The sequence below is a fragment of the Myotis nattereri genome, assembly GCF_964212035.1.
Source record: "Myotis nattereri genome assembly, chromosome: 21".
NCBI lineage: Eukaryota > Metazoa > Chordata > Mammalia > Chiroptera > Vespertilionidae > Myotis > Myotis nattereri.
In genome coordinates, this window is record NC_138097.1 from 5243562 (window position 1) to 5315650 (window position 72089).

Consider the following 72089-nt stretch of genomic DNA (forward strand, 5'->3'; position numbering starts at 1 on the left):
TGCATTAGGGTTTCACAATTATCCCTACTTATTAATTTTATTGGTGTTTAGTACTCACCAGCCCCTTTAAGTCTATGATGAGAATTTGAGTTTTTAAAATGTAGGTTAAGCTTTGGCTGTATTTCTCAGTTGCTGAAAGCATTGTCCCTGATAAGTCAAGGTTGTGGATTTGATCCCTGGTCAAATACTAGACTGATCCAATGAGTGCATAAATAAGTATAACTCCAAACCAGGGTTTCCGTCTGTCTATCTACCTTTAATCAAATTTTAAACAGTTCAAAAAATGTGGATGGGTTTTAGAATAAGCATGCAGACCACAAAGAAGTTTTCCAGGTAAAGGGGCAAGAGGGGTGGTATTTGACAGGAGGAATGTCTATTATGATTATATCGTTTGCAGCAGAAAGGGCAGGGCAAGGGCTCAGATGCACAAGTGAATGTTGCAGGAATTATGAGCAGTACAGTTTCATCGGTGCGACCTGTGTGCTATGGGAATGGTTGGTAATGGGTGAGTGCCTAGCTAAGGCAGGCTTAGGAAAGTTTTTACTACCACAGAGTGGTCTAGAGTTTATCCTCCAGGCCTTGGGAAATTTCTCAGATAGGATGCCTTCAGCTTCGGGATTAGGTGGCCTAATTCACAGAGGCGGAAACAGTAGAAACCAGGAACGTTTTGGTGACTCAGTGATGCCATCAGGATGGCAGTTATTGTCCTTTGTGCAGCTGTGAAGTTGTCAGCATTCATGTCTGCTTTCCTGCTCAGTAGTTAGCTCTGGCTCCAAAGCCTATTCTCACATGTCAGTATGTGAAGGCCAAAGGGACTGCTTTTCCGTAAACATTTCTTTTTCCTTCTACAACATTTTGTTAAAGTAGAGTTTGTGCACATTGTATTACTTTAAGGTGAACAACGACAGTGGTTTGACATTTATGTTCCTTATGATGTGTTCACAATGATATGTCTAGTAATCCTCTATCACTGAGCAAAGTTATTTTGATATTGACCCATTTCCTGTGCTGCACAGCACACTACACCCCTCTGATTTATGTAATTTATACCTGGAATTTTGCACTTTATACTCTTTTATTTCACCCATCACCTCTGCTTACAATGCTTTAGCAACCACCAGTTTGTTCTCTGTAGCTATGGAGTCTGTTTCTGTGTTGTTGTTTTATATTGCACCTGTAAGTGAGAACCTATGGTATTTGTTTTCTTTGTCATATTTCACTTCCTAAGACCCTCCTAGTCCATCCATGTTGCCATAAAAGGCAAGAGTTTTTTGTGTGTTTTTTATGTAGTTTTTCATTTTTTACTTACCTATTGAAGAGCACCTATGTTGCTTCCATATCTTGGCTATTGTAAATAATGCTGTAGTGAATATAAAGGTACAAATAACTTTTTAAATTCTTGTTCATGCTTCTGTTGAATAAAGACCCAGGAGTAGATGGCAGTTCTTTTTATTTTTTTGAGGAATGTCCACTGCTTTTCGCAGTGACTGTGCCAATTTACAATCACATGAGCAGTGCTCAAATCTTTCTATTTTCTCCACATCCTCGCCAGCACTTGTTTTTTTTATACTTTGAATACAGCCATTCTGAGAGGAGTGAGGATGTACTTCCTTATGACTTTCTTTTGCAATCCCAGATTGGTAATGCTGAGCTATGTGTTTCCTTAATTTTTTTAAAAAAAATATGTTTTTTTGACTTTAAAGGGAGAGGAAGGAAAAGGGAAAGATTGAAACATCAGTGAGGGAGAACCATCACATCTCTGGGCTGCCTCCTGCACACCCCCTCCTGGGGATCAAACCTGCCAACCTGGCATCTGCCCTGCCCTGGAATATCACCAGCGACCTCTTGGTGAATGGGACAAAGGACTCAATCTACTGAACCACACTGGCTGGGCCTATGTCTTTGTTTTAAATAGGAAGGAACTGAGAGGCTTGCACTTGACTTCCCTACCTTTTTATAAGCTTGGGTGGATGCTCATTCCTAAATCAGTTAGTGGTAACCTAGTGAGTAGGATGAGGATATTTTAATCACTTTTCTTTTTCCAACAGATACACAATGAAGACACCAGCTTATCTGTGTATGAGGACAGTAAATGTCCCAAAAGAATTGTGGTTCTCCAGCAAAAATGAAGACTAAGTTCGAGAGCCAGACATATTTACTGCAGGGATTCATTGGAGTTTTGAGCAGAAGACGAACAATATTACATTTGATGAGGGCCCTCTGATTGTGGTGTGAAGCAGGGATCACCAACCTTTCTCTGAAAAGGGCCTGATTTTAGTCCATGTGGTCTGTCATATGTACTCAAGTCTGGCATTATAGTATAAGAGTCGACCTAGAGAATCTGTAAGCGAGTAGGCACGGCTGTCTTCCAGTGAGACTATTTGCAAGACAGCTTGCATTGGCCTGTGGGCCCTAGTTTGCTGACTCCTTCTGTAAAGAACAGATGGAAGGAAACTGCATAAAGGGCCTGGAAGACAAAGGAACATTTTGCCTCCTTGGATGAGCATCAGTCCAATTAGGAAGTTTTATGCTTTCATGGTCAAATGAGATAGGAAGCTAAATTTATTCCATTTGAAATGTTGTTTTCTAGGCCTATGTCTTTCTCAGTTCTTTTGCTTAAACAAATCTCACTCATTTAAACAATAATATTTGATGATATGCTCCCACACCCCAAAGAGAGCCATCTTTTAAGAGCTCATGTTTGACTAGGGCAGTTGACAGTAAGTAGCAAAGTAAAGCAGAGACAGTAGAGAGGTCTAGTTCATATGACTGAGGTGATGATTGCATGTAAGAACTGGTGGAGAGACAGAAATCTAAGGTGATTCATAGGTTTCCAGGTAGTGCACTAGCATTTAGATTGGACATAAAGAATAGGAAGACCATACTATGGCATGCACAGGTGCCAGGCCAGCCAAAGCGGGCACAATGTGATTGGTGGGGCGGCCCACCACTGCCCCACAATTGCCTTGAGGAGGGAGGCCCAGACCACCAGCCAGTGGGATGATGAATTAGGGGGCTCCATGATCTTCCCAAAGAGGGACACCCAGGCCACTGATTGCAGGGTGATCCATGGGGGGGTCAGTGGTCCTCCGAACCAGGGAACTGGGGGGTGGGAGGGAGGGTGTTGCTGCAGAAGTGGGCAGCACCAGGCCAAGGTGGGTGTCGGGGTGGGAGGCACATGGCATTGAGGCCCCCCCGGCCATGAGGCAGCCAGGGCTTCCAGGGCCCTGGCCCCTGGGGCTGGAGAGGCCCAGCAACTGGTGCTGTGAAGGCCTAACCTTGCATAAATTTTGTGCATCGGGCCTCTAGTTTATGATAATCACTGTTTTCTTTACAGTTACTCATTACTTGATTGATTCACAACTGTTGTACAAAGGAATTAAACTTTGTATAGTTGGAGAAAATTTTCAGTGTGATGCCTTCATTTCTTTTATAGAAACTTTGATACTATAGTACATGTTGTCAATCAGTAAGATTCTGCATTTTCTACTGTGACTAAATAGGAATGTTGCTTATTTCACATTATTTTCTGACATCAATGTTTGATTTATCCTTTTTATGTCTTTATTCCAATAGTTATAGATCTACAGAAAATTCCAAATGGAGCATGGACCGAAACAAAATCAATGATAGGTATTCGGCGAAATCAGCTTATGTATTGTAATCATGTATAACATATCAATCCAAAGAATATTTTCACATAATGCAATTTTTTTAGAGGTTCCTAAATCCATGCCGAGGATTGCTCATTCACTAGAAAACGTTGCAGGACCCAGTATATAGTAGTTGTGCTCACACCTGAGATTTTGATAGTGAAAGCCCACAGTCAAGTCAGCCAAGAGAAGAGGTGTGTGTGACAAAGGGTGGAGGACACCAGGCACAAGCTTCCAAGGGTCCTATTCCTGTGGAGGTACCTGGATGTGCTTAGTCATTCCAGTGTGTAATCATGACAACACACGTGAAGTATGTCATCCACCCGTCTTCTTAGACTCAATGAGAGGTTTTTAAGGCATCTTCCCCATAGCATGTACCAAAATTGTAGATTCCCAGAAGGAAAGCAAGTGTGTAGTATGAACTCCATAGGTTTTAAAAAGTATTTAGACACAAGGGGTCATTGTTCTCAGTTAGGGAATGGTGGAAAGCCTCCCCAGATTCAGATTTTCAGATACCAACTGCAGGGTAGCCATTTAAAAAGGACTTTCTAAGGATAGCAGTCTTAGGCCTGCTGTGTGAAATGTCTCTGCAATGCAGGTATAGCCCTCACTGAATATTTGGCCTTGATTGAAATATTTTAAGAGCAAGTAGTATTTAACATAACATGGTACTGGTTTCAGTTGCATCATTCATAATTGCTATCTATGAGGGTTACTTTTGTGACTCTTGGTGAGTATCTCACAGATGTATGTGCATAAAATTACCAGGGCAATATTAGGCAATTATAAGCCCTCCTTTTTATCCAATTAATGCTTGAAGATAATTCTTAGATAAACTCAGCAGAATGATTTCTGATTTAAAATGAGAAGAAAAAGTGTCTTTTAATTATATGGATGTTCAGTTTTGATTTATATTGCACTAAATCCCTGTTTATAAATACAACGCAAGATATTCAATCGTATCTATCAGCTATTTTCTTGCACTGGTATACATTTAAAAGTATTGGCGTTATTTATGTCTTTTCATTTCTTTCACTCAATTGCAGGGATAATACCCACTTTCTGATACTGGGGTTTTATCTTAAACTCCAAGGTTACTATCTTGAAAATTGCATTAATATGTTGATATGTTTTAATAGCAGATGCAGGGAGTACATTATTTTGAACAAAAATTAATAACCCATATATTTAGAGCAGTTTTAGGTGCACAGTAAAATTGAGCAGAAGGTATAGAGTGCTCATAAACTACACAATTGCAAACATACACAGCCTTATTCATTTTTGTTAATAATTTATTTTTATTATTTCAGAGAGAAAGGGATAAAGAAACATATATAAAAACATCAATTATGAGATAGAATTATTGATAGGCTGCCTCCTCACACACCACACTGGGTATTGAGCCCACAACCCAGGCATGTGAGTCTACTGGGAATCGAACCTTAACCTCCTGGTTCCTAGGTCAATGCTTAATGACTAAGGCACGCTTGGGCCTGGTGGCTTGCTCATTTTTGACCTCGAGCAACAGTGAAGTATATTTATTACAATGAATGAATGTGCACTGACTCATCATTATCAACTAAAGTCCTTAAATTACAGTAAGGTTCACTCTTGGTATTGTGCATGCTATAGATTGTGACAAATGCATGAAAGCATTTGAATATCCACCATAGAATGTAGAATCATATCATAGTAGTGGCCCTGCACACAAATCTGTGCGTGAGTACCTCGCTTCTGCTCGCCTCAGCTGGCCCTCTGCCCACAAATGCTGGTAGCTATCTGCTGCGTGTAATTGCTGCCCCACCCTACTGTAGCTCTCTGCTTGTTGCCCCAATCTCCTGGAGCTCTGCACCACTTGTAGATTGGATGTGACTTTATGGTATCCTGGCCAATTTGCATATTCCTCTATTATTATATTAGATAGTATCTCTTCACTATCACCAAAATCTTCTGTGCTGTGCTTATTCATCCTGCACTTTTCCCCAACTTCTGGAAACTACTGATCTTTTTTGCTGTCTCCCTAGATTTACCTTTTCCTGACTGTTGTGTAGTTGGAATCACACAGTGGGTATCTTTTTGAATATTTAAAAAATGAATTCCAAGGTAATTGGATGTAGTTGCCCAAGAAGTTCTGTGGCCTTCGTTGTTGTTTTTCATTAGCATAGGATCTGATGACATATGCCATAGAAGCTGAAAGAGAATGATTTCTGTTTGCATTTTAAATCTACTGGAAGGGTTAAGAAAGATGACCTCACACAGTTTTGCAGAGCACTAGCAATTGGACCGCCCTGCTCTATGAGGTGGGTCCAGAGAGACTCTCCCAATTGAAGGAGACAGCCTCAAGTAGTTCAACTTTATACACCTGGAATCACAAAGTCTTTTCTATTTACATTCCAATTGGAAATGGAGCCAGAGAGAATTTGTTTACTATATTTTACTGTGCTGCAACGTGTAGTGCCTCGTGACAATATTTCCTTATGATAGGAGTGTTTCATCCTGGACTAGCTAGTCTGCACCTACTAGTAAGAGCTGGAGAATTTGTATTGTGTTAGGGAAAAATAAGTATACTCTCCTCTAACTGCTCCTAATGGAAGAAGCCAGAAAACTTAAGCTATTTAAGTTTGACATGGTTAGTCTATAGTTCCGTTCCCACTAACAATACTATTTTCTGTCAGTCTGATGGGGTTTGGTTAGGATTATTGTTCCTTGTATATAGCAGTGCTCAAGTAAGTATTAAATTTTGATAGATCCCATTTTATTTTATTTTATTTTATTTTTTTAGTTGTATATGTTTAAAAAGAGAAAGTAAATGTTCTTAATGCATTAGTGGCCTCAAATAATATTTAGTATAGTCTTCAGCTGTGATCCCAAAGTTACACTTTCTAGCAATGCATTATTTCAGTACTTTTAAAGTCCTGTATTCTTATTGTTTTAAAATGTATTGTACTTTTTTTTTTAAATAGTGAGTGATGTCTCTAAAGAAGAATCTTTAAGCAGGTAGGATTTTATGGATTTTTCAAAATTATATGCTCACTAAGAAAATGCAGAGAAAAGAAACTAACATTTCTAGAGTGTTCTACTGTGGACTATATACCAGTGGTTGGCAAACCACGGCTCAGGAGCCCCATGCGGCTCTTTGGCCCCTTTAGTGTGGCTCTTCCACAAAGTACCATGTGCGGGCACACATGTACAGTGCCATTGAAAATTGGTGGCCCACGCGCAGAAGTCGGTTTTCGGCCTGGGCGAGTTGATTTTGAAGAAGTGGCCTTAGAAGAAGAGGGGGGTGTCCCTCGTTTGGGTGAAGGGAGACAGGGCGCAGGCGGGCCACTGGATACGCAGCGCGGGAAAGGCATGTGCGATTCATGGACCAGTTGAGTGAGCCAGTCAGTCAGCAGTCTCATGGTGCAGTGGTTAGTGCTAATCGCATCCGCAAATCGCGCACGGGTGACAAAAGATAGAGGAAACAAGTATACAAGACGAGTGTGGATAGGAGAGACCTCAGTGAATGTACTTCAATCAGATTGAGGATGTTTTAGTAAAAGTCAGCTTAGGAGTACCCTAATTAAGTTAATCACAATGTACCTACCTATATAGTTTAAGTTTAAAAAATTTGGCTCTCAAAAGAAATTTCAGTCGTTGTACTGTTGATATTTGGCTCTGTTAACTATGGGTTTGCCGACCACTGGTCTAGGAGGCCCAGTTAGTCTAACCCAGCAGTTCTCAACCTGTGGGTCGTGAACAATGAAAATACATCCTGCATATCAGATATTCACATTGTGATTCATAACAGTAGCAAAATTACTGTTATGAAGTAGCAACGAAAATAATTTTATGGTTGGGGATCAGCACAACATGAGGAACTGTATTAAAGGGTCGTGGCATTAATCCTTAGCATTTATCTTACTCTCCTAGACAATTGTAGTGGTAAATAGGACCTTGTATTTTCCACGAAAGCTTCTAAGGCCCATCTCAGTTAGCTATGGCCACAGAACAAAGTTTACCTAAGCAAGGCCTCATGGGGCAAGTGTTTTTAGTGAAATGTTATGAATTCTTCCTGAAACTAATTGTTTATCTGTTAGTAAAGAATATCTCTGTATAGGTTATGTAATGTTAATTATATTCAGCATCTAATTAGGGGATATTTCTAATTGACTCCCCTATTTACCGACTTCCCAGTCTTGTTCTCCCAGTCTTGTTTGCCCAATTGTATGAAGTTTTGCCTTTTTTCCTAGAGTCCTTTGTTTGTCTACCTTAACTTTTCCTGATTTTCTGAATGTTCTTCTCTTCTTTTCTTGGTGTTTCTTTCATTGTGTTATTTTTTTTCCACTTCGTCCAGCTCTGGTGTTCTCCATTTTTCTGTAGACAGAATCTAAAGCAGGTAGAATTGCAGGAGTTTAAGGAAGCCTAGCAATTAATTAATCAAAACACCCTTTAGTACTGCAACCTCTGATTAACAGACTGGCCAAGTGGTAGATCTTCCTTTAAATCTTCCCCTAAGTCAGATTAGTGACCTCAGCAGAGTTTGTTATCTGTGAGAGGACTTGAAATGAGCAATACCCAAGTGGGATAGGAGGTGGCCTTTTCCCCCCTTCATTTTAGCCTTGGAGGGAATGTACACAGATGAACACTTCAGCATGAAAATGGTCAACTCTAGACAGAGAAACAGGGTATTCACTTGGGGAATATATCAAGTTAGCTGTTTCAATAACATAATTGCAGAGGCTGAGGGTGAAGTGACCTCTGTGTTATATACATAGCTCCCAAGCTTGCAGGAAATAATGAGTTCACAAATACAGTCAGGTTTCTTCTCCAGCAAGGTACTGATGTCTTTTCTCAAGAGAACTGTGGGTAGATGGCAGAAGGATAAGTATTTGTTAGTGGTTTTAATTTATAAGTGTTTGTTTTAAAATGCAAGTAATCAATAAATTAAGGTATAATCATTTCACTGTTAGTTTTTTTTTTTTTTTTCCGAATTAAAGAGTCACATTTATTGCAATCCGGGACTACGAGGGAGCCATGCACTCCAAATCTCGAAGTCTCATTGTTACTTTTTTAAAATATTTTATGGATTTTCTACAGAGAGGAAGGGAGAGCGCTAGAGAGTTAGAAACATTGATGAAAGAGAAACATTTAACAGCTGCCTATTGTACACCCCCATCGGGGATGTGCCAGTAGCCAAGGTACATGCCCTTGACCAGACTTGAACCTGGGACCCTTGAGTCCACAGGCCAGTGCTCTATCCACTGAGGAAACCGGTCAGGGCCTCACTATTACTTTTTATGTAACAGGTGAGAATTCATAGTTTGCTTCTGGCAGTTTGGGGATGCCAGTCAGTTAGTCTAGGTCAGTGGTCGGCAAACTGCGGCTCGCAAGCCACATGTGGCTCTTTGGCCCCTTGAGTGTGGCTCTTCCTAAGCCTCAGGAGTACCCTAATTAAGTTTATCACAATGTACATACCTCTATAGTTTAAGTTTAAAAAATTTGTCTCTAAAAATAAATTTAACTCGTTGTACTGTTGATATTTGGCTCTGTTGGATAATGAGTTTGCCGACCACTGGTCTAGGTCATCAGCCAGAAAACAAGCAGAAGCTCAACTAGTTCTAAGAAGCAATGGGCCAAATACTTTATCTCAGCACTTTTAAGATTTCTACCCATTTCATTCCAAGTAGGACCACTATGCATGAGGTTATAAATCTCAGCTCCGATTTCTCTGACTAGTTATTTGGGGTCTTGAAGTGTTCACTGTAGCTTCTGGGGGCTATCTCCTGAACAAAGGGCCTTGAAAGGACTGACTCCATCCTGTCCCTCACCCTCCATCTGAACCATAGGAACTCCATCCTGTTCCCATAACCTCCCTTTTCTAAGAACTGCCATTTAAAAATTTCCACTAAACACAGATGGTCCTTTGTTCTGTTAATTCCAGGAAGTAAGTAAACCAGATAGCCTCCCTGATAGAAGTAACTCTGCTATTTCTAGCTTCTGTAAGCACGCGTGCTCGAATAATGGGGAAAATAAGACACCTTTGGGGAGGGGTTAGCAATCTGAATCTGTGCCAGGAACCTAATGCATATGCTTGTTAGCCTGTAGTCTAGTCACTGCCCCTCTTAGTTATCTGGTCATGCAAGCCGCTCTGCCAGCATGGGGGTCTGGTCCGTTCTTGGTTCCTCCCATGCCAGGTGTCTTCTGGTTATCTGAACTGTGCTCAAGTCTGAAATCTTTCTGCAAGGTATCTGCTAAGAACACTGCCCACATTCCAGCAAGTGTTTCTTTTTTTGTTTGTTTGATTTGGGTTTTTTATTATTTTTTTTCCTTTATAAGCTAACCCCTAATTAAGTTCATTCGGTGCCGCGAGAATTTGAGAGACCCAAGTCCTCCTATGGCCACTGCCTTTGGAAATAAAGACTCCAAATTCGGTTCTCTGATTATGGGCTCTTCTGGTTAGCTCACTGAATTTCCAATATAACACTCCTATACCCTCATTTGAATTTTTCAGGAAAATAAAGGATTCCCTAAGTCCACGTAGACAATTTTCCCTTACCAGTCAGATGGAGACCTAAAAAACTACATTCTAATTTTTATGTTGGTTCCATTGATTCTGTTGCTACTGAGTTGCCATTGAAACCCATCACATAATCAGGATTGGTCTTTGCTCCCAGGTTGGCCTTGCTGATCCACATTTCTGAGTCTTCTTGTCAACTCACACTTGGACTTGGGGGTCACACCTTTTTTTAGTTTACATACATATACTTTGTATGCCTAGCCACTACTCCAATTCCCAGCACCCTATTCTGGCAGCTGGGACTCCTAGCTCCTGCCACCCACAGCCTCCCTCACACACTGCAGAGCTTATGTGCAGCTCACTTCTCAGCCCAGATCTCTGGGGATGAGTTATCCTCTGAGCTTTGTGGGGTTTTCTGTTGTGTTTTGTTTTTCTGCTAGCAGGTGTTACGTACAACAATACTAAGCTGCCAAAGAGATTCAAATAATGACACAGGAAAAAATCAGAGGATCTTTCTCCTTTGTTGCTATATCTATACCGAAGGTCACTGTATACCCTGTGGAGCATCTTTGTTTAGGTAGTGGAAGGCCCCTTGTCGCTTTCTCAGAGTAGTAAGCACCAGATTTCCTGAGGTTCCATAATTGAGGTTGGCCCCTCAGTGATCTCTTTGCCATAATAATGAACCTTCCCCAAGTGATTTGAATTTACCTCAGGTTTCAAAATATTTTAAATTATGCCTCACATGGAAGCCAGTCAACAGAAAGCTCTGAATCCAAAGTAGGTTATTGGCCCTTAAAATTGCTAAGGGCCCATCCATGACCCATAAATATCCATGGGTGGCCAGTAGGATTGCATCTTCCAAGCCAATTGGGGATGGACAGGGAGATTAAGCACCATTCTCATAAATATTTGCTTGGTCACAGTTTGAGTAGGTAGAGTGGGGGTAGTCTTAGTCCAGGCCAGATCCTGATCTTTATCTGTTTTCTGTGGTTGGTATGATTTGCTACAAAAAGAAGGGAGCATTGTGTTATCTGACCTCATGAGGTAATATATTTGTACATAAATTCAGTTACAAGTTAGGTAACAGCTGAGATGCCCTGAAATACAGACCACAATCTGAGTACAGGTAATAAACAGACTTAATAACATTTTCTGAAATATGCAACATTTATTAACCATGACAAGTTCACATTGGGATTTATTTGGGATTTAAAATAGTTTCAACAAATAAAATTCACAACCAGCTTTTTTCTTTGCGTTATTGTTTTTCTGAGAATAGCTTTTGCAGTATTATCTCATTTGATCCTCCTTAGCCTTCTGAAATAAACAATAAGAGTCTTATTTTGTAGAGGAGGACCTTGAGCCTCACAAAGACCTATTGGTAACAGAATTAGGATGTGTGAGTTTAAGACATTTGTGATTATGTCTAGCTAACTCTAATTAATTCACTGAACTATACTGCCCTCATATCATGACTGTTATACCTTATATTTTTTTCACTACATACTTCATAAAACAGTTGTATACCTTACACGTTTAAAGTGTATGGAATAATTGAAGTTTTAACATTATTGGTGATATTATGTGAAATATTCTAAGAATTTACTATATTTGGAGAATATTTTTATGTTAATATTAAGAAAGTAATATTACTTATCACCATTTTTTTGTTCTGCACAGCAAACAACAACTAACTTCTAAACATAAAGAAAAAAAGAAACACACAAAATCTGAAAGTTTCACTCCTGGTAAGATTTCTGATAATGAATTCCCCTTGGCGCTCCTACCATAGATGAAGTAAGAGTAGGGAAGTTTTGATAACGGAAGTGCAGGGAAAAAATACCAATGTGTAAGTTGCAAGTATAGTTTTTCTTAATCTCTCTCTTAATAGAATACTAATCAGTATTAACCAAGTTAATTGTAGGTAATTTAAAATGTAGGCAATATGGTTTCCAAAGAAGTTCATTTATTTAGTTCTGACCCCTAAAATCCCACATTATATCTTTATGTTAAAAAGAAAAAAAGATGTTCAGTTAAGATGGTGTATGTTTCCCTATTATCCCGAACTGGACTTGTTCTGAAAATGAATCTTTAGTTTTAACTATGAATGGATTATATTTAGTAAATGAATATTTGTTATTGCATAGTGATTTGTCCACCAAAAAACAGTAACTATAACTAGGAACTCAACAATACTTTCCTGGTAGCACAAACAGATGGCAAACAGTAAGAGCTACAACACTTAGCCAGTGTGTAAGATTCCTGATGACCTTGTTTTATAAAGACATCTATCCATAGTTCAGAAAGGCAATGCTTGTTGAGAAGCACAGGGCATTTTTTCATATTATACAAACAAGGCCTCACTATTTTCAACTTTATTCCTCAGAAGTCAAAACAGAATGGTATAGGTTGACTTCATTAATTTAGTAATTATCAGGAAACTGGAATTTCTTTAGAAGAAGATGCTCTGTGTCCAGTATTCAGAAAATAATGATAATAAATATTTGAACAGCCTATCCTGGGACTCAACCAATTATAATAAATGTACAAAAATGTTTCCCAGTAACAAAAATGCCAGATGTGGCACCTACTTCATTGTACAGTCTGAAATGTATGATGACACCTTGCACTTGGTAGACCTTCAACAGAGGGTTTGTGTAGGTTGCCTTTGCAAGTTATAGGAAATCAATGAAATAGCATTTTGAGCTTGAAGTTACTCATAATCTGAGAGAAGTGTTACTGGTTTATTTCTCTGCTTTTCTAAACAAAATTTTCAAAGAAAATGTCAAAATTCGGTTATTCATTTTTCAGCTGAATGGTCTGCCATTTAACATTCAGGTGTCTTTCAGGTACTAAGTGTTATTCTGATGTCGCCAAATTGGAACATTTCAAAAACAGTCATTGCCCTTTAAGATCATGTGAAGATCATTTTAATTTCCATGATTTTCTATACTTTATTTAGTGCTTACTGGGTGCCAGATTGCATTAGGGTTTCACAATTATCCCTACTTATTAATTTTATTGGAGTTTAGTACTCACCAGCCCCTTTAAGTCTATGATGAGAATTTGAGTTTTTAAAATGTAGGTTAAGCTTTGGCTGGGTTTCTCAGTTGCTGAAAGCATTATCCCTGATATGTCAAGGTTGTGGATTTGATGCCTGGTCAAATACCAAACTGATCCAATGAATGCATAAATAAGTACAACTCCAAACCAGGGTTTCTATCTGTCTCTCTACCTTTAATCAAATTTTAAACAGTTCAAAAAATGTGGATGGGTTTTAGAATAAGCTTGCAGACCACAAAGAAGTTTTCCAGGTAAAGGGGCAAGAGGTGTGATGTTTGACAGGAGGAATGTCTATTATGATTATATCGTTTGCAGCAGAAAGGGCAGGGCAAGGGCTCAGATGCACAAGTGAATGTTGCAGGAATTATGAGCAGTACAGTTTCATCGGTGCGACCTGTGTGCTATGGGAATGGTTGGTAATGGGTGAGTGCCTAGCTAAGGCAAGTTTATGAAAGTTTTTACTACCACAGAGTGGTGTAGAGTTTATCCTCCAGGCCTTGGGAAATTTCTCAGATAGGATGCTTTTAGCTTCGGGATTAGGTGGCCTAATTCACAGAGGGGGAAACAGTAGAAACCAGGAACGTTTTGGTGACTCTGTGATGCCATCAGGATGGCAGTTATTGTCCTTTGTGCAGCTGTGAAGTTGTCAGCATTCATGTCTGCTTTCCTGCTCAGTAGTTACCTCTTGCTCCAAAGCCTCCTATTCTCACATGTCAGTATGTGAAGGCCAAAGGGACTGCTTTTCCGTAAACATTTCTTTTTCCTTCTACAACATTTTGTTAAAGTAGAGTTGGCGCACATTGTATTACTTTAAGGTGAACAACCACAGTGGTTTGACATTTATGTTCCTTATGATATGTCTAGTAATCCTCTATCACTGAGCTAAGTTATTATGATATTGATCCATTTCCTGCGCTGCACAGCACACTACACCCCTCTGGCTTATGGAATTTATACCTGGAATTTTGAACTTTATATTCTTTTATTTCACCCATCACCTCTGCTTACTATGCTTTAGCAACCACCAGTTTGTTCTCTGTAGCTATGGAGTCTGTTTCTGTGTTGTTGTTTTAGATTGCACCTGTAAGTGAGAACCTATGGTATTTGTTTTCTTTGTCATATTTCACTTCCTAAGACCCTCCTAGTCCATCCATGTTGCCATAAAAGGCAAGAGTTTTTTGTGTTTCTTTTAATGTCTAAGTAGTCTTTCAATTTTTACTTACCTATTGAAGAGCACCTATGTTGCTTCCATATCTTGGATATTGTAAATAATGCTGTAGTGAATATAAGGGTACAAATAACTTTTTAAATTCTTGTTCATGCTTCTGTTGAATAAACACCCAGGAGTAGATTGCAGTTCTATTTATTTTTTTGAGGAATTTCCACTGCTTTCCACAGTGACTGTGCCAATTTACAATCACATGAGCAGTGCTCAAATCTTTCTATTTTCTCCACATCCTCGCCAGCACTTGTTTATATATACTTTGATGAAAGCCATTCTAAGAGGAGTGAGGAGGTACTTCCTAATGACTTTCATTTGCATTCCCAGATTGGTGATGCTGAGCTATGTGTTTCCTTAATTTTTTTAAAATATGTTTTTATTGACTTTAGAGGGAAAGGAAGGAAAAGGGATAGATTGAAACATCAGTGAGGGAGAGCCATCACATCCCTGAGCTGCCTCCTGCACACCCACTCCTGGGGATCAAACCTGCCACCCTGGCATCTGCCCTGCCCTGAAATATCACCAGCGATCTCTTGGTGAATGGACAGAGGACTCAATCTACTGAATCACACTGGCTGGGCCTATGTCTTTGTTTTAAATAGGAAAGAACTGAGAGACTTGCACTTGACTTCCCTACCTTTTTATAGGCTTGGGTTAATCCCATGCTCATTCCTAAACCAGTTAGTGGTAAACTAGTGACTAGGATGAGGGTATTATAATCATTTCTCTTTTTCGAACTGATACACAATAAAGACACCAGCTTATCTGTGTAACAGGACAGTAAATGTCCCAAAAGAATTGTGGTTCTCCATCAAAAATGAAGACTAAGGTCGAGAGCCAGTAATATTTACTGAAGGGATTCAGTGGTGTTTTGAGCAGAAGAGGAAGAAGATTAGACTTGATAAGGGCTCTCTGATTGTGGTGTGAAGCAGGGATCACCAACCTTTCTCTGAAAAGGGCCTGATTTTAGTCCATGTGGTCTGTCATATGTTCTCAAGTCTGCCATTGTAGTATTAGAGTCGTCCTAGAGAATCTGTAAGCGAGTGAGACTATTTGCAAAATGGCTTGTATTGGCCTGTGGGCCCTAGTGTGCTGACTCCTCCTGTAGCGAACAGATGGAAGGAAACTGCATAAAGGGCCTGGAAGACAAAGGAACATTTTGCCTCCTTGGATGAGCATCAGTCCAATTAGGAAGTTTTAGGCTTTCATGGTCAAATGAGATAGGAAGCTAAATTTATTCCATTTGAAATGTTTTCTAGGCCTATGTCTTTCTCAGTTCTTTTGCTTAAACAAATCTTATTCATTTAAACAATAATATTTGTTGGTATGCTCCCACACCCCGAGAGAGTCATCTTTTATTTTTTAAAATATATTTTATTGATTTTTTACAGAGAGGAAGGGAGAGAGATAGTTAGAAACATTGATGAGCGAGAAACATGGATCAGCTGCCTCCTGCACATCTCCTACTGGGGATGTGCCCGCAACCCAGGTACATGCCTCTGACTGGAATCGAACCCGGGACCCTTCAGTCCATAGGCCGACACTCTATCCACCAAGCCAAACCGGTTCTGTCAAAGAGAGAGCCATCTTTAAGAGCTCATGTTTGACTAGGGCAGTTGACAGTAAGTAGCAAAGTAAAGCAGAGACAGTAGAGAGGTCTAGTTCATATGGCTGTGGTGATGATTGCATGTAAAGAACTGGTGGAGAGACAGAAATCTAAGATGATTCATAGGTTTCCAGGTAGTGCACTAGCATTTAGATTGGGCATGAAGAACAGGAAGACCATGCTCTGGCACGCACAGGTGCCAGGCCAGCCAAAGCGGGCACGATGTGATTGGTGGGGTGGCCCGTCACTGCCCCACAATCGCCTTGAGGAGGATGGCCCAGACCACCAGCCAGTGGGATGATGAAACAGGCGGCTCCATGATCGCCCCAAAGAGGGAGGCCCAGGCCACTGTCTTCAGGGTGATCAATTAAGGGGCTCCGCAGAACCAGGGAACTGGGTGTGTGTGGCTGCGGAAGTGGGCAGCACCAGGCCAAGGTGGGTGTCGGGGTGGGAGGCACATGGCTGTGATGCACCCCCAGCCATGACGCAGCCAGGACTGCCAGGGCCCTGCTCCTGGGGCTGGAGAGGCCTAGCAGCCGGAGCTGTGAAGGCCTAACCTTGCATAAATTTTGTGCATCGGGCCTCTAGTTTATGATAATCACTGTTCTCTTGCAGTTACTCATTACTTGATTGATTCACAACTGTTGTACAAAGGAATTAAACCTTGTTTAGTTGGAGAAAATGGTCAGTGTGATGCCTTCATTTCCCTTACAGAAACTTTGATACTATAGTACATGTTGTCAATCAGTAGGATTCTGCATTTTCTACTGTGACTAAATAGGAATGTTGCTTATTTCACATTATTTTCTGACATCAATGTTTGATTTATCCCTTTTATGTCTTTATTCCAATAGTTATAGATCTACAGAAAATTCCAAATGGAGCATGGACCGAAACAAAATCAATGATAGGTATTCGGCAAAATCAACTTATGTATTGTAATCATGTATAACATATCAATCCAAAGAATATTTTCACATAATGCAATTTTGTTAGAGGTTCCTAAATCCATGCCGAGGATTGCTCATTCACTAGGAAATGTTACAGGACCCAGTATATAGTAGTTGTGCTCACACCTGAGATTTTGATAGTGAAAGCCCACAGTCAAGTCACCCAAGAGAAGAGGTGTGTGAGACAAAGGGCGGAGGACACCAGGCACAAGCTTCCAAGAGTCCTCTTCCTGTGGAGGTACCTGGATGTGCTTAGTCATTCCAGTGTGTAATCAGGACAACACACGTGAAGTATGTCATCCACCCGTCTTCTTAGACTCAATGAGAGGTTTTTATGACATGGTAGTCACATAGCCATCTTCCCCATAGCATGCACCAAAATTTTAGATTCCCGGATGGAAAGCAGGTGTTCAGCATGAACCCCAGTGTTTGTACAAAGTGTTTAGACACACAGGACCACTCTCCTCAGTTAGGGAAAGGTGGAAAGCCTCCCCAGATTCATCTTTTCAGACACCAAGTGAAGGGTAGCCATTTAAGCAGGACTTTCTAAGGAGAGTAGTCTGAGGCCTGCGACATGAAATGTCTGCACAGCCAGATTGACTGACCTTTTAGCCTTGACCTAAGAATTTATTTTAAGAGCAAGTAATATTATAACATAACATGGTACTGGTTTCATCACATCATCCATAATTGCTTGCAATGCTGGTTACATTTGTGACTCTTGGTGAGTATTTCCCAGGTATTTGTACATAAATTACTAGGGCAATATTAGGCAATTATAAGCTTTCCTGTTTATCCAATTAATGCTTCAAAATAATATTTAGATAAAATCAGCATAGATTTCTGATTTAAAATTAGAAGAAAATTTGACTTTTAATTGTATGGATGATTCAGTTTTGATTTATACTGCACTAAACCCCTGTTTATAATTATAAAGCAAGATATTCAATCATATTTGTCAGTTATTTTCTTTCCTTAGTATACAATGAAAATTATTTGCTTTATTTATCTTTCCACATGCTTCACTCAGTTGTGGGGATTACACCCATATTCTGATACTTGGATATTTATCTTAATTTCCAAGGTGATCGTTTCTTGAAAATAGCGTTAATATGTTGATATATGTTAATAGCAGATTCAGGAAATACAGTTTTTAACAATTCTTTATTGTTTAAAGTATTACATGAATCTCCTTTTGTCCTCCATTGACCTCTCCCACACCTTCTCTTTCCCAAGCACAAGCCCTGACCCCCTTACTGCCTTTGTTCATTGGTTTTGTTCATGTGCATGCATACAAGTCCTTTGGTTGATCTCTTACCCCCTGCCCCCACCACCTTCCCTCATAGGTTGTTCAGTCTGTTTGATGCTTCTATGTCTCTGGTTCTATTTTTGTTCATCAGTTTATGTTAGTCATTATATTCCACAAATGAGTGAGATCATGTGATATTTATCTTTCTCTGGCTGGCTTATTTCGCTTAGCATAATGCTCTCTCGTTCCATCTGTGCTGTTGCCAATGGTATGATTTTTTTTTTTTTACAGCAGCATAGTATTCCATTGTGTAGATGTACCACAATTTTCTAATCCACTCGTCTGCTGATGGGCACTTAGGCTGTTTCAAATACTTACCTATTGTAAGTTGTGCTCCTATGAACATAGGGGTGCATATATCGTTTCTTATTGGTGCTTCTGGTTTCTTGGGATATATTCCTAGAAGTGGGATTTCTGGATCAAATGGCAGTTCTATTTTTCATTTTTTGAGGACACTCCATACTGTTCTCCACAGTGGCTGCACCAGTCTGCCTTCCCACCAGCAATGCATGAGGGTTCCTTTTTCTCCACATCCTTGCCAACACTTGTCGTCTGTTGATTTGTTGATGATAGCCATTCTGGCAGGTGTGAGATGGTACCTCACTGATGTTTTGATTTGCATCTCTCAGATGATTAGTGACTTTGAGCATGTTTTCATAGGTCTCTTGCCCTTCTGTATGTCTTCTTTCAAAATGTGTCTATTTGGATCCTTTGCCCATTTTTTTAAGCATTTTTATTGATTTTTTTTACAGAGAGGAAGGAAGAGGGATAGAGAGTTAGACACATCGATGAGAGAGAAACATCGATCAGCTGCCTCCTGCATACCCTCCACCGGGGATGTTCCTGCAACCAAGGTACATGCCCTTGACCGGAATCGAACCTGGGACCCTTCAGTCCGCAGGCCGACGCTCTATCCACTGAGCCAAATCGGTCAGGGCCTTTGCCCATTTTTTGATTGGATTCCTTTTATTAAGCTGTTTGAGTTCCCTTTAAATTTTGGAGATTAAACCCTTATCAGAGATAACATTGGCAAATATGTTCTCCCATGCAGTGGACTTTCTCTTTGTTTTGTTGATGGTTTCTTTTGCTGTGCAGAAGCTTTTTATTTTAATGTAGTCCCACTTGTTTATTTTCTCCTTAGTTTCCAATGCCCTAGGAGCTGTATCAGTAAAGATATTGCTATGAAATATGCCTGCTATTTTACTGCCTTTGGCTTTTTCTGAGAATTTTATGGTTTCCCATTTACCTTTAAATCCTTTATTTATTTTGAGTTTATTTTTGAGTATGGTGTAAGTTGGTGTTCTAGTTTCATTTTTTTGCAAGTATCTGTTCAATTTTTCCAGCAGCATTTATTGAAGAGACTGTCTTGACTCCATTGGATTCTCATGCCTCCTTTCTCAAATATTAATTGAGAATAATGACTTGGGTTGATCTCTGGGTTCTCTGTTCTCTTCCATTGGTCTATATTTCTGTTCCTGTGCTAGTACCAGGCAGTTTTGAGAACAGTGGCTTTGTAATATCGCTTGATATCTGGTATTGTCATCCCTCCAACATTGCTCTTCTTTCTCAATATTACTGCAGCTAATTGGGATCTTTTTTGACTCCAGATGAATTTTTGGAGGGTTTTTTTCTAGGTCTTTGAAGTATGCCATTGGTATTTTAATGGGGATTGCATTGAATTTATAGATTACTTTGGGTAGTATGGACATTTTAATGATGTTGATTCTACTAATTCATGAACACAGTATATTCTTCCATTTGTTTATATCTTCCTCTATCTCTTTTTTCAGCATCCTGTAATTTTCTGAGTACAGGTCTTTTACCTCCTTGGTTAAATTTATTCCTCGGTATCTTAATTTTTTTGTTGCAATGGTAAATGGGATTTTTTTTTAAGTTTCTCTTTCTGTGAGGTCATTATTGGTGTATAAAAAAGCCATATATTTCTGGGTGTTAATTTTGTATTTTGCTACATTGCCAAATAAATTTATTAAGTCTAGTAGTATTTTGATGGAGTCTTTAGGGTTTTTGATGGACAATATCATGTCATCTGCAAATGATGACAATTTTACTTCTTCTTTTCCAATTCAGATGCCTTTTATTTCTTCTTCTGTTTTTTATTATTTTTATTTTTATTTTTTTTATTGCTTAAAGTATTACAAGGAGTATTACATATGTCTCCTTTTTTTTCCCGCCCTTGACAATCCCCTGGCCTCCCCTACCCCCCAGTGTCTTACGTCCATTGGTTATGCTTATATGCATGCATACAAGTCCTTTGGTTGATCTCTTACCCACCCCCCTCCTGCCCTCCCACCCTCCCCGGCCTTCCTGCTGTAGTTTGACAGTCTGTTCCAGGCAGCTCTGCCTCTGTATCTATTTTTGTTCATAAGTTTATAATGGTCTTTATTATCCAGAAATGAGTGAGATCATGTGGTATTTTTCCTTCATTGACTGGCTTATTTCACTTAGCATAATGCTCTCCAGTTCCATCCATGCTGTTGCAAATGGTAAGAGTTCCTTCTTTTTTACAGCAGCATAGTATTCCATCATGTAGATGTACCACAGTTTTCTAATCCATTCATCTACAGATGGGCACTTAGGCTGTTTCCAGTTCTTAGCTATGGTGAATTGTGCTGCTATGAACATAGGAGTGCATATATCCTTTCTGATTGGTGTTTCTGGTTTCCTGGGATGTATTCCTAGAAGTGGGATCACAGGGTCAAATGGGAGTTCTATTTGTAGTTTTTTGAGGAAACTCCATACTGTCTTCCATAGTGGCTGCACCAGTCTGCATTCCCACCAGCAGTGCACAAGTGTTCCTTTTTCTCCACATCCTCTCCAGCACTTGTTGTTTGTTGATTTGTTGATGATAGCCAGTCTGACAGGTGTGAGATGGCACCTCATTGTTGTTTTGATTTGCATCTCTCGGATGATTAGTGACTTGGAGCATGTTTTCATATGTCTCTTGACTTTCTGAATGTCCTCTTTTGAAAAGTGTCTATTTAGATCCTTTGCCCATTTATTGATTGGATTGCTTATCTTCCTTTTGTTCAGTTGTATGAGTTCCCTATAAATTTTGGAGATTAGGCCCTTATCAGATATGACATTGGCAAATATGTTTTCCCACGCAGTGGGTTTTCTTGTTGTTTTGTTGATGGTTTCTTTTGCTGTGCAGAAGCTTTTTATTTTGATGTAGTCCCATTTGTTCATTTTCTCTTTAGTTTCAAGTGCCCTAGGAGCTGTATCGGTGAAGAAGTGGCTTCGGCATATGTATGAGATTTTGTTGCCTTTGGATTCTTCTAGTATTTGTATGGTTTCCTGTTGTATATTTAAGTCCTTTATCCATTTTGAGTTTATTTTTGTGTATCGTGTAAGTTGGTGGTCTAGTTTCATTTTCTTGCGTGTATCTGTCCAATTTTCCCAACACCATTTATTGAAGTGACTACCTTGACTCCATTGTATGTTCTTGCCTCCTTTGTCAAATATTAATTGAGCGTATTGGTTGGGGCTGATTTCTGGGCTCTCTATTCTATTCCATTGATGTATATGTCTGTTCTTGTGCCAGTACCAGGCAGTTTTGAGAACAGTGGCTTTGTAATATAGCTTGATATCTGGTATTGAGATCCCAACTACTTTGTTCTTTCTCAGGATAGCTGCAGCTATTTGGGGTTGTTTTTTATTCCAGATGAATTTTTGGAGAGTACGTTCTAGGTGTGTGAAATATGCCATTGGTATTTTAATGGAAGTGCGTTGAATTTATAGATTGCTTTGGGCAGTATGGACATTTTAATGATGTTGATTCCACCAATCCAAGAACATGGTATGTTCTTCCATCTCTTTATGTCTTCCTCTATCTCTTTTTTCAACATCCTGTAGTTTTCTGTGAAGAGGTCTTTTACCTCTTTAGTTAAGTTTATTCCTAGGTAGTTTAATTTTTTGAGTGCGATGGTAAATGGGATTGCTTTTTTAGTCTCTCTTTCTGAACATTCACTATTGGTGTATAGAAATGCCATAGATTTCTTGGCGTTAATTTTGTATCCTGCTACATTGCTGAATTCTTTTATTAAGTCTAATAGTTTATTGATGGAGTCTTTAGGGTTTTTAAGTATAATATCATGTCATCTGCAAATAAAGACAGTTTTACTTCTTCTTTTCCAATTTGGATGCCTTTTATTTCTTCTTCTTGTCTAATTGCAATGGCTGATACTTCCAGTACTATGTCAAACAGGAGTGGTGAGAGTGGGCATCCCTGTCTTGTTCCTGTTCTTCGGGCAACTGGTGTTAGTTTTTGTCCATTGAGTATGATGTTGGCTATGGGTTTGTTATATATGGCTTTTATTATGTTGAGGTATGATCCTTCAATTCCCACCTTGCTGAGAGTTTTTATCAAAAATGGGTGTTGAATTTTGTCAAATGCTTTTTCTGCATCAATTGATATGACCATGTGGTTTTTTTCTTTCAATTTGTTTATGTGATGTATCACGTTTATTGATTTGCGGATATTGTACCATCCTTGCATCCCTGGGATAAATCCTAATTGGTCGTGATGTATGATCTTTCTGATGTACTGCTGGATCCGATTTGCTAAGATTTTGTTGAGGATTTTGGCATCTACGTTCATGAGGGATATTGGCCTGTAATTCTCTTTCATTGTGTTGTCTTTACCTGGTTTTGTTATTAGGGTGATGCTGGCTTCATAGAATGAGCTTGGAAGTGTTCCTTCCTCTTGGATTTTTTGTAGTAGTCTGAGGAGGATAGGTTTTAGTTCTTCCTTGAATGTTTGGTAAAACTCCCCTGTGAAGCCGTCTGGTCCTGGGCTTTTGTTTGCTGGAAGCTTTTTGATGACTGCTTCAATTTCTTCCATAGTTATTGGCCTATTGAGATTTTTAGATTCTTCCTGATTAAGTTTTGGAATGTTGTATTTTTCTAGGAATATGTCCCTTTCCTCCAGGTTGTCTAGTTTGTTGGAGTAGAGTTGTCCATAGTATTTTTTAACAATCATTTGTATTTCTGTGGGGTTTGTTGTTATTTCGCCTCTATCATTTCTGATTTTGTTGATTTGGGTCCTTTCTCTTTGCTTCTTTGTGAGCCTGGCTAGAGGTTTGTCAATCTTGTTTATCCTTTCAAAGAACCAGCTCTTTGTTTCATTGATTTTCTGTATTGTTTTTTTTGGTCTCTATGCCATTTATTTCTGCTCTAATCTTTATTATCTCCTTCCTTCTGCTCACTCTGGGCTTTTCTTGTTGCTCTCTTTCTAATTCTTTGAGCTATAGATTTAGATGATTTACTACCATTTTTTCTTGTTTGTTGAGATAGGCCTGCAGAGCCATAAACTTCCCTCTCAGGACTGCTTTCATTGTGTCCCAAAGGTTTTGGATTGTTGTGTTTTCGTTGTCATTTGTTTCCAGGATGTTTTTAACTTCTTCTTTGATCTCATTGGTAACCCAATCAATATTTAATAACGTGCTCTTCAGCTTCCAAGTGTTTGAGTATTTTTAGTTGTTTTTATTGTAGTTTATTTCTAATATTATGGCCTTGTGGTCTGAGAAGATGCTTGGTATGATTTCAATCTTCTTGAATTTGGGGAGACTTTGTTTGTGACCCAATATGTGGTCTATTTTTGAAGATGTCCCATGAGCACTTGAGAAGAACGTATATTTTGTGGCTTTGGGGTGAAGTGTTCTGAAGATGTCAATTAAGTCCATCTGATCTAGTGAGTCATTTAGGATTGCTGTATCTTTGCTGAGTTTTTGTCTAGCGGATTTATCCAGTGATGTCAGTGGTGTATTAAAGTCCCCTACTATGATTGTATTGTTGTCGATCTCTCCCCTGATATCTTCCAGGAGTTTTCTTATGTATGTGGGTGCTCCTGCATTGGGTGCATATATGTTTATCAGGGTTGTGTCCTCTTGTTGTATTGATCCCTTTAGTATTATGAAGTGGCCTTTCTTATCTCTTGTTATGGCCTTCACTTTGAGGTCTATTTTGTCTGATATAAGTATTGCTACCCCAGCTTTTTTTTCATTTCCATTTGCCTGAAAGATATTTTTCCATCCCTTCACTTTCAGTCTGTGTGAGTCCCTTCTAATGAGGTGGGTCTCTTGTAGGCAGCAAATATATGGGTCATGTTTTTTTATCCATTCACCCACTCGATGTTTTTTGATGGACCATGTAGTCCATTTACGTTTAAAGTTATTATTGAAAGGTACTTTTTGTAGCCATTTCTATTTTTTGTGTGTGTGTATGTGGCTGTTTTCTTTCTGGGCTTTTTAGTTCTTCTTTTTACACCAGTCCCTTTAGCATTTCTTGCATTGCTGGCTTGGTAGTGATAAACTCCCTTAGCCTTTTTTTTTTTTTGTCTCTGAAGCTTCTTATTTCCCCTTCAATTTTGATTTATAGCCTTGCTGGATAGAGTATTCTTGGATTCAGTCCTTTGCTTTGCATCACTTTGTAAATTTCTGTCCATTCTTTTCTGGCCTGATGTGTTTCTGTTGAGAAATCATTTGATAATCTGATGGGGGATCCTTTGTAGGTAACTCTCTATTTCTCTCTTTGCAGCCTTTAAGATTCTGTCTTTGTCTTGTACATTTGCCATCGTTATTATGACGTGTCTTGGTGTGGGTCTTTTGGGGTTCTTCTTGCCTGGGACTCTCTGTACTTGTGTAACTTTTTTCTTCCCCATATCTGGGAAGTTTTCTGACATTATTTCTTCAAATAGATTTTCTAATCCTTGCTGCTCTTCTTGTCCTTCTTGCAGCCCTATTATGTGTATGTTACTTTGTTTCATGTTGTCCCGAAGCTCCCTTAGGCTCTCCTCCTGCTTTTTAATTTTTTTCTCCAGTTGCTGTTCAGATTGAGCTTGTTTCTCTGCCTTATCTTCTAATTCACTAATTCGGTCCTCTGCTTCTTCTAGTCTGCTGTTGAAACTTTCCATGCTGTTTTTGATTGTAGCTATATTACTTTTCATTTCTTCCTGATTCTTGCATAGGTTGTTGATTTTCTCATCCATCCGGTGAATGAATTGTACAACCATTATTCTGAAGTTTTTTCCTGTCATGTTGCATGCTTCAACTTCATTAATGTCCTTTCTTGGTGACTCCTCATTGTCTTTCCTCTGGGTGTTGTTTCGTCTCTTCATTCTGATTCTCTCCCGATGGTTCAAACGTCGAGTTGCGTGGGCCTGGGCCGTGTGCAGTGGGAGCCTCCCACCACCCTAGTGTCACTGAAGAGCTCTGACACTAAGATATGTGGTTGTGTGGGTTGGTGGGAACCAGGCTCGCTCAGAGTCAGTGTTGTCAGCGCTCAATGTGGCCTCGTACGCGCCCTTAGAATCAGGGACCCTGCCTGCACCGTGCTGAAACAGAGACCCCCCTGAAGCGTGTTGAAAACCACAGCCCCCTAGCGTGCACCAGGAGCCAGAGTTCCCCAGAATCCAGTATCAGAGTCTCTGTTGCTTCGCGGGACCTTGCCTTGAGAATCAGGGTCCCTGTGTGCCCTTGCACCAGGAATTGGAGTCACTGGCTCTTAGTATGAATGCACAGGAAATCAGGATCTCAGGCGCAGGTGATAAGAAACACAGTCAAGTCACTGGTGCTTGGTGCTGCCTCCTGCCCAGAGAATCGGGGTCCCTGGTCCTGTGCTACGCGGGACAAATTCCCAGTGTTCGCGCGCTTGCTCCCAGCCCAGGACTCCTGAACCTGGCCCTAAGCAGGATCAGTTCCAAGGTGCTCCTGCACTTCGAGGCTAAAGTTCCTGGAGTGCTGATGCCCCGGCAAGGGATGGGTCTATCAGTTAGTTACTCTGGTGCTGCAGGCAAGACTGCAGGAAGGGGGGATGGGCTCTGTTACTCATGGATCTGCCAGGAGGATTTCTGAACTTTTGGTGTCCACAGGTCTGTAGCTGTGGTCACAGGTCTCTGTCCCCAGTGGCTGCAGGGTCCTGGTATGCATCTGAGATCAGACTGGGTGGTGCTGAGGCTAGGATCCTAGTCTCAAGCAGCTCTGTTTCCCAAGATGACGTGGTCGCCGTGCCTGTGCTGGCCGCCCAGGAGTGTCCGCGCAGGGAGCGGGACTCTGCTGCCTGAGACTGCCAGGTTTAGCAGCCCCTTAGAAGACCTGCAGAATCTAACTGTCCCTAGCTCATACACACACACACCACACGCATCCACACACTCCTCTCTATTTCTTCTTCTTGTCTAATTGCTATGGTTAGCACTTCCAGTACTCTGTCAAACAAAAGTGGTATCCTTGTCTGGATCCCATTCTTAGGGTATCCCTGTCTGGTTCCCATTCTTAGGGGAAATGGTTTTAGCTTTTGCCCATTGAGTATGATGTTGGCTGTAGGTTTGTCATAGAAAGCTTTTATTATGTTGAGGTATGACCCTTCTATTCCCACTTTCTTGAGATTTCTTTTTTTTATCAGAAAAGGGTGTTGGATTTTGTCAACTGCATCAATTGATATGATTATGTGATTTTTGCTTTTCAATTTGTTTATGTGATATATCACATCTATTGATTTGTGGATATTGTACCAGCCTTGCATCCCTGGAGGAAATACATTTTTTAAATAAAAATTAATGTCTTTGTATTTTATCATTTTAAAGGACTTATTTATTAGAGCAGTTTTCAGTGCATAGCAAAACTGAGTGGAATGTACAGCGATTTCCCATAAACCACATAAACTCAAACACACACAGCCTTGCTCATTTTTAAAATTTATTTTTTTCTTGGTTTCAGAGAGAAAGGGATAGGGAGACAGAGATAGAAACATCAATGATGAGAGGTAATCATTGATCCACAGTCTCCTGCACACCCCAAATTGGGGATCAGGCCCACAACCAGGGCATGTGCCCCCACCGCTCATCAAACCTTGACCTCTGGTTCCTAACTGGATGCTCAACCACTGAGCCTTGCAGGCCTGGTGCCTTGCTCATTTTTGACCTCCAGTAACAATAAAGTATATTTTTTACAATGGATGGATGTGCATTGGCTCATCATTATCAACCAAATTCCAGAGTTTACATTAAATTTCACCGTTGGTGTGGAACATCCTATGGGTTTTGACAAATGTATGATGGCACATACTCACCATTACAGTACCATATAGAATCCATTCACTACCTTAAAATCCTCCACACTCTACTTATTCATCCTTCCCTTCCCCCTAAACTCTCGAAACCACTGATCTTTTTTACGTCTCCCTACATTTGTCTTTTCCTGAATGTTGTACAGTTGGACTCGTACAGTTGATATCTTTTTGAGTGTTTAAATAAATGAATTCCAAGGTAATTGTATGTAGTTATCCAAGATGTTCTTTGGCTTTCGAGGTTTGTTGTTCTTCATAAGCATGGGATCTGATGACATATGCTCTACTAGCAGAAAGAGAATGATTTCTATAGGCATTTGACAGCTAATGGGGAGAGTTGAGAAAAATGACCTCACACACTGCTACAGAGCACTAACTGTCTGGCCTACCCTGTTCTCTGAGATGGGGACAGGTACACTCTAGCAATGGAAGGAGACAGTCTCAAGGGGTTCTACTTTATACAACTGGAATCACAACGATTTTCCTACTTATCTTGCAATTGGAAAAGGGGTCAGAAGGAAACTGTTTCCTATGTTTTGCTTTGCCTAGTGCCCAAGCTTTCTTATGATAAAAGTGTTTAATCCTCAACCGGCTAGTCTTCACTCAAGAGCTGGAGATGTTGTATTGTGTTACTGTAAAATAAGTCTACTCTCTTCTAACTGCTCTTAGTGGAAGAAGCCAGAAAACTCATGTTATTTAAGTTTGGCATGGTTAGTTCATGATTGTTTCCACCCAAAGTGCAATTTTCTGTCAGTCTGGTGGTCTTTGGATAGGATTATGTTCATTGCACATGGCAGTTCAAAATTAAGTATACATTTTGATAGGCCCGGTTCTTTTTTTCTTTCTTTGCATTACATATGTTTAAAAAGAGAAAGTAAATGTTCCTAATGTATTAATAGCCTACCAATAATAGGGTTATTGTTCAGTCTAATATAGTCTTCAGATGTGGTCCTGAAGTTATACTTTCTAACAATGCATTAAACCGGCACTTTTAAAGCCCTGTATTCTTATGTTTTAAAATGTATTTTACTTCTTTTTTCTTTTTTTAAATAGTGATTGAGGTATCTTCAGAAGACTCTTTAAGCAGGTAGGATTTTATGGATTTTTAAAAATGTTATGGTAACTACCAGAATGCAGAAAAAAACTAACATTTCTAGAGTGCTCGACTGTGGTCTAGATCCTATAATATATAATTAGCCTGTGTTATACAGTCATCACAATAGTTTTGCAAAGTAGGTGTGCTAATGTAGCCTACATTTCTATTAATGAGGCAACTGTGGTTCAGGGAGGTAGATGAATTAACCCATGATTCCATTGTTAGCAAGGGACTGACTGATGATTTGACTGTCAACCAGCCTGGCTCCCAAATTATTTTGTTGTCCCCCACTATACACTGATAAGTTCCTGTGTAGCTCAGGCAACTAGATATTGATGTAAATCCGAACAACTCGTGAAATCAAATCTGATTGTGTGTTAAATCTGATTTAGAGTTTGCTAAGAGGTCCAGTTAGTTCTACCATTTATCTCACTATTCTTGACAATTGTAGTGGTAGATAGGACCTTGTTTTTCCCACAAACGCTTTTAGGGAACAACTCAGGTAGCTATGGCCAAAGAACGAAAGGTTTAACCTCAGCAAGTCTTAATCGGGTAAGTGTTTTTAGGTTAAATGAGATGAAATCTTCTTGAAATGAATTGCTTATCTGTAAGAAAAGAATATCTATGTATAGTTCATGTTATGTTACCTAAATTCAGCATCCATTTTGAGTACTTAATATCATTTCACTGTTCCTTTTATGTGCCAGGTGAGATTTCATAGCTTGGTTCTGGCACTTTGGGAATGCCAGCCAGCTAGAATAGGTAATTAGCCCCAAACAAGCAAAGGCTCACCTAGTTTGAAGAAACAATGAGCCATATTCTTTGGTCTCAGAATTTTTAAGATTTTACATTCCAAGTAAAACTTCTATGTATGGGGTCACAAATAAAATCTCAGCTTTGATTTTTCTAACTAGTTATTCAGGATCTTGAAGTGTTCAATGTAGCACAAAAAACTGTACACCCTCGCCCTTAATTTTTCAGGAACATATAGGATTCCCTAAGTCCAAGGGAGAGAATCTTCTTTCATAAGTTGGATGAAGATGTCAAAAAGTACATTCTAAAATTTCTGTTGAAACCATTGAATCTCTTGCTGCTGAGTTGCCATCTAAACCCTTCCTACAGTCACAATTGATCTTTGCTCCCGGGTTGGCCTTGCTGTTGCAGATTCCTGAGTCTTCATGTTGACTCACACTTGGACTTCAGGGTCACACCTATTTTTACTTTACCACACCCTATTCTGGCAGCTGGGCCTCCTAGCTCTACCCATCTATAGCCTCCCTCACACACTGGAATGCTTATATGGAGCTCACGTCTTAGCCAAAATCTTTGGGAATGAGTTATTCTTTGAGCTTCATGTTTGTTTGTTTTTTGACAGCAGATGTTACTTAGAACAATTCTAAACTGCCAAGGAGATTCAAATAATGCTACAGGAAAAGATCAGACATTCCATTTTCTCTTATTATTATATTTATTTATTTTATCATATCTATACTCCAAGGTCACTTTATATCCTATGAAGCATCTTTTTTTAGGTAGTGGATGGTCGCATACGTCCTCACCAAGTGTAGTAAGCACCAGCTTGCCTGAGGTTACATAATTTAGATTGGACCCTCAAGGAATCTCTTTGCCATCACAATGAAATTTCCCAGGTGACTGGAATTTACCTCAGGATTTAAAAAATTTAAGTTTACCTCATATGGACGCCAGTCAACAGAAAGCTCTGAATCAAAAGTAGGTTATTGGTTCTTACAATTGCTAAAGCACTATGCATTACTCATCAGTATCCATGGATGACCAGTAGAATTGTATCTTCCAAGTCAATTGGGGGTGGACAGGGAGATTAAGCATCGTTCTCATAAAGATCTGCTGGGTCACAGTTTGAGTAGGTAGCGAAGGGGTATTATTAGCCCAGGCCAGGCCCTGACCTTGATTAGTTTCCTGTGGTTTTTATGATTTGCTACATGAAGAAGGGAGCATAGTGTTATCTGACTTCATTCTGTTATACTAGAGTCCCGGTGCACAAAATTCGTGCAGCGGGGGAGTGTCCCTTGCCCATCCTGCACCCTCTCCAATCTGGGATCCCTCGGGGGATGCCTGACTGCCGGCGTGGGATCGGGCCTAAACCGACAGTTGTACAGCCTTCTCACAATCCGGGACTGTTGGCTCCTAATTGCTCGCCTGCCTGCTGGTCTGATTGCCCCTAACTGCTTCTGCCTGCCAGCCTGATCACCCCCTAATTGCTCCCCTGCCAGCCTGATTAACACCTAACTGCTCTTTTTCCAGCCCAATCGCCCCCAAATGCCCTCCCCTGCAGGCCTGATCTTACCCCCAACTGCCCTTTCCTGGCAGCCTGTTCTCGCCCCCAACTGCCCTCCTCTGCAGGCCTGGTCCCCCAGCAGCCCTCTTCTGCCAGCCTGGTTGCCCCCAACGCCCCTCCCCTGCTGGCCTGGTTGCCCCCAACTGCCCTCCCCTGCTGGCCTGATTTTGCCCCCAACTGTCCTTCCCTGCCAGCCTGATCGCCTCTAACTGCCTCTGCCTGTCTGATCACTCCTAACTGCCCTACCCTGCAGGCCTGTTCTTGCCCCCTACTGCCCTCTTCTGCAGGCATGATCTTGCCCCTAACTGCCCCCCTCTTCTGGCCAATTTGGTTCTAACTGGTCAGTTTCTATGCCAGTCGGGGTCAAAAGCTCTGCCTCCTAGGCAGCCATTGGCTCCTCACACTTCAACCAGATTTGGATCTCACTGGTCAGTTTCTATGCCAGTCAGCATCTCTGGGCTTATCAATGGAGCCTGGTCAGAAAGGCGGGGCTGATCAGCAGCCCCAGTGGAGGCTTGGAGAGAAATGGAGTCGGGGCTGCTGGAGAGAAAGAGAGAGGCAAGTGCTGATCAACAGCTGCCATAGAAGCTACGGATCAGACCCTGCTTCTCTCTTTAGGCCTCTCTCCAGGCCTGATTCACACCCCCCTCAGCAGTGAGTGCTGGGTCACCATGCCTGCAGCCGAAGCAGTCCCTGCTGGGTCGCCACAGCAACCCAGGGCTGACTGCAGGACTGACTTCCGGTTGGTCGAGCCTATGGTTGTGACAGACCCAGGGTTTTTAAATATTAAGATTAGATAACATAATAGAATATGCTCAGGGTATAGTGATCTCTGTAATCTATTTTACATACATTTTGTTGCCAGTTACGTAATAGCTGAGATGCCCCGAATTACAAACCACAACATAAGTATAGGTAGTAACCAAGATTCATGACATTTTCTGAAAACTGCAACATTTGAATGTTAGAAACCATGAAAAGCCCACATTGGGCTATATTTGGGATTCACAAATAGTTTCAACAAAAAAACTTCATAACTCAATTTTTTCTTTTCTTTACTGTTTTCTAAGCATATGTTTTTGCTCTATTATCTCATTCAATCTTCCTACCAACCTTCTAAAGTAAGGTAGTAAGATTCATATTTTGTAGAGGAGGACCTTGAGCCAAAAATGTGACTTGTTTGAAAACAAAGAGCTGTTGGTTATACAACTAGGACGTGTGACATTTGCCATTGAGTTCAGCTGACTCTAATTAATTCACTGAACTATACTTTCCTCAAATCATGACTATGATACCTTATTTTTTTTAATTATATACTTCATAAGACAGTTATATAACTTACAAATTTAAAGTGTATGGGATAATTAATGTTTTAATATTAGTTCTGACATTATCTGAAATATTCTAAGAAGTTATCACATTTGGAAAATATTCTTATATTAATATTAAAGAGTAATATTATTTAACACCTTTTTTTCCCACACAGCAAACAACCACTAACATCTAAATATAAAGAAGGAAGGGGATTACAAAAATCTGCAGATTTGAATCCTGGTAAGACTTCAAATAGTGAATTACTCTTGGTGGTCCTACCATAGATGAAGTAAGGGTAAGGAAATTTTGATAATGAAAGAGCAGGGGAAATCTACCAAACAATGTTTAAATTGCATGTATAGTTTTTCTTAATAGAATAGTAATCAGTGTTATTAACAAAGTTAATTAGAGGCAATTTAAAATCTGGGGCAATATCATTTAAAAGGATGTTCATTTATTTAGTCCTGACCCCTAAAATCCCATATGATATACTTATGTAAAAAAGAAAAAAGATTTAAAGTTAGGATGGTGTATGTTTTCTCTATATTCACATTATACCATATTGGACTTGTTCTAAAAACAGATCTTTGGTTTAGTTTTAAATGGGAATGGATTACACTTAGTAAATGAATACTTGTTATTACATAGTGATTTGTCTTACTAAAACTAGGAACTCAACAATACTTTCCTGGTAGCACAAACAAATGGAAAACAGTAAGAGCTGTAACACGTAGCCAGTGTGCAAGAAGCCCAATGAGATTGTTTTCTAAAGACGTCCAGCCAGAATACTGAGGTCAGAGAGGCAATGCCTGTTGAGAAGCTTAGCACATTTTTCATATTACACCCACATGGTCCCCATATTATCAGCTTCATTCCTCAGAAGTCAAAGCAGAATGAGATATGTTCACTTCATTAGTTGGATAATGGTCAGGACACTGGGATTTCTTTAAAACAAGATGCTCTGTTGTCATTGGTAATGATAATGATAATAAATATTCAAAAAGTCCAACCTGGGACTCAACAAATTTTAATAAAGTATAAAAATGTTTCTCAAGACAAAAATGCCAGGTATGTTACCTAGTTCTTTATACTGTCTGAATTGTATGAAGACACCTTGAAGTTAGGACACAATTGTCAGAGGGCTTGTGTTAGTTGGTTTTGCAAGTTATAGGAAACACAAAGATGAAATAGCATTTTGACCTTGAATGTACTAATCATATGAGAGGTGTCCCTGGTTTATTTCTCTGTTTGTTTTTTTAAACCAATTATCAAAGAAAATGTCAAAATTCAGTTATTCATTTTTCAGCTGAATGGTCTTCCATTTAACTGCAGGTGTCTTCCAGGTACTAAGTGTTATTCTGATGTTGCAGAATTGAAACATTTTAGAGATAGTCCTTGCCCTTTAAGAGCTTGTTAGTATCATTGTCATTTCTATTCTTTACATTACTTTATTTATTGCTTACCACATGCCAGATCGCATTAGGAACGTCTATTACCCTTGTTTATTCTTTTATTGGAGTTTCGTGTATGCCAGCTACTTTAGGTGCATTATGCATATTAGAATTTTAAAAATGTAGGGTAAGCTTTGGCTGGGTTTCTCAGTTGCTGAAAGCACTGTCCCTGATATGCCAAGGTTTTGGATTTGATGCCAGCTTCGGGAACATGCCAGATTCACACAATGAATTCATAAATAAGTGGAACAACAAATCAGTGTTTCTTTATCTACCTATAATCATTTTTTTAAGTTTAAAAATAAATAATGTGGATTAGTTTTAAAATAAGCATGCAGACCACAAAGATGTTTTCCAGGTAAAGGGGCAGAATGGTGATGTTAGGCAGGAGTGATATATATTACGACTAGAGGCCCGGTGCACGGAATTCCTGCCCTGGAGGAGGGTGTCCCTCAGCCCGGCCTGCACCCTCTCCAATCCGGGACCCCTCGGGGGATGTCCAATCAGCAGTTGGACATAACTCTTGCAATCCGGGACTGCTGGCTCCTAACCACTTGCCTGACTGCCTGCCTGGTCACCACCTAATTGCACCGCTGCCGGCCTGATTGACACCTAACTGCTCCCCTGCAGGCCTGGTCCCCCCCAACTGCCCTCCCCTGCTGGCCACCTTTTGACAATGGTGGTGGACAACTTGTGACAATGTGGGGGCGGCCATCTTGTGATGACGTGGGGTGGCCATCTTGTGACACGAGGGCATGAGGGTCAATTTGCATATTACCTCCTTATTATATAGGATTACACATTTGGCAGCAGGAAGGGTAGGGCAAGGGCTCAGATGCACAAGTGAATGTTGCTGGAATTATGAGCAGTACAGTTTCAGCGGTGCAACATGTGTACCATGGGAATGGTTGGGAATGAGGTGAGTGCCTAGCTAAGGCAGGCTTATGAAAGTCTTTACTACCACTGACAGATGTGGATCATATCCTCCAGGCTTGGGAAATTACCAGCTAGAATGCATTCAGCTTCAGATAATAGGTGGTCTAATTAACAGAGGCCAAAACAATAGGAACCAGGATTGTTTTGGTGACTCAGTGATGTCATCAGGATTCCAGTTTGTGTCCTTTGTGCAGCTGTGAGGGTGAGAGTGCTTATATCTGCTTTCCTGGTCAGTTATTAGTTTTGGCTCCACAGCGTCCTATTCTCACACGTCAATATGTGAAGGTCAAAAGGACTGCTTTTCCTTAGACATTTCTTTTTCACTTTTAAAACATTCTGATAAAGTAGAGTTGGCACACATTATATTGCTTTCAGGTGCACAATCACAGTGGTTTGACATTAAAATACCTTATGATGTGTTCACCATGATATGTCTAGTACCATCTATCACCGTGCAAAGTTGTTATGCTATTGTCCCATTCCCTGTTCTGCACAGGACAATCCTGTGGCTTATGTCATTTATAACTGGAATCTGGCACTTATTCATACTCTTTTATTTCACACATCTCCTCAGCTTACCCTCTGGCAACCATCAGTTTGTTCTCTGTAGCTATGGGATCTGTTTCTGTTTTCTTCTTTTGGATTGCACCTGTAAGTGTGATGCTATGGTATTTGTCTTTCTGTCTTCTTTCAGTTAGTATAAGACTCACTCAGTCCATCCATGTTGCCATAAATGGCAAAAATGCTTTGTTTATTTATATTTGAACAATTTTTATTATATATATATGTGCATATAAACATAAAAACACACACATATCTATACACACACATATATGTGAGTGTGAATATGTGCCAATACATTTCACATCTTTGTTATTTACGTATTTAATTGAAGGACACCTATGTTGTTTCCATATCTTGGCTACTGTAAGTAATGCTGTAGTGAACATAGGGGTGCCAATGTCTTTTCAAATCTGTGTTCATGTTCCTGTTGGATAAATCCCCAGAAATAGATGGCCGTTCTATTTCTAATTTTTTGAGGAATGTCCATGCTGCTTTCCGCAGTGACTGTGCCAATTTACAATCATGTGAGCAGTGCTCCAAGCTTTCTCTTTTCTCCAATCCTCCCAACATTTGTTAGTTATTTATATTTTGATGACAGCCATGGTGAGAGGAGTGAGGAAGTACTTCCTTAGGAATTTCATTTGCATTTCCCAGATTAGGGATGGTGAGCTATGTGTTTCCTTAAATTTTTTTACAAAATATGTTTTTATTGAGTTTAGAGGGAGAGGAAAGAAAAGGGAGGGAGAGATAGAAACATCAGTGAGGGAGAACCATCACATCCATGGGCTTCCTCCTACACACCCACTCCTGGGGATCAAGCCTGCCACCCTGGCATCTGCCCTGCCCCAGGATGTCACCAGCAATCTCTTGGTGAATGGGGCTATGTGCTCCACCTACTGAACCACACTGACTGGGCTTATGTCTTTCTTTTAAATAGGAAAGAACCTAGAGGCTTGCAGTCAACTTCCCTAACTTTATATAGGCTTGGGTTAATCCCACACTCATTCCTAAACCAGCTAATGGTAAACTAGTGACTCTGATGAGCTTACTATAATCCCTTGTCTTTGGAGTGGGGGAGGTACCACCTTTTTTGTTTATCAGGAGAGTAAATGTCCCAATAGAGTTGTGATTCTCCAGCAAAAATGAAGACTAAGGAAGGGAGCCAGCAGTATATACTGCAGGATTTATTGGAGTTTTGAGAAGATGAACAAGATAAGATTTGATAGGTGCCCTGTGGCAGTGGTATGAATCAGGCATAAGCGAGCTTTCTCTGTAAAGGGCCTGATTTTAGTCCATGTGGTCTGTCATATCTACTCAAGTCTGCCATTGTAGTGTGAGCGCAGCCCTAGAGCATCTGTAAGTGAACAGGCACAGCTGTGTTCCAGTGAGACTTTATTTGGAAAACCAGATGGCAGCTTCTACTTGGCCTGTGGGCCCTAGTCTGCTGACCCCTTATGTAGAGGATAGATAGAAGCATAAAGGGACTGAGAGACTAAAGGGACATTTTTGCCTCCTTGGACTAGCTTCAGTCCATTATTAAAATTCATGCATCTGTGCAGAAATGAGTCAGGAAGCTCAATTTATTCCATTTAAAATGTTGGTGTTTTTCTAGGTCAATGTCTCCCTCATTTGTTTTGCTTAAAGAAATCTTATTAATTTAAAAAGGACCAATAATAGTTGTTGGTATTTTGCCCCCTGTGAGAGCCATCTGTTAAGAGCCTGTGTTTGATTAGGGCAGTTGACAGTAGCAAAGTAAAGCAGAGAAAGTAGAGAGGTCTAGTCCATATGATTGTGGTGGTGATGGCAGGGGAAGAGTTAGCAGGGAGAGAGAAATCTAAGGTGATTCATAGGTTTGCAGGTAGTGCACTGGCATTTAGATTGCACATGAAGAATAAAACGTTGTCAGATGAGCAGGAAAGAGCAACAGTTCAACAGGAAAGACCACTAGTTTTCCAGACAGGTTGAGTTTAATGAATATCTATGGATATCCTTACATTTTTGATACAATTTTTTTTTTACTTTTTGACTTTTCCTGTCAACGGGGCAGTCAGACATCCCCCAAAGGGTCCCAGATAGGAGAAGGTGCAGGCCAGACTGAAGAACACCCCTCCATGCACAAATTTGATGCACTGGGCCTCTATTGATAATATAGCATGGTACTGGTTTCAGTCACTTCATCCTAATTGCTTGTAATACTCATTACTTCTGTGACACACGGCGAGCATTTCATAGGTATTTGTAAGTTAGTAGGGTGATATTAAGCAATTATAAGCTTTCCTTTTTATCCACATAATGCTTCAAGATAATTTTTAGGTAAAATCAGCTTAATGATTCCTGATTTAAAATTAGAATAAAAAGTGTCCTTTAATCATATGTATGATTCAGTTTGATTTATATTGCATTAAACCCCTGTTTAAAATCACAAAGGAAGACATTCAATCATATTTATCAGTTATTTTCTTGCATTAGTATACATTTAAAAGTACTTGCTTTATTTATGCCTCCCATATGCTTAACTCAATTGCCAGGAAAATACTTATATTCTGATAATTGGATCTTTAACCTAATTTCCAAGGTGACTGTGTCTTGAAAATAGCATTAATATGTTGATATATGTTAACTGCAGCTTCAGTAAATACATTATTTTAAAGAACAATTAATAAGCCTTATTTTTTAGATCAGTTTTAGATGCACATTAAAATTGAGCGGAAAGTACAGAGAGTGCTCCCCCCTACCCCCCGCAAACACACACAGTCTTCCTCTTTTTGTCATCCTGCATCAGAGAGGGACATTTATTACAATGGAAGGACATGCAATGACTAGTCATTATCAACCAAAGTTCATAGTTTACATTAAGGATCAGTCTTGGTATTGTACATCCTCTGGTCTTTGTATGATGGTACATACACACCATTACAGTATCATATAGAGTCATTTCACTCCCCTAAAAATTCTCCGTGCCATACATGCTGAAAGAGAATGCTTCTTCCAGGCATTTGCCACCTATTGGGGATGGCTGAGAAAAATGACCTGATGCACGTCTGCAGAGCACTAGGTGTCTCTCCCACCTTCTCTCTGAGGTGGGGACAGGTACACCCTAGCACTGGAAGGAAGCAGTCTCCAGGGGTTCTACTTTATACAACTGGAATCACAAGGTCTTTCCTACTCATTTGCTATTGGAAATGGGGAAAGAAAGCGTCTGTTTCCTATGGTTTGCTTTGAAGCAAAATGTATTGCCTAGTCATCAAGCTTCCTTGTGGTAGAATGTTTCATCCTAAACTGGCTAGTCTTCACTCAAGAGCTGGAGGTGCAGTGTGTTATGGTAAAATAACTCTCTTCTTACTGCTATTAATGGAAGGAATCCAGAAAACTCATGCTGCTTAAGTTTGACATTGTTAGTCTATGATTCTGCTTCCACTAATGATACAGTTTTCTGTCATTCTAATGGGGTTTGGTTAGGATTATGTTCATTGTACACAGCAATTCATAGGTAAGTATCAAATTTTGATACATCCCATTCTTTTTTTGCATTTGATATATTTAAAAAGAAAAAGTAAATGTTCTTAGTGCATTAATGGCCTACCAATAATATTCACTCTAGTATAGTCTTCAGGTGTGTTCCCAAAGTTATACTTTCTAACAATGCATTAATCTGGTACTTTTAGAGTCCTGTATTTTTATTGCTTTAAAATGTATTTTACTTTTTTAAAATAGTTTTTGAGACCTCTGAAGAAGACTCTTTAATCAGGTAAGATTTTATGGATTTTTCAAAATTATATGTTAACTAAGAAAATGCAGAGAGAAACTAACATTTCCAGAATCTCCTACTGTGGGGTAGATACTACCTATACTATGTAATTAACTATGTTACATGGTCATCACAATAACTCTGTAAAGTAACTGTGCTGTTGTAGCCTATGTTTTATTAATGGGGCGAGTGTGATTCAGGGAGATGGATGAATTGACCCATGATTCCATAGTTAGGAAGGGGCTGACCCATGATATGACTGTCAACCATTTTGGCTCCCAAATTATTCTGTTGTCTCTCAACATAAACTGATCAGTTCCTGTGTAGCTCTGCCATGGACGTACAGATGCAAACCAGATCATCTCAGAAAGTCAAATCTGATTGTGTGTTACCTCTGATTTAGAGTTTTTCTTAGTAGCCCAGTTAGTCTAAGCAGTTATCTTACTCTCCTTGACAAATGTAGTGGTAAATAGGACCTTGTTCTTCCCACCAAAGCTTTTAGGGCCCATCTCAGTTAGCTATGGCCACGGAACAAAAGATTTTACCTAAACAAGGCCTAAACAGGCAAGTGATTTTAGGTAAAATGATATCTATTCTTCTTGGGAGGAATTATCTGTGAGTAAAAAATATCTATGTTATATTCATTACATTCAGCATCTAATTAGAGGATATTTCTAATAGATTTCTCTATGTACTTATTTCCCAGTCTGGCTTTCCCCTCAGGCTGGTATGTTTGCCTAGTTGTATGAAGGTTTTTTCTTTTTTCCTAGAGTCCTTTTTTCATCTTCCATTGCTTTCCTTCATTCTTTTACTCTCTTTACTTTTTCTGGTGTTTCTTTTGTTGTGTTATTTATTTGCTCTTCCGGCATCTCTAGTGTTCTCCATTTTTCTGTATACAGAATGAAAGGCAGGTAGATGTTCAGGTGTTTAAAGAAGCTTATCAATTAATTAATTAAGAAAAATCCTCTTGTACTTCAACCTGTGTTTACCATCCTGGCCAAGTTGTGGTTCCTTATTTAAATCTTCCCCTACTTCAGATTAGTGACCTCAGTAGAGTTTCTTATCTGTGAGAGGACTTTAAATGAGCAATACCCAAGTGGGATAGGAGGGGGCCTTTTTCCCCCTTCATTTTTGCCTTGGAGGTAATGTACACAGATGAACACTTCAGCATGTAAATGGTCAATTCTAGACAGACGAACAGGGCATTAACTTGGGGAGAAATCAAGTTAAATAACATAATAGAAGACGCTGACAGTGAAGTGACCTCTGTGTTACATGCAGAGCCAGCATGCTTGCAGGAAATAATGAGTCAAGAAATACAGTCAGGCTGCTTCTTCAGCAAGGTACTGATGTCTTTTCTCTAGTTTACTGTGGGTGGGTTGCAGAAGAATATGCTTTTGTTAGTGGTTTTAATTTGTGTTTAAGATACTAGTTTTCACTAATTGAGGTTTAGAATCATTTCACTGTTCCTTTTTTTTTTAATATACTTTATTGATTTTTTACAGAGAGAAGGGAGAGAGATAGAGAGTTAGAAACATCGATGAGAGAGAAACATCGATCAGCCGCCTCCTCCACATCTCCCACTGGGGAAGTGCCCGCAACCCAGGTACATGCCCTTGACCGGAATCGAACCCGGGACCCTTCAGTCCGCAGGCCGACGCTCCATCCACTGAGCCAAACCGGTTTCGGCTCACTGTTCCTTTTTTGTGACAGATAAGATTTCATAGTTTGGGTCAGGTAGTTTGGGGATGCCAGTCAGTCTAGGCCAGTGGTAGGCAAACTGTGGCTCGTGAGCCACATGTGGCTCTTTGGCCCCTTGAGTGTGGCTCTTCCACAAAATACCAGGTGCGGGCGCGCACGTACAGTGCAATTGAAACTTTGTGGCCCATGGGCAGAAGTCGGTATTTTGGGGAAGAGCCACACTCAAGGGGCCAAAGAGCCGCATGTGGCTTGCGAACCGCAGTTTGCCAACCACTGGGCTAGGGCATCAGCCAGAAACCCAAGGCTCAACTAGTTAGAGGGAGCAATGGGCCAGATTCCTTATCTTAAAATTTTTAAGATTTTTACCCATTGCATTCCAGCAGAACTCCTATTCATGGGATTATAAATAAAGTCTCATCTCTGATTTTTCTAACGAGTTATTTTGGTCTTGAAGTGTTCACTGTAGCAGAAAAATCTGTTGTGTCTGGGGGTATCTCCTATCCATTCCCCTTTTAATTCTTCAGGAATATAGCAGATTCTCTAAGTTCAAGGGAGACAATCTTCTTTCACAAGTCAGATGGAGAGGTGAAAAAGGGCATTCTAACTTTTCCGTTTTTTCCATTGATTTTATTGCTGCTGAGTTGCCATTGAAATCCATCATATAGTCATGATTGATCTTTGCTCCCTGGTTGGCCTTGCTGATTCAGATTCCTGAGTCTTCATGTTGATTCACACTTGGACTTGAGTTACTGCCTTTTTTTTTTTTTTTTTTTTTTTTTTTTTAGCTTATATACCTATGCTCTATATGCTTAGCCACTATTCCAAGTACCAGCACCCTTTTCTGGCTGCTGGGCCTCCTAGCTCTACCCATCCACAGCCCCCCCCCGCCTCAACTGGAAAGCTTATGTGGAGCTTACTTTTTTTAGAAAAAAATTGTTTTATTGCTTAAAGTATTACAAAGAGTATTACATATGTCTCCTTTTTTATTTATTTATTTATTTTTTGGAGCTTCCTTTTTACCCCAGATCTTTTCAGACTAGTTACCCTTTGAGCTTGTTGTTGTTTTTTTCCAGCTAGAAAGTGTTAGTTGGAAACATTTGAGCTGCCAGGGAAATTCAAATAATGTTGCAGGAAAGGGCCAGATGATCCTTTCTCCTTTGTTACAGGATCTGCACCCCAAGGTGACTTTTTATTCTGTAGAGCACCTTTACTTAGGTAGTGGAAGGTCCCACATCACTCTCCCAGAGCAGTAGGCACCAACTTGCCTGAAGTTCCATAATTGAGGTTGGCCCCTCAAGTGAGTGATCTCTTTGCCATAACAATGAAAGTTTCCCAAGTGACTTAAATTTACCTTAGATTTCAGAGTATTTTAAATTATTCCTCACATGGAAGCCAGTCAACAGAAAGCTCTGAATCAAAAGTAGGTTATTGGTCCTAAAAATTGCTAAGGGCCCATCCATGACCTATAAACATCCATGGGTGACCAGTAGGATTGCATCTTCCAAGCCAATTGGAAATGGACAGGAAGATTAAGCATCATTCTCATAAAGATTTGCTGGGTCACAGTTTGAGTAGGTAGAGAAGGGATAGTCTTAGTCCAGGCCAGGTCCTGACCTTTATCAGTTTTCTGTGGTTGGTATGATTTGCTGCATAAAGAAGCGACCATGGTGTTATCTGACTTCATGGGGAAATCTCTTTGTACATAAATTTAGGTGCCACTTGCATAATAGTTGAGTTACTCTGAAATACAAACCACAATGTAAGTACAGATAATAACCAAAATTCATAACATTTTCAGAAAACTGCAATATTTGAATATGAGAAACTATGAAAAATCCACATTGTTATTTTTTTGGAAATCCAAAATAATTTCAAGAAATAAATGTCAGGACTAGATTTTTACTTTGGTTTACAATTTTCTGAGCATATCTTTTTGCTGTATCATTTCTTTTAATCCTGCTAGCAAACGTCTAAAATAAGGCACTAAGTTTCTTATGTTGTAGAGGAGAACTGAGCCAAAGATAAGTGACTTGTTTGATAACAAATAGCCATTGGTTATAGAACTAGGGTGTCTGAGTTCTAGAAACTTGTAATTATGTCCAGCTAACTCTAATTAATTCACTGAATTATACTACTCTCAAATCATGATGGTTACATTTTTTTATTTTGTACTTCATAAAACAGTTGTGGAACTTACAAATTTAAAGTGTATGGTATCATTAACATTGCAACATTAGCTCTGATATTATCTGAAATATCCTAAGAATTTACAATATTTTGAAAATATGTTTATATTAATATTAAGAGAGTAATGTTATTTATCACCACTTTTGTGCACAGCAAGCAACAGCTAACTTCTAAATATAAAGAAGAAAGGAGGCCTCAAAAATCTGAAAGTAGCGCTCCTGGTAAGACTTCTGATAGTGAATTCCTCTTGGTGCTCCTGCCACAGATGAAGTAAGAGTAAGAAAGTTTGATAATGAGAGAGCAGGGAAATAATACCAAACAATGTGTAAGTTGCATTTATAGTTTTTCTTAATCTCTTTCTTCATAGTATAGTATTCAGTATTAGTAACAAAATTAAAATCTGGGGCAATATCATTTGAAAAGAAATTCATTTAGTTAGTCCTGATCCCTAAAATCCCATAAAATATCTTTATGTAAAAAAAAAATTATGTTAGGATGGTGTATGTTTCCTCTGGGTTCACATTATACCAAATTGGACTTGTTCTAAAATGGATTTTTTGTTTAGTTTTCATTGTGATGGGGTATATTTTCCAAGTACTTGTTATTACATAGAGATTTGTCTCACTAAAAAAAGAAACTAACACTAGGAACTCAGCAATACTTTCCTGATAGCACAAACAAATGGCAAACAATAAGAACTACATCCCTTAGCCAGAGTGCAAGAATCTGAATGAGATTGTGCTTTAAAGATGTCTACCCATAGAACGGAAGTCAGAAAAACAATACCTGTTGAGAAGCATAGCGTATTTTTCACATTATACCAACAAGGTCTCACTATATCAACTTCAATCCTCAGAAGTCAAAACAGAAGGAGATATGTTGACTTCATTAATTTGATAATTATCAGGACACTGGGATTTCTTTAGAACAGTGGTTCTCAACCTTCCTAATGCCGTGACCCTTTAATACAGTTCCTCATGTTGTGGTGACCCCCAATTTCACTGTTACAAATTGAACATAATTAAAGCTTAGTGATTAATCACAAAAACAATATGTAATTATATATGTGCTTTCCGAAGGTCTTAGGTGGCCCCTGTGAAAGGGTCATTCGACCCCCAAAGGGGTCGCGACCCACAGGTTGAGAACCACTGCTGTAGAACAAGATCCTCTATTGCCATTGGTGAAAAAATAATCATAATAAATATTCAAATAGTCCAACGTGGGACTCAACAAATTAAAATTAACGTACAAAAATGTTTCTCAATAACAAAAATGCCAGATATGTTACCTAGCTCATTGTGCAATCTGAATTGTGTGAAGATACCTTGGTCTTAGTAGACTTTATCAGAGGACTTGTGTAGTTGGTTTTGCAAGTGATAGGAAACACAAAGATGAAATAGTGTTTTGACCTTGAAGGTATGTGTAATATGGGAGAGCTTCCCCAGGTTAATTTCTCTTTTATTTTTTTAAAACAAAATTTTCACAGAAAATATCAACATTTAGTAATTCATTTTTCAGCTTCATGATCTGCCATTTAACTCTCAGGCGTCTTTTAGTTACTTGTTACTGTGATGTTGCAGAATTCAAATACCATCCCTGACTCCAAGAGCTTGTTATGATCTTTGCCATCTATATTACTTACTACTCTTTATTCAGTGCTTATTAGGTGCCATATCACACTAAGTGCTTACGAATATAGTTATTTATTCTTTCTTCTGCCTGACTAATATATCAGTCTCTCTCTCTCTCTCTCTCTCTCTCTCTCTATATATATATATATATATATATATATATATATATATATATCACATATAGAAAACACATATACATAACACATCATCTTTATTCGCTTATCTATGGAAAGAATCCTAGGTTGCTTCCATATCTTGGCTATTGTGAAGAGCTGCAATGAACATAGGAGTGCACAGATACTTTTTTTCAAAATTCATATATATATATATATATAGATATATAGATATATATATATCTATATATCTATATATATATATATATCTGTTGGGTAAATACCCAGATGAGTAATGGCAGTTCTGTTTCTAATTTCTTTAGGAATCTCCATGCTGTTTTCCACAATTACTGTACCAATTCATATTCACATGAACAGTGTGTGAGGCTTTGTCTCTACTCCATGTTCTCGAAAACACTTGCTTTTATATTTATAGCACAGCCATTCAGAGAGGAGTGAGGTGGTACTTCTCTATGGCTTTAATTTGCATTTCCCTGATTAGTGATGTTGAGCTATTTGTTTCTTTGAATTTTTTAAAACATGTTTTTAATTATTTTTAGAGAGAGAGCAAGGGAAAGCGAGAAATAGAAACATCAATGAGAGAGAACCATCACATGCATCGGCTGCCTCCTGCACGCCACTGCTGGGGTTGTGCCTGCAACTGGAGCATGTGCCCTGACCGGGAATTGAACCAGGAACAACTCTTAATCCACTTAGCAATACTGGCCTGTGGGTTTCTTTTAAAGAGTGAAAAAACTGAGAGACTTGGTGTTGACTTCCCCTAACTTTTGATGGGCTTGGGTTACATCTGATGCTCAGTCTTAAATCCTTTAGTGGTAAACTAGTTACTTTAATGAGCGTAGTATAATCATATCTCTCTTTAGAGCTGGGGAAAGAACACCTTCATTGTGTATCAGAACAGTAAATGTCCAAATACAGTTGTGGTTCTCAGGCAATAAGGAAGACTAAGGTAGGGAGCCAGTAATACTTACTACAGGGATTCACTGGAGTTTTTGGCAGAAGACTAACAGGATTACATATGATTAGGGTCCTCTGGCTGTGGTGTGACACAGGGATAAGGAAGATTTTTCTTTTAAAGGGCCTGATTTTAGTCCATGTGGTCTGTCATATCTACTCAAGTGTGCCATTGTAGTGTGAGAGCAGTCCTAGAGAATCTGTCAGTGAATATGCATGACTGTGTTCCAGTGAGACTATTTGCAAAACCAGATGGCAGCTTGTATTTGGCCCGTGGGCCCTATTTTGCTGCCGCCTCCTGTAGAGGATAGATGGAAGGAAAACACATAAAGAGATGGGAGACCAAAAAATGTTTTGCCTCTGGACTAGCATAAGTCTACTATGAAGTTTTCAAGCATCCATGCTGAAATGAGTCAGGAAGCGCAATTCATTCCTTTTATGTTTTTCTATGTTTATGTCTTTCTCATTTGTGTTTTTCTACGTTTATGTCTTTCTCATTTGTTTTGCTTTAAAAAATCTTATTAATTTAAGAAAGAACAATAATAGTTAGTAGTATTTTCCCCGCTGTGAAAGCCATTGTCTAAAAGCCCATATTTGACTAGGGCAGTTGACAGTAGCAAAATAAAGCAGAAACGGTAGATTTTGTGATGATTTCATGTAAAGACTTACTGAGGAGAGAGAAATCTAAGGTGATTCATAGGTTTCCAGGTCGTGCACTGGCATTTTTTTCAGTTGTTGTTCTTAATCCTCACATGAAGGTATTTTTGCATTGATTTTTAGAGAGAATGGAAGGGAGAGGGAGAGACAGAGAGAAACATTGATGTGAGTGGGACATGTCAATTGGTTGCCTCCTGCATGCACTCCAACCAGGGACAGGGAACCTACAACCAAGGTACATGCCCTTGAACGGAATCACACCTGGGATAGTTCTGTCTGTGGGCCAAGGTTCTATTCACTGAGCAAAACCATTTAGGGCCTGAATTGGCATTTGGAATGGACATGAAGACCAGGACTTTAACCAATCAGAAGGATAGAGCAACAGTTCATGAAGAAAGACCAGTATTTTCCCATACAGGTTGAGTTTAATGAATATCCATGGATATCCCTATATTTTGGATAACATATCTTTCACTTTTTACTTGTCCTGTCAACAACTGTCTTTAATAGGTGAGCCACAATATTAGTTAAATAAGAAATTTTAAAAAAAGATTAGTAATAAAGAAAAAGAACTCTGCAATCATTTGATCACTCTTTTATTATATACTAGAGGCCCGGTGCACAAAAATTTGTGCACTCAGCGGTGGGGGAGAGGGTGTCCCTTAGCCCGGCCTGTGCCCTATCGCAGTCTGGGGCCCCTCAGGAGATAACGACCTGCTGGCTTAGTCCTGCTTCCGGGTGGCAGAGGGCAGGCCCAATCCCTAGGTGCAACCCCTGGTCGGGCTCAGAGCAGGGCCTATCAGGGAGTTGGGGCACCGCTCCCTGTCATGCACAGAGCAGGGCAGATTGGGAAGTTGAGAGGCAACCCTCAGTCACACTCAGGGTAGGGCCGATTGGGGGGTTGGGGCACCGCCCCCTGTCACACTCAAGGCAGGGTCGATGGGGAGGTTGCGGCGCCACCCCCTCTCACCCACAGAGCAGGGCCAATCAGGGGGTTGGGGCGCTGCCCCCTGTCACGCACAGAGCATGGCCCATCAGGGGGGTTGGGGCTCCATACCCTGTCACACACAGAGCAGGACCCATCAGGGGGTTGAGGAGCTCCCCCCTGTCACTCACAGAGTAGGGCCAATAGGGGAGTTAGGGCACCGCCCCCTGTCACACACAGAGCAGTGCGGATCAGGGGGTTGGGGCACCGCCCTCTATCACCCACAGAGCAGGGCCGATCAGGGGGTTGGGGTGCCGCCACTCTCACACTCAGGGCAGGGCTGATGGGGAGGTTATGCCTCTACCCCGTCACACACACAGCAGGGCCCGTGTGTGTGTGTATGGGGGCGGGGGTTGGGGCGCCGCAACCTGTCACACACAGAGCAGGGCCGATCAGGGGGTTGGGGCACTGCACCCTGTCACAAACAGAACAGGGCAGATAGGGAGTTTGTGGCCCCAACCCCTGTCATACACAGAGCTGCAGGGTGATCAGGGGATTTGGGCGCTGCCCCCGTCATGCTGATCCTGGTGCTGGGAAGCCTCTCGTCTCCGCTGATCCCAGTGCTGGGAGGCCTCTCGTCTCCGCTGATCCCAGTGCTGGGAGGCATATTACCCTTTTACTATATAGGATAGAGGCCTGGTGCATGGGTGGGGGCCGGCTGGTTTTCCCTGAAGGGTGTCCTGGATCAGGGTGGGGTTCCCCACTGGGGTGCCTGTCCAGCCTGGGTGAGGGGATGATGGCTGTTTGCAGCTGGTCACACACCCTTCAGGGTGGGGGTCCCCACTGGGGTGCCTGCCCAGTCTGGGTGAGGGGCTGAGGACTGTTTTCAGGCTGGTGGGTGACTGAAGCTCCCAACTGCTCCTTTTTTTCTTTTTTTTATTCTGGGCCAGCTTTAGCTCTGGCTCCAGCTCTGAGGCCTCTGCTGCTGAAAGCAGGTATCTGGTTTGTTTGGGTTCTATAATCGAAACACTGTATCAACTCCAGCTATGAGATCCTGGCTGGCTGAAAGCAGGTCTGGGGTTTTGTTTAGCTTCTATATTTGTAACAATGTTTCAAACTGCAAGCTCAGAGGCCGGCAAGGCAGGCAGGGGATGTTGGTTTCCTCCATCACTGAAGCAAGCAAGCCTCATGTTAGCTTCAAGCTGCCTGGCTGCTAGCTGCCATCTTGGCTGGCAGTTAATTTGCATATATCCCTGATTAGCCAATGGGAAGTGTAGCGGACGTACGGCTAATTACCATGTTTCTCTTTTATTAGATAGGACTAGAGGCCTGCCTGCCCCGATGGGGGCCAATTGGGGTTGGGGTCAGCCAGGAGATCAAATGTTGGAAGCTATAGCTTTCCTCCGGCTGGATCTAATTATGAAGGATGGCTAAAAGAAAACCCACAACAGAACAGTTTTGCATTTCACGTGCCATGAGATGAAGTTGTTTATGGGTTGTTTGCAAACATATATCCAGATGGATAATGGCCCTTTAATGATTTTTGCCTTCTTTCTGGGACTCTACTCTTAGTTTCATGATATGATCTTCATTCTTGTTTGTTAAAAAGTTTTTCTCTTTTTGAATGTGCCTGTGTTTCACTGTTGCTCCTTGCAGCCTGCAGATCCTCTTTGGTAACCCATTTAAAGAGAGATTGAAAGCTCACCTAATCTGCAAGTCACTGCAATTTCACAAAATCCCCACGCAGCCTCTCTACATTTCTCAGCAAAGGGCCGCCATCCATTAATGCTTATGTCGCCTTTTTGGCTAACTTGGAAGGTCTCCTGGGGCTGCAGGCCATGGATGGAGAATTCTACACCTTGGCTGCAATATTAGCAGAGCCCTCTGGAGACTCTGGTTGGGGTCAGAGGGTCTGATAATTATTTTCTTGTGCTTGCACTAACTGTACATGCACCAGGGAGCCCGGCAGTGATTTAGGAGTGTTTGGGGTCATTCGGGGTGGGAGTCGGCCAGGGGGAGGGGCTGCAAGCGGTTGGCGGTCGGCTGAGCCCCCGATCAGGGTGTTGGGGGCCGACTGGGGGCTGAGCTGGCCAGGAGGAGGTGCCGATCCCGGCCAGTTGAGGCTGGTTGGCTGTTGCAGTGCATGTCATAGCCACCAGTCTTTCTGGTCATTCTGGCATAACAGTCGCTGGGCTTTTATATAAATAGATGATAATTATTTTTTTGCAGTTATCCAAGTTAGTTGATTATGAAAAGCAATTAAACCTTGTTTGGTTGGAGAAATTTGTCAATGAGATGTCTTCCTTTCCTTTATAGGAACTTTGCTATAGAACATACTGTCAAGCATTGGGATGCTGTGTTTCTTATTCTGACTAAATAGGAACGTTTCTAGTTTCACATAATTTTCTGACAACATTGATTCATTTATCCCTTTCATGTCTTTATCCCAATTGTTATAGCTCTACAGAAAACTCGAAAACAAGCAAGGATGGAAGCAAAGTCAAGGACAGGTATTCAGTGAAATCAACTTCTGTATTGTAATCATGTATAACACATCAATTCAAATAACATTTTCACATAATGCAATTTTGTTAGGTGTTTTGAAACACACCCCGAGGTTTGTTTATTCACTGGAAAATTTTACAGGACTCAGCATATAGGTGTGCTTACACGTGAGTTTTATTACAGTGAAAGGTTTATAGCAAAATCAGCAAAAGAGAAAAGGTGCATGTGACAAAGTGTGGCAGACATCTGGTATAAGCTTCCAAGAGTCCTCACCCTGTGGAGTTACCAGGATGTGCTTAGTTATTCCAGTATCAAATTCTGAGAACACACATGAAACATGTCATTTACCGGTCTTATTAGATTCAGTGCCAAGGTTTTTATGGCACGCTAGTCACATAGACATCTTCCCCATAGCATGTACCCAAATTCTAGATTCCCAGAAGGAAATCAAGTGTTCAGTAAGAACCCCATCAGTTGTACAAAGTATTAAGGCACAGGGAGCCACACTTATCATTTACAGAAAGGTGGAAAGCCTCCCCAGATTCAGGTTTTCAGACACCAACTGAAGGGTAGCCATTTAAGCAGGACTTTCTAAGGATAGCAGTCTTAGGCCTCCTGCATGGAAATTTTCTGCAGGGCAGGTATAGCCCTGACTGAATTTTTGGCTTCGGCCTAAAATTATGTTTTTAATTCAAGTAATATGGTAATATAACATGGTATTGGTTTCAGTCCCATCATGTATAATTCCTTGCAATGCTGGCCACTTTTGTGACTCTTGGTGAGTATTTCTCAGGTATTTGCACCTAAATTACGAGGGCAATCTTAGGCAATGATCAACTTTCCTTTTTATCCAGTTAATGTTTCAAGATAATTTTTACATAAAATCAGTGTAATGATTTCTGATTTAAATTAGAATAAAAAGTGTACTTTAATTATATGGATGTTTCATTTTTTATATATATTTCACTAAATTCCTGTTTATAATTTCAAAGCAAGTTATTCAGTCATATTTATTAGTTATTGTCTTACCCTAGTATCCATTAAACACTATTTGCTTTATTTATTTCTTTCCATATGTTTCACTCCATTGTGAGGATAATTCCCATTTTCTGATACTTGGATCTTTATCGTAATTGTTCAGGTGACTGTGTCTTGAAAACAGCATCTATATGTTGATGTATGTTAATAGAAGATTCAAGGGATTAATTATTTTGAAGAAAAATTACTAAGACTTATTTTTTAGAGCAGTTTCAGATGCACAGTCAGATTGAGCGGAGAGTACAGTGTGTGCCCATAAACCACACAGCCCCAAACACACAGCCTCGCTCATTTTTTACATCCTGCACCAGAGAGGAACATTTATAACAATGGATGGATGTGCACTGAAAAATGTATGATGGCACATCCCCACCATTACAGTTTCATATAGAATCATTTCACTATCCTAGAACTCCTCTGTGCTTTGCTTATTCATCCCTCCCTTCTCCCTAATCCCTGGAAAACACTGATCTTTCTTAGTCTCCGTAGGTTTGCCTTTTCCTGAATATTGTATAGTTGGATTCATACAGTGGGTATCTTTTTGAATGTTTAACAAATGAAAATTCTAAGGTAAATGGATGTAGTTATCCAAGATGTTGTTTCCTTCATTATTTGTTGTTGTTGTTCATCAACATAGGATCTGATGACATGTCCCATACATGCTGAAAGAGAAGGATGTCTATAGGCATTTGCCACCTAAGGGAGAGGGTTGAGAAAAATGACCTGTGCACTACTGCAGAGCACTAACTGTCTGGACCACTCTGCGGTATGAGGTGGGAACATTTACTCTAGCAATGCAAGGAGACAGTCTCAATGGGTTCTACTACATACAACTGGAATCACAAAGTATTTCCTACTTATCCTGGAATATGAAATGGGGCCAGAGAGAGTCTGTTTCCTATCTGTAGCTGTGCTTCAAAGTGTAGTATCTAGCGATTAAACTTCCTTGTCATAGAGTGTTTCATCCTCAATTAGCAAGTCTTCACTGAAGAGCTAGACAATTTATATTGTGTTACGGCAAAATAAGGATACTCTCTTCTAACTGCTGCTAATAGGAGGAGTCCAGAAAACCAATGCTATTTAAGTTTGGCATTGTTAGTCTATGATTCTGCTTCCACTAATGACATAATTTCATGTCAGTCCCATGGGGTTTGGTTAGGATTATGTTCATTGTACATAGCAGTGCACAGGAAGGTATCAAACTGTGATGCCTCCCATTTTTCTCTGTGTGTGTTTGGTATATTTAAAAAGAGAAAGTAATTGTCCTCATGTGTGAATGGCCGACCGATAACATGACTAATGTTCACTCTAGTGTAGTCTTCAGGTGTGGCCCGAAGTTGTACTTTCTAATGTATTAGTCCAGTACTTACAAGCTCCTGTATTGTTATTGCTTTAAAATGTATTTTATTTTATTTTTTAAAAACAGTGGTTGATACCTCAGAAGAAGATTCTTTAAGCAGGTAGGATTTTTAAAAATTATATATTAATTAAGGGAATTCAGAGAAAAGAAAATAACATTTCTAGAGTGTTCTACTATGGGCTAGAGCCTATACTATGTAATTAACCTGTGTTATATAGTCATCACAATAGATTGGCCAAGTAGCTGTGCTAATGTAACCTACTTTTTATTTATGGGGCAACTGCGATTCAGGGAAGTGGATGAATTGATCCATGATTCCATAGTTAGCAAGGGCTGAGGCATGATTTGACTGTCAACCATTTTTGCTCCCAAATTATTCTGTTGTCTCTCAACATACACTGGTAAGTTCCAGTGTAGCTCTGCCTTGGAGATACAGATGCAAACCAGATCATCTCAGAAAGTCAAATCTGATAGTATGTTAACTCTGATTTAGAGTTTCTAAGAGGCCCAGTGAGTCTAAGCATTTATTGTATTCTCCTTGACAAGTGTAGTGGTAAATAGGACCTTGTTTTTTCCACCAAAGCTTTAGGGCCCATCTCAGTTAGCTATGGCCACAAGACTAAAGGTTTTACCAAAGCAAGGCCAAATCTGGCAAGTTTTTTTAGGTAACATAATATCTATTCTTCTTGGAATGAGATATTCTAAGTAAAGAATATCTATGTGTAGATCATGTTATCTTCATTAAGTTAAGCCTATGTTTAGAGGATGTTTCTAATTGATGCCTCTATTGTTGACTTCCCAGTCTGGTCTCTTCTGTAGGCTGGCACCTTACACTCCTTCTTTGAGGTTTCCCTTTGTCTCTATAGTTGTTTTTTTCCCTCTTGCATGAGTTTTTGATTTATTTTATTCTCTGCTTTTATTTCTGTTTCTTTCTTTGTGTTATTTTTTTTCCAGTTCTGCCAGCTATGGCATTATCCATTTTTTTTATAGACAGAATCAAAGACACATAGAATTTCATAATTTCAAGGAAGCCTAGCCATTAATTAAAAAAAACCTTCCCTAGCACTTCAACTTGTGTTTGACATCCTGTCCAAGTGGTTGTTCACATGGAGTGTTGGAAGCACATGAAAGTGACTCATTGAGATAATAATAAGTGGTGGAACAGAGAGGTAAATTCAGGTGCTCAATGCAATGCTCGTCCCTTTTTTTCATTCTGTAGGTGAGTTTTCCTAATAGAAATAAAGGGAGTGTGTTGTGAACACAGTCAATAGAGGATAAGAATGGAATTAGCAGGGAATCCCAAGTTTCAAGTGGAACAACACTAGGTTCGGTTTGAAATAAGAGTTTTGGAAAAGATATGAAAATATATGACAAGTTAAAGATAAGTTTTTAGAAGACGGACATTGAATGTGGGTTGTTCTCCAGAAAGGCAGATTAAAGCATGGGGCTCAAGGATGTACTGAAGTAGTTGCTGCTCTTTTGCTTGGTTGTTTAATTGGAGAAACTAGCAGCATTCAAGGTTTCTTTACAAAAATATGAAAAGAATTTGAGCCACTGGAAAGATTCTTTTGATCGCATGAAGGACTGTGGTCCCTCTGCCTGACTCATGGAGTGGGGCTTAAGTCCCCTTGAGTCCTAGGGAATGGAAATTGCTAAACTACATAGATCTATTGCCCAAGGCAGGTGTCTTCTCCCCTTTACCTGGTTTCCCAATTAGCTGATGTGCTTCCCATGTACATGGAGGACTGGGCAGGGGCAGGACTAGATGTCAAAACTATATCAGAAACGAAGTTGGGTGACACTGAAAACTTTTTGTAAATAGAGCCCCACCGTTAATTATATCAGGAATCATTATTTGATATGCAGATGGCTTATCTTACACTTAAACTTTTTGTTGCTTGTTTTAAAGAAGTGAACTCACTCATTTTTGTTGTATATTTTACTGTAAAGACTTTGCAGCAAACCTGGCATTGATGATTCAAGGTCTACATCACGCAATGAAGACTTGAAGGTGAAGTGCTCCCTTGTGAAATTAATTTTCCTGCTGTCAATTTAATTTTGTTTGGCACTTACTCTTATAACTTTGTAGCAGCCTACCTATCTTTGATTTATGTTTCTAATGCAAAATTAGTCTTTTTATTGTTAAATGGTCAACCAAGATATGCCTTTTTAAAAATTGATTTTAGAGAGAGAGGAAGGGTTAGAGGAAGAGAGAGAGAAAGAAAGAGAATCACTGACATGGGAGAGAAACACTGATTGGTTTTCTTTCCCATGAGCCCCAACTGACAACCTGGGAATGTGCCCTGACAGAGAATTGAACCCATGACCTTTTGGTGAATGGGGTGTCAATCCAACCAACTCAACCACATAGGCCAGACCAGAAAATAAGTTTATTTTATCGTGTGATTCCTTGTATATGTCATTCCCATAATAAGTGACTAAATAGAGATAGAAATCAGAGACTGCGGTAGGAGGAATGGAGATTCTCTATTTCATGAGAATGAGGTTTCCTTCTGGAGTGCTGAAAAGTTTTGGAACTAGATAGAGGTCATCATTGCACAGTATTACAAATGTACCAAATGCTACTGAATTTTTCACTTTAAAATGGTTTAGTTTTTGTTTGGTGAACTGTACTCACTACAAAAAAAACTGTCATAATAATAATTAATCAATCAATTGAACTAAGATCATGTTACACCTTCATTTTTTTTATTTTTTAACTTGTTTTATTGCTTAAAGTATTACAAAGGGTATTGCATATGTCTCATTTTTCCCCCGCCCTTGAAAGTCCCCTGGCCTCTCGTACCCACCAGTGTCTCATGTCCATTGGTTATGTTTATATGCATGCGTATAAGTCCTTTGGTTGATCTCTTACCCCCCCCCTTTCTGTCCCCCTACGCTCCCCAGCCTTCCCGCTGCAGTTTGACAGTCTGTTTGAGGCAGCTCTGCCTCTGTATCTATTTTTGTTCATAAGTTTATAATGGTCTTCATTATCCATGAATGAGTGAGATCATGTGGTATTTTTCCTTCATTGATTGGATTATTTCACTTAGCATAATGCTCTCCAGTTCCATCCATGCCATTGCAAAAGGTAAGAGTTCCTTCTTTTTTACAGCAGCATAGTATTCCATCATGTAGATGTACCACGTTTTTCTAATCCATTCATCTACTCATGGGCACGTAGTCTGTTTCCAGATCTTAGATATGGTAAGCTGTGCTGCTATGAACATATGGGTGCATATATCCTTTCTGATTGGTGTTTCTGGTTTCTTGGGATATGTTTCTAGAAGTGGGATCACAGGGTCAAATGGGAGTTCCATTTTTAGTTTATGTTTTGTTTTGTTTTGTTTTGTTTTGTTTTGTTTATTCTCCATTCAGGCTGCCATGAATTCATTCTTTTTTTTATTTTTATTTTATTGCTTACAGTCTTACAAAGGGTATTACATATGTGTCCCTTTTTTTTCCCCCGCCCTTGACAATCCCCTGGCCTCCCTACCCCCCAGTGTCTTATGTCCATTGGTTATGCTTATATGCATGCATACAAGTCCTTTGGTTGATCTCTTACACCCCTCCATCCTGCCCCCCACCCCTCCCTGGCCTTCCCGCTACAGTTTGATAATCTGTTTGAGGCTGCTCTGCCTCTGTATCTATTATTGTTCAAAAGTTTATAATGGTCTCTATTATCCATGAATGAGTGAGATCATGTGGTATTTTTCCTTCATTGACTGGCTTATTTCACTTAGCATAATGCTCTCCAGTTCCATCCATGCCGTTGCGAATGAGAAGAGTTCCTTCTTTTTTACAGCAGCTAGTATTCCATCATGTAGATGTACCACGGTTTTCTAATCCATTCATCTACTGATGGGCACTTAGTCTGTTTCCAGATCTTAGATATGGTAAGCTGTGCTGCTATGAACATATGGGTGCATATATCCTGTCTGATTGGTGTTTCTGGTTTATTGGGATATGTTTCTAGAAGTGGGATCACAGGGTCAAATGGGAGTTCCATTTTTAGTTTTTTGAGGAAACTCCATACTGTCTTCCATAGTGGCTGCACCAGTCTGCATTCCCACCAGCAGTGCACCAGTGTTCCTTTTTCTCCACATCCTCTCCAGCACTTGTCGTTTGTTGATTTGCTGATGATAGCCAGTCTGACAGGTGTGAGATGGTACCTCATTGTTGTTTTGATTTGCATCTCTCGGATGATTAGTGACTTTGAGCATATGTTTCTTGGCTTTCTGAATGTCCTCTTTTGAAAGGTGTCTATTTAGATCCTTTGCACATTTTTTTGATTGGATTGTTTATCTTCCTTTTTTTAAGTTGTATGAGTTCCCTATAAATTTTGGAGATTAGGCCCTTATCAGATATGACATCGGCAAATATGTTTTCCCACGCAGTAGGTTTTCTTGTTGTTTTGTTGATGGTTTCTTTTGCTGTGTGGAAGCTTTTTATTTAGATGTAGTCCCATTTGTTCATTTTCTCTTTAGTTTCAAGTGCCCTAGGAGCTGTATCAGTGAATAAATTGCTTCGGCATATGTCTGAGATTTTGTTGTCTTTGGATTCTTCTAGAATTTTTATGGTTTCCCGTCATACATTTAAGTCCTTTATCCATTTTGAGTTTATTTTTGTGTATGGTGTAAGTTGGTGGTCTAGTTTCATTTTCTTGCATGTATCTGTCCAATTTCCCAACACCATTTATTGAAGAGACTATCTTGACTCCATTGTATGTTCTTGCCTCCTTTGTCAAATATTAATTGAGCATATTTGTTCGGTCCGATTTTGGGCTCTCTATTTTATTCCATTGATCTATATGTCTGTTCTTGTGCCAGTAACAGGCAGTTTTGAGAACAGTGGCTTTGTAATACAGCAAATGTACCACATACAGCAAATCTGTATTGAGATCCCACCTACTTTGTTCTTTCTCAGGATCGCTGCAAGTATTCGGGGTCTTTTTTTATTCCAGATGAATTTTTGCAGAGTTAGTTCTAGATCTGTGAAATATGCCGTTGGTATTTTAATGGGAAGTGCGTTGAATTTATAGATTGCTTTGAGTAGGAGGACATTTTAATTATGTTGATTCTACCAATCCGTGAAAACGGTATGTTCTTCCATCTGTTTATGTCTTCCTCTATCTCTTTTTTCAACGTCCTGTAGTTTTCTGAGAAGAGGTCTTTTACCTCTTTAGTTAAGTTTATTCCTTCATAGGTAGCTTAATTTTTTTGATGAGATGGCAAATGGGATTATTTTTTTAGTCTCTCTTTCTGTAAGTTCACTATTGGTGTATAGAAATGCCTTAGATTTCTTGGAGTTAATTTTGTATCCTGCTACATTGCCAAATTCATGTATTAAGTCTAGTAGTTTTTTGATGGAGTTTTTAGGGTTTTGTATGTATAATATCATGTCGTCTCCAAATAAGGACAGTTTTACTTCTTCTTTTCCAATTTGGATGCCTTTTATTTCTTCTTCTTTTCTAATTGCAATGGCTAATACTTCCAGTACTATGTCGAACAGGAGTGGTGAGAGTGGGCATCCCTGTCTTGTTCCTGTTCTTAGGGGAAATGGTATTAGTTTTTGTCCATTGAGTATGATGTTGGCTGTGGGCTTGTTATATATGGCTTTTATTATGTTGAGGTATGATCCTTCAATTCCCACCTTGCTGAGAGTTTCTATCAAAAATGGGTGTTGAATTTTGTCAAATGCTTTTTCTGCATCAATTGATATGACTATGTGGTTTTTTCTTTCAATTTGTTTATGTGATGTATCACGTTTATTGATTTTCGGATATTGTACCATCCTTGCATCCCTGGGATAAATCCTAATTGGTCGTGGTGTATGATCTTTCTGATGTACTGCTGGATCCGATTTGCTAAGATTTTGTTGAGGATTTTGGCATCTACGTTCATGAGGGATATTGGCCTGTAATTCTCTTTCATTGTGTATTCTTTACCTGGTTTTGTTATTAGGATGATGCTGGCTTCATAGAATGAGCTTGGAAGTGTTCCTTCCTCTTGGAGTTTTTGTAGTAGTCTGAGGAGGATAGGTTTTAGTTCTTCCTTGAATGTTTGGTAAAACTCCCCTGTGAAGCCGTCTGGTCCTGGGCTTTTGTTTGCTGGAAGCTTTTTGATGACTGCTTCAATTTCTTCCAAAGTTATTAACCTATTGAGATTTTTAGATTCTTCCTGATTAAGTTTTGGAATGTTGTATTTTTCTAGGAATATGTCCATTTCCTCCAGTTTGTCTAGTTTGTTGGAGTAGAGTTGTCCATAGTATTTTTTAACAATCATTTGTATTTCTGTGGGGTTTGTTGTTATTTCGCCTCTATCATTTCTGATTTTGTTGATTTGGGTCCTTTCTCTTTGCTTCTTGGTGAGCCTGGCTAGAGGTTTGTCAATCTTGTTTATCCTTTCAAAGAACCAGCTCTTGGTTTCATTGATTTTCTGTATTGTTTTTTTGGTCTCTATGCCATTTATTTCTGCTCTGATCTTTATTATCTCCTTCCTTCTGCTCACTCTGGGCTTTTCTTGTTGCTCTCTTTCTAATTCTTTGAGATGTAGAGTTAGATGATTTACTACCATTTTTTCTTGTTTGTTGAGGTAGGCCTATAGAGCTATAAACTTCCCTCTCAGGACTGCTTTCATTGTGTCCCATAGGTTTTGGATTCTTGTGTTTTCATTGTCATTAGTTTCCAGGATGTTTTTAATTTCTTCTTTGATCTCATTGGTAACCCAATCAGTATTTAATAGCATGCTATTCGGCTTCCAAGTGTTTGCGTATTTTGGGGTGTTTTTATTGTAGTTTATTTCTAATATTATGCCCTCGTGGTCTGAGAAGATGCTTGTTATGATTTAAACCTTCTGGAATTTGGGGAGACTTTTTTTGTTACCCAATATTTGGTCTATTTTTGAATATGTCTCATGAACACTTGATTAGAATGTATATTCCATGGTTTTGGGGTTAATTGTTCTGAATATGTCAATTAAGTCCAGCTGATCTAGTGAGTCATTGAGGATTGCTGTTTCTTTGCTGATTGTTTGTTAGAGGATTTATTTAGTGCTGTCAGTGGTGTATTAAAGTCCTGTACTATGATTGTATTGTTGTTGATCTCTCCTTTGATATCTAACAGGAGTTTTTTTATATATTTGGGTGCTCCTGCATTGGGTGCATATATGTTTATCAGAGTTATATCTTCTTGTTTTATTGATCCCTTTAGTATTATGAAGTGGCTTTCCTTATCTCTTGTTATGGCCTTCACTTTGAGGTTTATTTTGTCCGATAAAAGTATTGCTGCCCAAGCTTTTTTTTCATTTCCATTTGCCTGAAAGATATTTTTCCATCCCTTCACTTTCAGTCTGTGTGAGTCCCTTCTTCTGAGGTGGGTCTCTTGTAGACAGCAAATGTATGGGTCATGTTTTTTTATCCATTTGGCCACTCGATGTTTTTTGGTTGGAGCATTTGGTCCATTTACGTTTAAAGTTATTATTGAAAGGAACTTGTTTGTAAACATTTTGTTTTTGTATGTGTGTTGCTGTGTTCTTTCTGAGCTTTTTATTTCTTCTTTTTACACCAGTCCCTTTAGCATTTCTTGCATTGCTGGCTTGGTAGTTATAAACTCCCTTAGCCTTTTTTTTGTCTGTGAAGCTTCTTATTTCCCCTTCAATTTTGAATGATAGCCTTGCTGGATAGAGTATTCTTGGATTCAGTCCTTTGCTTTGCATCACTTTGTAAATTTCTGTCCATTCTTTTCTGGCCTGATGTGTTTCTGTTGAGAAATCATATGACAATCTAATGGGAGATCCCTTGATTGTAACGTTCTGCCTCTGTCTTGCAGCCTTTAAGATTTTCTCTTTGTCCTGAACATTTGCCATGGTAATTATGATGTGTCTTGGAGTGGGTCTTTTCAGGTTCACCTTGTTTGGGACTCTCTGTGCTTGTGTGATTTTTTCTTCTCCACCTGTGGGAAGTTTTCTGATATTATTTCTTCAAATAGGTTTTCTAATCCATGTTCCTCTTTCTGTTGTTCTGACACCCCTATTATCCGTATGTTGTTTCATTTCATGTTGTCCCATAGCTCCCAGGCTCTCCTCCTGTCCTTTACTTTTTTTCTCCAATTGCTGTTCAGTTTGGGTGTGTTTTGTTTCCCTGTCTTCTAATTCACTAATTCGGTCCTCTGCTTCTCCTAGTCTACTGTTGAAACTTTCAATGGTGTATTTATTGCAGCTATATCACTCTTCATTTCTTCTTAGTTCTTACATAATTTATTGACTTTTTCATCTGTTTCTTCTTGCTTCTTGCATAAGTTGTTGATTTTTTCCTCCATCCGGTTTATGCACTCAAGGACCCTTAATCTGAATTCTTTTTCTGTCATGTTGCATGCCTCTGTATCACTTAGCTGCTTTTCTGGCGAGTCCTCCTTTTTGTTGCTTTGGGGGTTACTTTGTCTACCCATGTTTGATCGTACCGCCATATCTAGATGTTGAGTCGTTCAGCGGCTGCTCCTTGGGTGGCAGTGGCTCCTCGGGCTCCGGTTGCTCCTCGGGCGGTTGTGGTAGCAGCTGCTCCTCAGTTGGTAGCAGCTCCTCTGGTGGGTGCTGTTCACAGTTGTGGTGGCTCCTCTGGCTGGTGGGGGGAGGCTTCACACACAGCTGCTGTTCCTCAGACAGAGCCATGTTACACCTTTAAAAGCAATCCAATAGGCTCATTTAAAACCGGTCTTCTGGTGAAAGGTTACATTGTTAATTGGAGACTTTTCTTGTTTCTTGAGATAGGCCTACATTGCTGTGAATTTCACTCTTAGGACTGCTTTTGCTGTTCCATAGATTTTGGGTTGTCATGTTCTCATTTCAGTTGTCTCAAGGTATCTTTTGATTTCTTTCTTGATCTCATTGTTAACCCATTCACTGTTTAGTAGCAGGTTATTTAGCCTCCATGTGTTTTTAGGTTATCAGGTGTGTGTGTGTGTGTGTGTGTGTGTGTGTGTGTGTGTGTGTGTAATTGATTTGTAGTGTGATAACACTACAACTGTGTGGTTGGAGAAGATGTATGAAATGATTTGAGTCTTTTTAAATTCACTAAGGCTTTTTTTATGGTCTTACGTGTGGTCTATCCTAGAAAATGTTCCATGTGTACCTGAAGAAAATGCATTCCCTGCAGTGTTACAGTGTAATGCTCTGAAAAAAATCAATGAAATTCATCTGGTAAAATGTGTCCTTTAAGGGTACTGTTATCTTTTTTATTTGTTTTGGAAGATCTATCGATTGATGTCAATGGGGTATTAAACTCCCAACTATGATGATATCAATATTTGTTGTATATAATTAGGTGCTCTTATGTTTGCAAAGTTTCTTTCTTGTTTTTGGATGGATCCCATTATTATTATACCAGAGACCCGGTGCACAAATTTGTGCACGGGTGGCATCTGGCCAGCCTGCCCCTATTGGGGTGATTGGGCCAGCTGGCCAGAGAAAGGGGCCACAGGTGGTTGGTGGGCCAGCCCCTACCCCTGGTCGAACTCCCAGTTTAACTCCCAGTCGAACTCCTGGTCCAAGGGACAATTTTCATATTAGCCTTTTTTTATATAGTATAATGGCCTTCTTTGTCTCATGTTATAGTCTTACTTATAAATTTCATTTGATCTGATATAATTATTGCTATCCTGGTTTGTGGTATTTTGGGGGGATTACATTTGAAAAAAATTTTAATTTATTTTTTTTTACTTACTGATTTAAGAGAGAGAGACCAAGAGAGAGATGCAAAGAAAGAGTATGTGTGTGTGTGTGTGTGTGTGTGTGTGTGTGTGTGTGTGTGTTAGAGAGAGAGAGAGAGAGAGAGAGAGAGAGGGAGGGAGACAAAACATTGGAACTTAGAATTCTAATATTCTAATATGATCACTTCAGGATATTTTTATTTCATGTTAGTCGCAGTTTGCATTCAATATTAGTTTGTATTAGTTTCACATGTACAGCATAATGGTTAGATAATCATATACTTTATAAATTGGTCTCCCCAATATTTCAAGTACTTTCCTGCACTATACATCATCATTGTGATTTTATTGAGATATTTTACTAACAAACATATATACTTCAACATATACTTTTATCACCCTCTCAGATGTGTTCATTGAGCCAAAGCTCTACATTGTATTGTTTAATAAAGTATGATACTGCCATAAAAAATGAAACCTTACCATTGTGACAGCATGGATGGACGTAGAGGGCATTATGCTAAGTGAAATATGTCAGACAGAGAAAGATAAGTCCCATTCGATTTCATTTATATGTGGAATGTAAAGAGCAAAATAGATGAACTTAGAAATTTAAGAGAGACCCTTAGATGACAGAGATCTGACTAATGGATGCCAGAGGGAAGGGGGTCGGTAGATTGGGTCAAAAGTAAAGGGATCAACAGGTACAAGTTGGTAGTTATAGAATAGTCACGGGGATGTCAAGTACACATAGAGAATGTAGTCAATCATATTGTAATAAGTATGAATGGTGTGAGGTGGATATTGAAATATCAGGTGATCACTTTGTAAAGTATCTGATTGTCTAACCACTATGCGGCCCTACTGAAACCCATACAAATAATATTGTGAACTATAATGGAAAGATTAAAAAACATAACAAGCGATAGAATATCTGCCAAATATAAAAGCATGGCGATCATCATTTTGACATGTGTGATATAATCATATAGATCACATAAATTATTTGCAATAAGATCAGTATTTGTCTCTAAAGGAGAAAACTGAGTTTTGAGGTGCATTGACTTTTGAAATGGAAAAAGAGCTGTAACCGATTTGGCCCAGTGGATAGAGCGTCGGCCTGCGGACTGAAGGTTCGATTCCAGGTTTGATTCTGGTCAAGGGCATGCACCGTGGTTGCGGGCACATCCCCAGTAGGAGGCATGCAGGAGGCAGCTGATTGTTGTTTCTCTCTCATCAATAATTCTAGCTCTCTAGCCCTATCCCTTCCTCTCTGTAAAAAATCAATAAAATACATTTTTTTAAAAAAATGGATAAAGATTGAGACATGGTGCTCCTAAGAAAAAGTGCATGAGCCCTCTCATTACACTAAGGCATTAAATTACTTTTTAAAAGTCATGCTTAATTTACCTCATTAATTTGATGAAATGTTCTGTTTATTTATCTGATTCAGCATTATAGGATTATATCATTTCTTTTGGTGCCATAAAATGCTAGGAATTACATCCTTATGAAGTTTGGACAGGCCATTTAACTTTGGTTTTATTTCTGTTGTCAGTATATGGGGCTAAAGTAAGTAGATAACTACTTCTATGTCCTCTAGCTATAAGATGTTATAGTGATTGTATTACCCATTTTCCAGCATTGTACATTCACCAAAAATCCATTGGTTTCAATCTGCTCCAGTGCTGTGGTAAACTTTGGTTCATATGTTTTATGAATGCCACCACTTTTTTGATGGCATCAAAGATGTTAAAGAAAAAAGAATTGTGAAAGGCAACGGGGGAGGGAATAGCTTCTGGCAGACACAGGAGAGCTTCCTATTTGTTTCTAAGGCACAATGTCATGTCCACTAAATCTGGCTGTAATGCAAGACCCAGGTGGGGAGGACAGAAGAGGACATATTTTGCATTTTTTTTTTTTTACTTTTACTTCTCTGTGTCTGCTAGATAAATGGGGTGGGGTGGGTAAGGGGAATGATAGGTAGCAAAGAGTGGATGTGATGTGAATAAGAGCTCAAAATTAAGACAGCCCTGTAAAATCTTGGAAAATTCTGCTTCTTTACTGAAACAGAAACGAAACAGAATTTACAGCTTCAATGACCTATAATGATAAAAACACAAAATATTTTATTGATTAAAGTCGTGGCAATTAAACTAAGAGCCAAATGATAAAATTAATGAAAACATAAACAGTCTTTTTAATGATTAAGGTAATAACTATATCCTTAATATCAAACCTTCATCAAAGGTTGAAGAAGAAGAAAAGAAGCAAAAAAGTAGTAAAAGGAAAGTGACAGGAAACAAGTATAATGCTGCTGCTGATGACAGTGATGCATGGAGTCAGCAAAGCAAAGTTGAACAAACTGAGAAGCAGCAGCTTCCTATTATGGAGAATGAAGATTCTGACAGGTAAGCCGACAGCAGTATTTAATGGTAGGTAATTATTCTTTTCCTGTAAAACAAATTCCAATTTGAGCAAATATTCATGATTAACACATTTTATATGTTTACTAGGGAGACTGATCCTTCCCTGGTAATCAGAAAAATATAAATCAACAAACAATGGGATACCAATTTTTGAATTTAAAATGATAAATATTTTATGTAAAAAATAACAACCAGAATTGGCACATGGGAGGAAAAGGCACTCCCCTGCACTACTGTTACATGAAATTGGCACATCTTTTTCAAAGGGTAATGGAGCTAGTTTCGAAACTTCAAGTATGTCATTCCTTTATCCCAATAGCTTCATTTCCAGAACTAGAACCTACAGGAAAACATGACTTGGATATACGCACACGTACACATTCTAAGGACATCAATTATATATTATTATGTATATAAAATATAGTTACAGTAGGTCATCATATGTATTTTATATATACAATATGACTGGTTATGTATATATGTGTGTATACATGCATTAACGATATTTATACAAATGTTACATATATGCATATGGATAAGGATATTTATTACAACATTGCTTACATAAAGTTGTAGGTAGTGTAAATTTCTATCTATAAAGTAATACATTATTATACACATAAAATAATGTAGTATGCAGCCACTGGAAAAATGGGGGTATTTCTGGTCTACAGAATACTGATTGTTGCCCTTGTAGTTAAAGCATTGGGTTTAATGTCATGTCTTGAGTAAATTTTGTGAGAATACTCTTAATATCTGTTCAGTTATGAAAGGAAGTTATATGCTACACTGTCACTCTACTTTGTTTCCACCTAAATTGCTAGTTACTAGATTTTTGTGTTTTGTTCCTAATACCTGAGTGCTCAAATATTGGGCACTCAAATTAATCTGAAAGCTGGGGGATTTCACAAGGCAACTTGTTCCATTTCTTATCTACACATTTCAGCATATTGTGTAAAACCTATTAAAACACATCAAGGGATTAATCTGCTAGGTGAGGGGCTGACAGACCTTTTCTCTGAAGTGCCAGATGGTCAGTATTGTAGGCTTCACGAACCAGGGGGGGTCTCTGAAATCTGTCATAGACACTAGGTAAAGGAGTGGGTGTGGCTGTGTTCCAATCAATCTTTATTTACAAAAACAGGCTCTGGGCTGGATTTGGTGTGCAGGCATTCGTTTGCTGACCTTTGCATTATAAAACCAAGGTGCTCCTAATTTAGTGAACTCACCTGGTCTCCCCCTTGCCTAGATTGACCTTACCATTCTATTTTGTTTCTCTTCACCTCCCATTTTTTACACATTCAAATGTCCAGGGATTCAGTCTTTGATCTTTTTTCTCATGACGTTTACTACCTTGTATATACTAATGATCTTCAAATGTATATCCCCAGCCCAGATCTCTCTCATCAATGCCAGACCTATAAATCAAACTGCCTACTTGGTATCTCTTTTTTTAATAGCTATTGGGTGTTCCAGACTGAAGATGTTCAAAATTAATCTACTGATAGTCTTTGTCACGCCTGCCCTTCACGTGGTCTCTCCTGTTTGAGTGAACAACAGCTCTTCAATTGCTCTGCCAAAAACTTGGTGTCATCCTCAACTCCTGTCTTTTTCTCTGTCTTAAACCTCACATCTCATCTGTGAGAAAATCTTGTCAGAATTCCTTCAAAATATAGTAAAACCTTGCGACAAAGGGCCAGTTTGGGAAAGGGGGTGTCCTTAAAGTGGAAAGACCATGATCTTATCTAATATAATAATTGAGGAATATGCAAATTAGCTGGGACACCATAACATCACGACCGATCTACAAGCGCCAGAGAGCTACAAGAGGGCAGGGCAGCAGGCAAAGAGCTATAGGAGGGCAGGGCAGCGAGCTAGGAGCAGCAGAGAGCTCCCAGCAGTGGTGGGTTTGCAGCCAGCTAAGGCAAGTGGCAGCGAGCTACTCATGCACAGATTTATGCACAGGCATACTAGTATATAATAAAGTAGGTTTTCTGAATGCGTATGCTAAAAAATTGGCACATTAGTTTTCCTGTTTTTATATATGTAGACCCATGAAAGTAAAATTAAGTATTTATGAAAAGCTTAATCTCCCAGAGAAGTTTTCTATAGGTGTTACTGCTTATATACTCACCATAGATTTGAGACTGTAGTAAGTATGCAATCTTAATAGAAATAACCATTTTTCAGAAAATACACTTTAATTATATTTAACTAAACAAATAAACAATGTTCTAAAAACAAAACAAAATTTAAATGTTATAAGAACAGAAAAAACGTTTTCCTTTTAATCATTTTTGGATGATGATATATCCAGACACTCCTGTTGTGATGTGACATATAATGTTCGATGTTGAGGAGCTTGGTTTAGGTAATCCTGCTTTGACAAAACTATCCTGTTTAGCTTGAACTTTTGAAGTCTGCTGCTTTTTATAATTAACTCCCCAATATTGTGAAATGGGTTTAATGAAGCTAAATTTCATTATCTGGTGAATTGTCAATAAATGTTATTAGACTGTGGAGATGGGATCCAAGCGCTGATATCTTTGTGTTTGGAGCGTGTTGTTTCTTCTTTCTCCTCATTTTCACTCCCATCCTCATCCTCCCAGGTCATCGCCTCATCTGCTACTTCACTTTCAGTCATAGCGTGATACCCAGGGTCACCTTCATCTTCTAACCACTGTAAAACACCTTCCTCAGCTACTTCTTCTCCACCAATATTCGGTGTTGTCCCGCAGTAATCAGTAACCTCCAGCCCTTCTCAATGCAAGTCTCCCTTCCTCGTCAAGAACATTCTTCCAACCATTTTCCAGTGTTTGCCCTTTCACTTCTTTACATGCTGCAGCAAAGTTTAAAAATTGTTGATTTTAAACAATAATTCTTTAAAACGGTAAGTTTTGTAAGGTATGCTGTCCTCTTGTATGTACATCATTACCCTCTTTGCGCAATAAAACCATGATTTCTTCTAAAATGTTTCTTGAGTATATTCATTTGGTCGCCAGAATTATCCCCAGGTCCATGGGCTGGATACATGATGCTATATTTTTTGGCAAAAACATACATCTAAATTTTCCATCTTCTGAACAGAACATATGTTTGGATGGATGAGCAAGGGCATTGTCTGACTGCAATACACAGTTTGCATCTTCTGGTGGTATTCCAAGCTCTTCACCGTGAAACTTCCTAACTTCTGGTACAAACTCTTTCAAAAACCAGTCCACGTTGAGCCATGCCTTTTTAGAGGTGTCATACAAAACAGGCAGATGAGTCATCATATTTTTTAAAACTCTAGGCTTATGAGTTTTGCCAACAATTACAGGTGTCAGTGTATACGATCCATCGGCGCTGGCACATAGCAGTGCCAGGATCCTGTCCTTGCTGACTTTTCTTCCAAGAGTTGTTTTTTCATATTTGGAGGCTTGTGTGTTTTCAGGCACAGAAGCCAGAATAAAACACTTTGGTCAGCATTGTAAATCTGAGATGACAATAGCATTTTGTTATTGATACGTCCTATTATTTTTTGCCTTAATGGTTCAATCTCTTCTGTTGTAGCACTTAACGCTTCACCATAAGTTCATTTGTCCATAACTCAGTGCTTTTTGTGAAAGGGCCAAAGCCATCCATCACTTGCTTTGAACGGTGTGTTCATATGATTTGAGAACTTAAATGCTGCAGATTTCCATTCAGTTCCCTGCACTGGGCCCACAAGAACGCTGTTGTGTGCACACTTCAACAATGCTTCCTCAACTGAGGTGCCACGTGCCCAGTTCATTTGCTTTCTGGTGCCAATTTCATCAATTTCATGTTTTCTGCTACTGATGTTTGCATCTATATCAAATATTAACGCAAATTTTAAAATTGTCTTTGTTTTGTTGTTACTGTTATTGTTATCCCTCACTGAAGCATATTTTTTTAATGGACTTTTTAGAAAAAGTGGAAGCAAGAGAGGGGGAGACAGAAACATCCATGTCAGAGAAACACATCAAGTGGACCAGAGCTGGGGATCAAACCTGCAAGCCAGGTATGTGCCCTTGATCAGGAATCAAATCCCTGATCCTTTCGGTGTGTGGGCCGAAGCTCTCACCACTTCGCCACAATGGCCAGGGCCATCTTTGTTTCTTTTTAATGCTCAATACAGTTTGCTTTTTTAATTCCATGTTACTAACATGTATGAACATACACTGCCGACTCTTCTAACTTGTGATTCAGTGTTAAAGTAACTATTTTCCCTTTGTTTATATTTTAAGGTTAGGTGGAATGATGTGTTTAACACATATGTTTAAATTTATAGTGAATAGGTCTAGTAATGTGTGCATTCACGAGTCACCAAGAATAAGCAAATGCACACGGCTGTGGCGCAAATCAGTGCACATGGGAATGTCGGCTGGAATATGTGAAAACTTCTTCAGAACGTCACTCCACTTGCCAACAGAACCAATTACCTATGCACAATGTGGTGTGATCATGTCTTGATCATTTGCCGAACATTGTTTAGGAGCGCCGATTCTTGGATTTAAATATGTAGACTATAGTTGGCGATAAGTAATGTGTATTTATGTTGGTGAAATTACTGCAGTGGTTTTACAACAAATGGCTTTTTGATAAAATTTGTTAAAAATAACTGTGAATTAATCACAAAAAAATAACCTGCTGAGTATAAGCAAATTTTGGTTAAAGGCATTTTAAAATTAATGGGGTGTTACTTTCCACATATGACATACAGATCAGAAGTTTTATCCATTAAGCCCAAAGTCTGTTAATTCAAGGTCCACAAACTCAAGAGTTGATTGTATGTCCAGAATCCAATCATGTTTTCCAGGCCCAGGTCACCATCATCTGCTATCTAGATTAGCTTAATAGTTAATTGAGTTTGTTCTGTCTTTTTTCCTTCTCTCCTCCCTGTCTCCCTTCCTCACTTCTTTCCTTCCCCCTTCCTGACACCTTCCTTCTTCATCCCCTCCCCCCACTCCTTTGTCCTTTCCTTTCCCCCTAATTTTCTTTTTCCCACCAATTCCAGTCTTTTGTTTAATTCTCGACACAGTGGGCCTATTAGAATATAAGTCAGATTGTGTTGTTCCTCTGATCAACGCCTTTGAGTTGCCTGATTCACTCAGAGTGCATGAGTCCCACAGATGCCCAGGCGTTCTGATTTAGAATCAAACTCGCATTGAGGTTTATGGAACAATGCTCCAACCAACTGAGCCACCTGGCCAGGGCTAACCAAATGTGTTCTGTTTAAAAGCTGCCTTTCATCAGGTATGTTCAAAATGAAAACTAGTTCATAGTCAATAATTAGGGACTTATTTTTGAAGTTTGGTTCAAGAGGAATTGTTTAATAATTGTTCTCAGGAAATCCGCCCCCTTTCTAATATGTTTTTATTAATTTTGGAAAGAGAAAAAGGGAGAGGTAGTGAGGAATAGAAACATCAATTATGAGAGAGAATCATCAATCAACTGCCTCATTCATGCATGCCCCCTACTGAAGATTGAGCCAGCAACCTGGGCATGTGCCCTGACTTGGAATTGATCTGGTGCCTCTTAATTCATGGGTAGATGCCGAATCACTGACACACACTGGCCAGGCAACCCCCCTGTTTTGTTTTGTTTTTTTAGATGTTTAGTGTTAACCAGGAGAGTTATTTATATAACTTTTTCCCAATTAGTTGATGTGCTTCCCAAGTACATTGAGAGTTGGGCAGGGGCAGGACAAGCTGTCAGATCAGTAATGGAGTTGGATAGTTGGTAGCACGCATATGTTATGAGTGGATCACTGAGACTCCATTTAAGTTGTTTTCCAGAGCCGGGAAATAGAGAGCTCCTATTCTTGGTCATTTGAGCCCGTCCTTGTTTCAGAAGTCTGTGCCCTCATAGGCTGAAGATTTAAATGTTGGAGACTGGCATGGAGCCTGCAGATCTGGGAGTGGGATGGCTAACAAGATATAACTTTGCTCTTTGACATTTGGACATTTAACTGTCCACCATTTCGGGGAACTTCCTGTATGGTTTTTGGATTAAAGGAAGGAATGGGTTCTCTTTAATAAGTGGTTTCCATGCTAAAGAAGCAAGACTGCCATTTTTGATGACATTCAGTAGTCTTTGAACCAGGGACAGACAAGGACGAAGGGGCAGTGTATCTCCATACCTTGATTTAGGTCATCAGATGTGTTCCAGTTCAGGAAACAAAAGTTATGTCAGCCATTAAGGGAAAAACAAATTAGTCTCAGTCAGAGTGTGTCTTAAGTTAAATAGTTCATAGGTTGGGAGAGGTGGTGGCAGAAATAAATCCTTTTTTTAAACAGAGCTCCAGCATTAATTATATCAAGAATCTTTATTTGATATACAGGTAACAAATCTTTGACCTAAATTGTTTGTTGCTTGTTTTAAAGAAATGAGCTCACTCATTTTTGTTGTATATTTTACTGTAAAGACTTTGCAGCAAACCTGGCATTGTTGATTCAAGGTCTACATCACGCAATGAAGACTTGAAGGTAAAGTGCTCCCTTGTGAAATTAATTTTCCTGCTGTCAATTTAATTTTGTGTGGCACTTCCTCTTATAATTTTGTAGCAACCTACCTATCATTGATTTATGTTTGTAATGCAAAATTAGTCTTTTTATTGTTAAATTCTCAACCAAAAGATGCCTTTTTAAAAACTGATTTTAGAGAGAGAGGAAGGGTTAGAGGAAGAGAGAGAGAAAAAAAGAGAATCATTGACATGAGAGAGAAACATGGATTGGTTTCTTTCCCCATGAACACCACTTGGATTAAACTGACAACCTGTGTATGTGCCCTGACTGAGAATTGAACCCATGACCTTTTGGCGCATGGGATGATGCTCCAACTAACTCAGCCACATCGGCCAGGCCAGAATATATGTTTATTTTATTGCCTGATTCCTTTTATATGTAATTTCCACAATAAGTGATTACTTAGAGATAGAAATCAGAGACTGCGGTAGGGGGAATGGGGAGTCTCTATTTCATGAGAATGAGGTTTCCTTCTGGAGTGCTGAAAAGTTTTGGAACTAGATAGAGGTCATCATTGCACAGTATTGCAAATGTACCACATGCTACTGAATTTTTCACTTTAAAATGGTTTATTTTATGTTTGGTGAACTATACTCACTACAAAAAGAAAACTCTCATCATAATAATTAATCAATCGAATTAAGATCATGTTACACCTTTAAAAGCAATCCAATAGGCTCATTTAAAACCGGTCTTCTGGAGAAAGGTTACATTGTTAATTTGAGACTTTCTTGTTTCTTGAGATAGGAATACATTGCTGTGAATTTCACTCATAGGACTGCTTCCGCTGTTCCATAGATTTTGGGTTGTCATGTTCTCATTTCATTTATCGCAAAGTATATTTTGATATTTTGATTTCTTGATCTCATTGTTAATCCATTCACTGTTTAGGAACAGGTTATTTAGCCTCCATGTGTTTGTATGTTTTCAGGTGTGTTTTGTGTGTGTGTGTGTGTGTGTGTGTGTGTGTGTGTGTGTGTGTGATTGATTTGTAGTTTGATAACACTACAAATGTAGTTGGAGAAGGTGTGTGAAATGATTTGAATCTTTTTAAATTCACTAAGGCTTTTTTTATGGTCTTACATGTGGTCTATCCTAGAAAATGTTCCATGTGAACTTGAAGAAAATGTATTCCCTGCAGTGTTACAGTGTAATGCTCTGAAAAAATCAATGAAATTCATCTGGTAAAATGTGTCCTTTAAGGGTGCTGTTATCTTTTTTATTTGTTTTGGAAGATCTATCCATCATAGTTGGGGGTATTAAACTCCCAACTATGATGATATCAATAGTTGCTGTATATAATTAGGTGCTCTTATGTTTGCAAAGGTTCTTTCTTGTTTTTGGATGGATCCCATTATTATTATACCAGAGACCCGGTGCACAAATTTGTGCATCGGTGACATCCGGCTGGCCTGCCCCAATTGGGGTGACTGGGTCAGCTGGCCAGTGAGAGGGACCACAGGTGGTTGGTGCGCCAGCCCTGCCCCCTTGTCAAACTCCCAGGTGATCTCTTAGTCGAACTCCTGGTC